This window comes from Ursus americanus, chromosome 26, assembly GCF_024610735.1.
Source record: "Ursus americanus isolate L20-20 chromosome 26, mUrsAme1.1.p, whole genome shotgun sequence".
Classification (NCBI taxonomy): domain Eukaryota; kingdom Metazoa; phylum Chordata; class Mammalia; order Carnivora; family Ursidae; genus Ursus; species Ursus americanus.
In genome coordinates this window covers 45,124,972-45,184,768 of record NC_142152.1, presented here as the reverse complement: position 1 = coordinate 45,184,768, position 59,797 = coordinate 45,124,972, and the positions used below count along the sequence as shown (strand labels likewise).

The 59,797-nt window shown below is 66.5% G+C and overlaps 4 protein-coding genes across 8 annotated transcripts; all 4 read right to left on the bottom strand.

The window, feature by feature from the left end:
- Window positions 1–279: 279 nt before the first annotated feature.
- On the bottom strand, window positions 280–8,952 carry TEDC1 (tubulin epsilon and delta complex 1). Of its 3 annotated transcripts, XM_045799324.2 has the most exons (8): window positions 8,079–8,949; window positions 7,884–7,980; window positions 7,269–7,471; window positions 6,817–6,972; window positions 5,083–5,181; window positions 2,696–2,782; window positions 2,123–2,290; window positions 280–1,192 (listed from the first exon to the last, which is right to left on the bottom strand). In XM_045799324.2, the coding sequence occupies exons 1-8, from the start codon at window positions 8,217–8,219 to the stop codon at window positions 869–871; spliced, it is 1,275 nt and encodes a 424-aa protein (XP_045655280.1). In that variant the 5' UTR covers window positions 8,220–8,949; the 3' UTR covers window positions 280–868. The 3 variants fall into 3 exon arrangements, with proteins under 3 accessions (XP_045655280.1, XP_045655279.2, XP_087712436.1); XM_045799323.2 differs by lacking the exon at window positions 280–1,192 and having other exon boundaries at window positions 1,309–2,290; window positions 8,079–8,951; XM_087856310.1 differs by lacking the exons at window positions 280–1,192; window positions 2,696–2,782 and having other exon boundaries at window positions 1,309–2,290; window positions 8,079–8,952.
- Window positions 8,953–10,585: 1,633 nt separating this feature from the next.
- LOC123793494 (cysteine-rich protein 1) lies at window positions 10,586–12,203 on the bottom strand. The gene is made up of 5 exons (XM_045799322.2): window positions 12,049–12,203; window positions 11,091–11,185; window positions 10,949–11,006; window positions 10,824–10,870; window positions 10,586–10,713 (listed from the first exon to the last, which is right to left on the bottom strand). The coding sequence occupies exons 1-4, from the start codon at window positions 12,086–12,088 to the stop codon at window positions 10,830–10,832; spliced, it is 234 nt and encodes a 77-aa protein (XP_045655278.1). The 5' UTR covers window positions 12,089–12,203; the 3' UTR covers window positions 10,586–10,713; window positions 10,824–10,829.
- A 7,345-nt stretch (window positions 12,204–19,548) lies between these two features.
- On the bottom strand, window positions 19,549–24,191 carry CRIP2 (cysteine rich protein 2). The gene is made up of 8 exons (XM_045799321.2): window positions 24,037–24,191; window positions 21,147–21,241; window positions 20,967–21,024; window positions 20,500–20,640; window positions 20,342–20,410; window positions 20,167–20,261; window positions 19,840–19,897; window positions 19,549–19,760 (listed from the first exon to the last, which is right to left on the bottom strand). Exons 1-8 carry the CDS (start codon window positions 24,077–24,079, stop codon window positions 19,693–19,695), a joined length of 627 nt encoding a protein of 208 aa, XP_045655277.1. The 5' UTR covers window positions 24,080–24,191; the 3' UTR covers window positions 19,549–19,692.
- Window positions 24,192–27,159: 2,968 nt separating this feature from the next.
- Window positions 27,160–59,530, bottom strand: MTA1 (metastasis associated 1). 3 transcript variants are annotated; one of them, XM_045799318.2, is made up of 22 exons: window positions 59,488–59,530; window positions 47,513–47,580; window positions 43,385–43,478; window positions 40,546–40,596; window positions 40,244–40,370; window positions 40,112–40,175; window positions 38,583–38,700; window positions 36,074–36,176; window positions 35,383–35,482; window positions 34,819–35,007; window positions 33,687–33,761; window positions 33,540–33,598; window positions 33,113–33,228; window positions 32,705–32,856; window positions 32,423–32,612; window positions 32,181–32,270; window positions 31,012–31,164; window positions 30,827–30,862; window positions 29,129–29,140; window positions 28,219–28,250; window positions 27,877–28,028; window positions 27,160–27,794 (listed from the first exon to the last, which is right to left on the bottom strand). In XM_045799318.2, the coding sequence occupies exons 1-22, from the start codon at window positions 59,513–59,515 to the stop codon at window positions 27,644–27,646; spliced, it is 2,160 nt and encodes a 719-aa protein (XP_045655274.1). In that variant the 5' UTR covers window positions 59,516–59,530; the 3' UTR covers window positions 27,160–27,643. The 3 variants fall into 3 exon arrangements, with proteins under 3 accessions (XP_045655274.1, XP_045655275.1, XP_087712435.1); XM_045799319.2 differs by lacking the exon at window positions 29,129–29,140; XM_087856309.1 differs by lacking the exons at window positions 29,129–29,140; window positions 59,488–59,530 and adding an exon at window positions 53,414–53,594.
- Window positions 59,531–59,797: the final 267 nt, after the last annotated feature.

Below are 59,797 nucleotides of genomic sequence, written 5' to 3'. Positions count from 1 at the left end.
GTCCGCGGGCCTGACCTGGCTGGCAGCAGGAGGCAGCCGACAGGCCCTGAGCCCGCCCAGCAGGGTTCAACTGGGAGCCAAGGGGAGCCAGGCGAGGGAGGCGGATGAGGCTGAGCCCCCTGGGACGGAGGCGAGTCTGTTCCGGCAAGCTGGGGGTACATCCCCCGGACACAGATGGCCCTTTGTCAGGACCGAGCCCAGCTCCCTGAACAGTCTCATGAACAAAGCCCCCTCTGTCCACAGTGGCCTCCCCCTCACCCCCAGCACCGCCCCCAGGAAAGGAACAGCATCCCACCCCCAGGCTCCCAGCCAGCGTCCCTGCCCAACACACACGCACACACACCAGGCAAAGGCACAAGGTGGGGCGTGCAGTGGGGGCCCAGGACACAGTGTGCATGGGGTGTCAGGGCTATTGCCTCCCCCAGGACACTGGTGCCCAGCCCATGCTGCAGGCTGTGCCTGACCCTCAGGCACCGGGGCAGCCCTGGAGCCGCCCAGCTTTGGCCACCACGACCCAGGGTCCCCTTCCCCTGGGGCTGAGCACAGACCAGACCCTCCCCAGACAGGAACCGGGGGGGGGAGGCAGGACAGAGCCTCACCCCTGCAGGGAGGCCTCTACGACTTATTTCTGCGTGCTCTCTTGATCCTGGATGCCCACGGACACCACACTGGGGCTGTCATGCCTGCACCCGGTACTGCTAGCCAAGGGCCTGAGCTGGGCCCAAAGCAGGGACAGCCTGGGGCTCAGGGTGAGCACATCACGGGGTTGTGCCTGCATCATCCCTAGGGCCACCCTGAAACCTGCGCCTCCGAGGCCCAGCCAGGGCGTCAGGGCAGGTCCCCTCAAGGAGAACACACCCACGGGCCCTCAACGAGCAGGCGGCGGGATCCAGATGAGGCCGGGTGTGGCTCTGGCCAGCCTGCCCAGCTCCTGCCGACACTGTGTCTGCAGCCGGCACAGCTCGGCCTCCAGGCAGCTTTCTCGGCTCCTCAGCGCCCCAATCACCTCGGCAGCCCGCAGGCCTGGGCCCCCCGAGGCTCCAGTGTCCCTCTTCACCAGCCGGCGGGGCCCATGGGGCTGGGCCAGGGCCCCACCTTGCTCCCAGGCCCACTGAAGGGCTGTCAGCTCCCGTCCCACGGCCTCCTGTGAGGCCCGCTGCACAGCACTCCACTCTGGCCCCCAGCCTCCACCCTGCACGGGAGAGAAGGCAGCTCTTGAGCCAGGGGTAGCCACATCCTGCCCAGGACACAGGCTTCGGGTCCTCTCAGCCCCAACACCAGCCCCCAGCAGCGCCCTGAGATCCCACTCCTCCCTGGGAAGGGGCCGACCCCAGTGCCAACCCTCACCAAGCACCTGAGCCAGCAGTGGGGCTCCGGGGACAGGGCCAGCAGCCTGACCCCCCCGAAGGCCCTGTAAGACTACCCAGCTGCAGGCCCAACCCACTCACCCAGGTCACCAAGTCCCCCCGTTCAGAGCTAAGTGCAGACCCTCGAGCCACCTAGCCCCAACCCCACCCACCGTGCCGGAGTCAGTGTCAGCGTCCCACACCCTCTGCTAAACTGGCCTCCTGCCTTCCCAGTCTCCCAGGACAGGGAGCGTGCAGCGGGGCGGACCCCAGAGGACACCACCTGTGGAGGCCACTTCTGACCCTCCAGGCAGGCCCATCCCAGAGGCTCTGTAGGCAGCTGGCCTGGCGGGGCAGGGGAGGGAGGAGAGGCTGTGCCCCCAGGTCGTGGCCCTGACCTGGCCCTCAGGGAGCTCGGCTCCAAGGCCCTGCGGTGTGGCAGACAGCCCGTGAGAAGTGCCTGCAAGCATCCAGCACCCTCCAGCGGTCAGCACAGCAGAGGGGAAGGGGCTGCAGGCTGCTGGGAACACCCCCCTCTTGATGGGGTCCTGAAGATTTCGGGGGGAAACTATGCCCCAAGTTCCTTCAAGACGCTTCAGAAGACGTGAAGCCACTGTGGCTGGCCCCTGCTTGCAGACAGCAGTGCAGCACGCAGGGGGCTGTGCGGGGGGACAGTGGGGACTCCTCTCGCCACGCTCCCTCCCAGTGGATTCAACGGCAGCAGTTCCACAAGGGGCTGCGTAAACACACCCTATGTCAGCGCCCCAAGCTCTCACCCTGGCCTCCCAGGCCGCCCGCCGAGATTCTGCAGCTCCCTGCAGCTCCTCGTGCACGGCCTGCAACTCCCGGGCCACCAGCTCCAACTCGCCACCCCCCGACGCGGGGGTCCTGGGCGGAAACGTGGGCGGCGAGGTCTCCAGGGGGCAGATGTCCAAGACCGTATCCTGCAGAGAGAGACCCAAGTAAGAGGCAGGCAGCGAGCCCGGGCCTCATCAGCACAGGCCCAGCTCCGCAGCCAATGGGGACAGACGGCACAGAGGCCTGGGGGCAGTGCCCACCCCCCTGTGCACAGCTACCCATCACGCCAGCAGGCCTGGAGGCCAGGGAGGCGCAAAGGCCAGATTTCTGGGAGACTGGACCCCTAAGAAGTCTGGGCTCCTCAGGAGCTGGGACAGACCTCTGGGAAGGGCCCCTGGCTCTGAGCCCGCAGGCCTGGGTCGTAACACCAGCTGCGTGGCCAAGTGTGTATGTGGCCTCCCCCAGCCTCCTCTCCTGTCTGGGAATTAGGGAGACCCCCGCCCCGGGTTGCTGTGGTCAAGGCTGGGAGAAGAGAGGGGAGCCGGCCACACCATCCAGCGCCAGAACAGCAGCTCCTGACGTCGCCAGGCCAGGGCGGCCTCCAGGCGCACATTCTCGCTCTCCAGCCTCCGAAGCAGCTGCAAAGCAAACCACAAACCGCGGCCAGGTCGGGACCCTCCTTGGGCACCGACAACCCGACCCCCATGCCCACCAGTGCCTTGGGCCTGCAAGCTAATCACTCACCAGTCACCGTCCAGCAGAGCCGTCTCCCTGCGGGGCAGGCCGCACCGCCAGGCACAACCAGACCAACCACACCCACGGTCCCCACGCCAGCCCCAAACGGGAGTCCCCACGGGGCCAGGCGGTGACATCCAGGACCCTCGACTCAGGGCCTCTGCCCCACGTCCCTCACTGGCTGGGGGCTGCGGCTGAGATGTGGGCTGAGGAGGAAGCCCCACAAAGGGCAGCCTGCCAGGCTCTTGGGAAGGGAACCCCTCCTGTGGAACCTAGGAGCCCCAAAGGCAGGGAGGAGGCTGGGCCTGCACACCCCCACCTGCAGACCCCACACACACACGGGGGCCCACAGTGGGCCACGTGCTGCAGTTCCGGCTGTGGGCAGCACCTGCCCCAGCCTTGGCCTCCAGAAGCTGGCAGGGGGAGGGCAGGAGTCCCAGCACCTGAGGGCCCACTGATCGCTGCAGAGGTGCGGTGCAGGCCTCCCCCAAGCCCCACCCAGAGCCCCCCTTCTCCCCTGCACCTGCCACCTCCACCAGGAAACCACAGGCACTGCTCCTTGCCGGTACACACGCCCTACACAACAATAGGCACGCATGACCTGCGGTTCCCGCTGGCCAGGAACGGGCCCCTGCTCAGCGCCTGCTCCACAGAGACGGCCAGCCAGGCAGCCAGGAGCCTACTTGCTGCAGCTGGAACGGGGGCTCAGGGGTCAGGATGGAGGCTCGCCTACAGAGAGAACTGCCCGTGGGCCTAGGGGAGTAGCGCCTGGGAGTGCTGAGACGGGGGGGGGGGGGGGGGGCTGTGTGTGTGCAGGCCACACGCATGCGTGCACACAGCTCAGGGGGTTTCCGACAACAGTCCCCAGGGGCTCCCCACATCCCCGGCTTCAGGCAAGGGGGGCAGGCACAACAGGAAGGGGCAACAAGTCCTCTCTGCACCCCCACTTTCGGGCCCAGTGCTGGAGCCTCCTGGGGCAGCCACTCCCCGCCCCACCCCACTGCCCTGCGGCCAGGCACGGGGACGTGAGAAGGCTGCAGGCCCAGCCAGGCAGCAAGCACGCTCACTGCCCCGCGGCTCACTGCCCGGCTAGTCCGCAGCACACCTGGCCACGCAGCAACCACAGATCACTCCAGAAGTTTCTGGGACCCATCCCAACAGTGCAGGCCGTTTGGGTACACTGGAAGGAAGCCAGTCGTGACCCCCCATCCACCTCCTGCCATCGCCAGTCCTGCAGCACCAGCACACCCCAGTCTCAGAGAGGTGGGGGAGCCACACAGGCCCCCACGCCACAGGGGCCGGTGCCTCAGGCAACACCTGGCTGGGACTAGTGCAGCCTCTGCTCTGCTCCAACCCGGGGCGACCAAGGGCAGGAAGCCTGGGCCTCGCTGAGTCACCCGTAGAAGGGGACCTAGCCAAGGGCACCTCGGGTCGCCGAGATTCTGCCTCCGCACCGCCAGGGACAAGTGCAGCCCTGCCTGAACAGGGCCAGCCAGGTATTGGCCAGGGACACAGGCCTAACAGGCACCCCCAGGTGGCTACCCCAACCCCACAAAAGGGAGCACACGACTCCAGAGCTGGGATCTGTGGGACCTGGAAAGAGGAGCCACACCAGCCCTAAGCCTCAGCCCTCCTGCCGGGCCAAGTGCCCCCCGGGCTGGACAGTGCCAGCCTCACACTCTGGGCAGCCAGAGCCCAGCCCTCAAGTGACAGCTAGCCCTGGGCCTGTCCTAGGACACCCTGGCCATGTCAGCCCAAGGGAAGGAAACAATCATGACAGATTGGGGTCTCCTGAAAGTCAGCACACGAGACCAGCCCTCCTCCCACCACCTCAATGGCCAGATGACCCCTGCACGGGCTCTAGGCGCCAACACCGTGAGCTTGAACCCTCAAGCAGTCTTCCTTAATTCCAGAGGCCCCCTCTCACCCAGCTGCCAGCCCAGCCACACACACACACGGCAGCTGGTCCAGATTCCTGCACCAGTGGATGGTCTAGGGAGCTGGGAAAGGCCCACAGGACATGCCTGTCCCCCACACCAGCAAGATGGTGAGTTGGTCAATCACACAGAGCTCAAAGCTGGTCGGCTGCACCCTCCTTCTCAGGCTCCTCCCCACCTCAACCCGCACCACCTCACGTCTCTGCAGTACTACACACCAACACACGCCAGCCTCAGACAGGAAGGGGTCCCACACCAGCCCTCACCTGCCGGCCGCCCTCCGGGTCCCTGAGCAGCTTGGTCTCAGCAACAGACAGGTGGCCAAGGCTGTGGTCACTGTGGCAGCCACGGGTATAGGAGTGGATCTGAAACAGGCAGTGCAAACCCCAGGCTGAGCAGGAGGGGCACCTCTCCCAACACCAAGTGAGGTTTTTGGAGCCTGCCTTGCCGGCAAGGAAACAGGCCATGCCTCGCCAAGGTGCTCCGCGGCAGGCCAGGGTCAGGCTCAGGAGAGGAGTCAGCACTGCTGGAGCACTGCCCCAGGGCCCAGAGCGCTCCAGGAGGCCCCTGCAGTGTGAGGGGCACTGGGCACTGGGCAGTGCCGCCTATAGCCTCCCCATCCCACGCAGTTCCCAGGGGTATAGTGGGGATGGAACGGGGCACCCCTGTTTCTCCCTAAGCTCATCGACTGCCAGGTCCAAGTGGTGGAAGAAACAGCCTCTTGATGGGCTGGGGGTCCAGTGGAGCCAATGGTGGGGACACAGAGTGACTTTTGGGTTTGGGGGGCAGGAAGGCTGCCTGGCAAGGTGAGACCAGAAGGCATCACGGAGGTTAATGGGTAGCCATGTCCCAAGCAGGAGGATCAAATGCAGCCCAGACCAAGCAAGACAGACACAGGTTCCAAGAAGGGCTGAGGGAGCAAAAGGCCTTCTGCAGGGGTCCAGAGGAGCAGCATGCAGAGGTGCACAGGTGCAGGGTTCACAGGTTCAGGGTGCAGAGGCGCAGGGTGCACAGGTGCAGGGTGCACAGGTGCAGGGGTGCAGAGACGCAGGGGTGCAGGATTCACAGGGGTGCATGGGTGTAGGGTGCCACAGGTGCAGAGGTGCAGGGGTACAGAGTACACAGGTGCAGGGGTGCACAGGTGGAGGGGTACACAGATGCAGGGGTGCAGAGGCGCAGGGTGCACAGGTGCAGGGGTGCAGAGATGCAGGGGCGCAGGATTCATGGGTGCATGGGTGTAGGGTGCCACAGGTGCAGAGGTGCAGGGGTGCAGAGTGCATAGGTGCAGGGGTGTACAGGTGGAGGGGTACACAGATGCAGGGATGCAGAGGCGCAGGGTGCACAGGTGCAGGGGTGCATGGGTGTAGGGTGCCACAGGTGCAGAGGTGCAGGGTGGGGGGCCCAGCATTGAGGAGCCCTATGCTGGTGGGAGTCTGAGACTCCCTGCCCAGCCACCTCTCAGCCTAGACTATGCACTAGACCTGTAAGACGGACCTGTGCCCCCACAGCTGAGGCTTACCAGCCCTCAGGAACCCTACAGAAGCTGCCCACTGCCCATGAGCCTACACCCAGAATGTGGTAGAAGGAGGGGGTACCTTCCTCCCCGAAACAGGCCCAGGCAGCAGCAGCTCCCCCAGAGCCCAGGGCCCATTTCTTCTCAGAGACAGAGCCTAAGGCCTCTGATGACTTCCAGGAACAGGAAAGCCAACCACACAGGCTCCCTGCTCCACTGGCTCCCTGCCCCAGGGATGCCCAACTCCACCTGCCCTAGGACCCCTGCTGGACCACCTAGAGCCCTGGGCTCAGGTTCTGGGCCACTGCAGGGCAGTGCCCAACCGGTCAGCTCCCAGCCAGAACTGGGAAGGGCCCCGTGCATCCCAAGACCAGGCTCCAGCCTGTGCCAGGCCTGGATGGACAGGCCTCGGGCAGAGAGAGGCAACCAACAGCCTGTAGCACGGAGAGTAAGTGCTCCTGGGTGGACAGTCCTCAGGTGACAATACCTTGCCCAGGAGGGCACACTGCTCCTGCTGACTGGTGCTCAGGTTTCGCCACTGGAACCGCAGCTTTCCCATCAGCCACTGCAAGTGGCGTATGTCCACAGGGCCATCTGCTTCCCGCCGGGGTGCGGGTGGGCCAAGACTGGCCAGGGCTTCACACTGGAGAGGGCACAAGGGTCACACCCTGCTCCCATATCCCCTGCGGAAACCCCAAGAGAGACAGAGAAAAGAGGCTCCTGGAGGGAGAGCCATGGGCCCCCAGAGGTACCAAGGGGAGATTTGGGGGCCACACCCTGTGAGCATACACCCCACTCTGACCGGAAGCAGGGGCAGGGGAGGACGCAGGAGCAGGGGGTGGCAATGCCGACCCCCACAGGGCTGCCCTGAGGGCTGGCCCAGGCCGCACCCAGGCTCCCTGCCAGGACCCAGCCCCACCCCCTTCACCGCATACGCACCTCGCACAGGGGTATCTCATCGCCCAGCCGCACATGCGTCTGGGCCAGCAGCTGCTCGAGCAAGGGCCCGCGGGCCAGGAGCCAGGCCAGGGCCAGCAGAAGCTCACGGCTGCCCTGGGAGCCGTCCTCAGGAAGCTGTGCCAGCGCCTGCCTGGGGTAGCCGTGGGAGCGCAGCGCCGACTTCACCAGGCGGACTTGGGCCTCTGGGGATGGGGGACGGCCTGCTCAGGGGGCCGCCCACTGGGAGAGACCCCGCATGACCCCCAAACAGCGGCCAGGCTTGGAGGGAACAATCGGGACTCACGGGATGAGGGGACCAGGGCTAACGGGGACTGGGCTTATGATGTGGGCGGGGCTTTGCCCGAGCAGGTGGAGTGGGCGGAGCCAGCGCCCGCAGGGGCTTCTTGCCAGGGAGGCGGGGCTAACCGGGCCGGGGCTTTACAGGAGGCGGACCCAGCCACAGGGTCTGAGTGGACCGAGCCAGCGCCCGCGGGGACGTGGCTTGCTGCGGGGGCGTGGCTAACAGGGACAGCTGGGCTAACCGGGGGCGGGGCTTGCGTGAGCAGGTGGACTGCGTGGTGAGTGGGCGGGCCTTACGGGAAAGATGGGGCTTACCCAGGGCGGGGGAGGCCGGGGACCCCGGGGAGGCCGAGGCGCCGTCTGCCGGCAGCGGCAAGAGCACGCGGAAGACCAGCTGCCAGAGCGCCGGGGCCTGGGGGGAATCAAAGAGCGGCATTCGGCGGGGCCGGCCGACGCCCTGCGTCCGCCCGGGCCCCCGCCGGGCCCCGCCGCCTGCCCCGCGGGCCTCACCGCCTCCGGACGGTCGAACTTGGCGCGGCGGAAGATCTCGGGGCTGGGCCCGGCAGGCAGCGTCTGACTCAGCGCAGCGATGGCCTCGGGCAGGGCCCCGACCGCGTTCCTCCGATCCCCCCGGCACCGCCGCCGCCCCATGCAGCCGGCTTCCCGCTCGGATCTCGCGCCGCGGCCTGCAGGGGCTCCCGGCGTCCAATTACCGCGCAGGTGCCGTCCCTACTGGGCCCTCGCCCAATCACCGAGCGGGCAGGGGCACGCCTCCAGCGCCGGCCCAATGAGCGGTGCTCCAGGCCTTTGAGTGCAGTCTGTTCCGTCCAGTGCGGAGGCATTTCCTGTGCAGCAGGGACCAATTGGCGTCGACAGCTCCGCGGGGTCCGCCCTTGCGGCCCAATCGCGTCGACCCGACACCCGCCTAGCTCAGACTCCACCAATCAGCGCCTCGCCCACCCTTGAGCAGAAAGGCAGCCCAGGCACCGCGGGACTCCCGCGGCCCCGCTCCGGGCGCCCCCTGCGGCCGGGATCGCTGACCCGCGCGGGAGCCCCTCGGCCCGGCCCGCACGCCAGGGGCTCGTGCGGGATGCGGCGGCGCCGTCCGCACCCCAAGCCCCCCCCGGGCCCCGGCGCGGCCCTCCGGGCCTGGCTGTCTCCACGCTGAGCCGCTCCTTCCGCAGGCGCAGCGGCGCGGCCCCTGGCAGAGCAGTGTGGCGGCTCCCCGACGCGGTGCCAGGGCGGAGAGCGCGAGTGTCCGCCGGAGGCACGGCGGCCGCGGTCCCACGGCCCGCAGGGCGCGCGAAGGAAGCCGGCAGCTCAGCGCGGTCGCGTGTCTCCAGTGCGCGCACGAAACGCCCCAAACAGCACAGGGTCGGCACGGACGGCGCACGGCACCAGGGGCAGCTGCAGAGCCCTGCGCGTTGGTTAAAGCCGGCGAACCGCACAGGTGCATTTTGAACGTGTGGCGTGGAAAGTACACCTCCGCGAGGCGGTGGAAGGGACCGATCCACCAGCCCTCCGAGCCCAGCCCTGCCCACGCACCCCTCCGCCAGCCGGCCGTGGCCGCGCCTACAGGAAGTGCATCGCGGGGGGCCTGGCGTCCCCGGGTCCTCTCCCTCTCCCGCAATGCCGGCGCCTACCTCACCCCTACCCGGGAGGACCCGCCCCCGCCCCCGCGGAGCCGCTCTCCTCCCCCTCCCGCAGAGGGCAATGCTGCCTGCTCCCCAGCCCCCACCTTCCGTCCCCTTCAGCTCTGCCGGGTCTGGTCTCCGCGCGCCACTCTGCGGGCGGACGCCAGCTATAGCTCCCTGTGGACTTCGAAATAAAGACCACGTTCTTGACGCACCCGCCCAGCCCGCCGGCCCTTCTCTCTGGGCCTTCTGTCGGAAGTGCTTTTCTCCACCTGCGTCCCAACCCTCTCCGGCCGCAGGCATCAGATCTCAGCACTCCTGCGGCATCTGCCCCACCTGGCTGCAAGCTGCACCCGGCTGGCCGAGCCCCAGAACGGGGAGGAGGCAGGAGCCTCTGCGCCCTTGTTCAGCGCTGCCCCTCCAGCACTTGGTGCAGATTTTCCTGTGTACCGCAACTCCTCACTCTGGCACAACACCCGGCTGAGTCTCAAAGCCCCCAGCCCCCACCCTACCACTGTCCACTGAAAAACCCTGCCTCACCTTAGCACCATCCGTTCCCTCCTACCCCATCCCTGCAGATGAACTCTGGCTCCCACCCTACAGGTGGCCCTGAGACGCCCCCAACAGACTGTCCAGCTGTGGCCTGCAGTGCCACCAGCAAAACCCTGGAGCAGGGCTGAGTGCTGGGAGGGGTGGCCCTCTGCCAGGGCTGGAGTCTGAGTGGCCAGGGGTGGGGAATGGGGAGGGCTCTGAGTGTGGCCCAGTGTGCAGTTGCTGCCAGAATTGACATGGGAATTTCCAGAAAGCCCCCACCTATGCACTGCTCAGCCAGTCCTCAAATTCCCCATTTAGGGGCTGGCCACTTGGTACTAGGGGTGGTGAGTGTGCGGGGAAGCAGGGTGTCCAAGTGCATGCTCCTGCAGGAAGGTAGCTGGCCTGGTCCATCAGGGCTGGTGGGTAATGGGGACAAGGGTGGGGCAGGAAGTGGAGAGAGCAGGCGAGGACTCCCTACCACAAGTCCCCCAGAGCTTCTCAAAAACGGAACCAGGGTGAGCACAGCTGATTCACCCTGTGGCCACCACCCACCAGCTCTTAGGCCACATGTTCCCGCTGACCTGTTGACCATCCCTTCAGGCCATTCCAGAACCTCTGGAGGGCTGGGACATTTGCAGGGCTGGGAGCTGGAGAGCTGAGCCACCATGGGGCCTTCCATGGTGGCCAGCGCTTCAGACTGAGGTGGCCCCCAGCACAGCATCCCGCCAGGGCAGTGGGCAGCAAGGCTGGCTGCAGCAGGAAGAGCCAGTGCCCTGGTAGGGCCTGAAGTCAGAGCAGCCAGCTGCTCCCCAGCACCATCCCCCCATCCTCCACGCACACAAGCAGGGCTTCTGAGTGTTCAACTTTATTGAGGGCATGGGAGTCGACAGGGGCCCCCGGGAGCCTGGGGATAAGGCCTGCCATCAGCCTGGAAGGGCAGTGGCCCGGCGGGCAGCCAGGGATAGCGTTTCCATGACCTGCGCAGAGAGAGACAGAGGTGAGTGCAGGCCCAGTGAGCAGTCAGCCCTCACTCCACAGTGGGGGGACCATCCCAAAGCCTGGAGGGTCTGGGCTGGGGGAGACCTACCTGGCTTTACTTGAAAGTGTGACTCTCGGCTCCGCCCCGCCCAAAGCCTGCAGAAGAAGGGTAGGCAGGTTAAGGTGTCCAGGGGCGGGGAGGGGGCGGCGGGGTCAGGGGCCTGGGAAGCCTACCTTTGGGCCCGAACATGGACGCGTAGCAGGGATGGTTGCAGTAAGGTTTGCCTTCATGCTGTAGAGAGAAGGGCCGTGATGGGCTGTCCGCCCCCACCTTGGCCCCCACCCTGGCCCCGGCTGCCCTCCAGGCCCCACCTACCTCAGCGTGGCCCCCTGACGTCAGCGTTTTCCCGCACTTCTCACACTTCAGGCAAGGCCGATGCCAGTCCTTCCCCAGAGAGGTCACCCGCTCAGCTGCGGAGGCAGAGAACAGCCCCGCCCCCAGTATGAAACCCTGCTCTGGGGTCAGAGGGCACACCCCCTACTCACACACCAGCCTTCTCCAGTTCCCTCTGCCCTTGGTCTCACGCACGCACGCCTGGTGGCCCACCCCGGTCTCAGCCCTGCGCCCCATCAGTAGGGAGGGGCACCTCCAGTCCCCTAGGCCAACCCGGCCAAACAAACGGGAGGGGGCGCTGGATGGTACTGCGTAAGGAGGCCTCGAGGGCCAGGGGAGGGGGCCGGGGTGACCGGCAGCGGCGTAGGGGGTGGGGCCTTCAGGGCGCCCTCCTCGGGGCGGAGTCGGGAGAGACACTTCCCACTTCCTCCCGCCTCTCCCCTGGGTGGGCCCCGGGGCGCGGGACAGGGAGGCGGCACCCGGGATCTGAGCGCGCCGGGGATCGCGCCCCGGGCGCTGGTTTCCGCGTCTGTTTCTACTTAGCGATGGGAGGGGCGGCTAGAACTCAGCGTTTCTCCCTCCGCCGCGCCGTCTGCGCCCAGGGCGCGCCGAGGGGGGCCGGGAGAGCTGCGGAGACCCAGCGACGGGGAGACCTGGCGAAGGGGGTACCCAGACAAGGGGAGACCCAGAGGGACCGAGAGGAAGAGACAACGGGGCGGAGACAGAGACAGCTGGCCGTCCGACGCCGGGGTCCTGACCCGCACACCCAGGCGGTCGCCCGCAGGGCTGAAGGGTCGGCTCTCGGCACACAGCCCCAAGGTCCCCCGGCGCGCCCAGCCCTCCGGAGAGGCCCGACCCGGTCGTCCCTGGGCCGCGCTTCCTCGTGGGGGCGGCGCGCTCCCGGGCCCGGGGTGAACTGGGGTAGGCGGGGGGCGCTCACCAAAGTACACCTCCTTGTCGCACTTGGGGCACTTAGGCATGGCGGCTGGGGGTCCGGCGAAGACGTCTGGGCAGGAGCAGACAGGAGAGCCGGACTGGGTGGGTCCGGCTGGGAGCGCGCCTTTCAGGGACCCCAAGACCCCGCCCCTCTGACACCCGCCCTTCGAGCCCCGCCCCCTGAGCCCGGGATCTGGACCCAAGGACCTGGGTTCCACACCAACCAGCTAAGAAAGGTCATCTGGTCCAACCCCGCCTCCGGGCAGCACCCAGGCCTAGCCGACAACCGAGCAGGGGGGCGAGGGGTTTGGGGGGGTAGCCAGGGAGCGCGCGGGATCCCTGGGGATGCACTGAAGGGGCGGGGCTCCTCCGGGGGCTGCAGCCCCGCCCCTAGCCTAAGGTCCAGGATCTATGGAAGGGACTCCCCAGGGTCAGGAAGGCGCTCCCTATCCCTAGCCCCAGCCCGCCGGCACGTGCCCGGGCCCCCAGATATTCGGGAGCCAGGGAGGGACGAGTCGCCGCTAAAATGCAAATAGATGCAAACCAGCGTGGGCCAACTTCTCCCCACACACTTTGACCCGACCAGGGACGTCTCAGCCTGGTAGCCCCCGCCCCCAAAACTCCCCTCCGGCCTTAAGCACACGCGGGGCCAGGAGGCCCGCCCCTCCCCAGTTCCACATCCCCAAGGGACATCCCGGCCTCTTTGAGCCCCCCATCCCCGCCGCTGCCTGGGAAGACCATTGGACAGCACCCCGGGGAATTTGGAAGAGGGGACTCCGAGACAGGGCGTCCCCTCCTTCCGTGGTAACAGCGATCCGTGCGGGGGCGGGGGACTTTGCCGGGGAAGGTGGACGCGGCCACGTCCAGGCCATCTCGTCTAGGGAGGGCTCCTTATCGTTGCGGGAAGCGCCCGAGTGGGTAGGGCGGGGAGTGGTTCCGTCCGCCGCCCAGGGCAAGTGGGGGCTGGCGCCAGGTGAAGACCGTCCGACTCCACCCACCCCGGGAGTAGAGAGGGCCCAGAGGCCCGGTGGGGTCTCCCATCCTCCTTCTAGCCCAGGCCTGGGTGGGGTCCTGGCCTCCATGCCCCCTTGGGAAACCCCTGCTTGTAGGGCGCTGTTTGCATAACTGTCCTCCCTCCAGGTTGGCAGCCCGCCTGCCTCCCTCTCTCTCTGCTGGGGAGGAGCCGTCCCCTCGCTCTGTGGACCCTTCACCTCCCGGCTCAGCGGCACCACACCCAGGTTCTTAGCTGCTCCATGCCTACTCGGGCACTCGCTCAATCCCGGCCCCAGTGTATTTGCTCCTCCTGCCCTTCCTCCCCTCTGTCCACCGTCCCTCCCTTCAGCTACCATCGTCCTCGTCTCCCCTTGACACACCCATCTCTCCAAACAACACTCAGAGTCTGTGCCAGCCCCATCTTCATGGAAGGTGCTGGAGACCACCTTCTAACAGGACCTAGGGGCTCCTGGCCTCCCCACAAAGGCACTCAGCCCTCCAACCTCACCCTCCCTAAAGCCCATCTACCACCATAGGCCCCTTGCCTGGCAATGGGAGAGGGGAGGGAAAACTTGGGTGCCCCCATCCCTCACCCCCCAGTTAGGCCTGGCTTGGGGTGAGGGTGGCAGCTCCCGGGGTAAGGGCCAAGCCTCTGTGGGGATGGCACACTAGACCCCACACCCTCATGTCCTGCTCCTTACGCTTCCCTCCAGTTGCCCCCTGCTCCCCGGGACCCCCCCCCCTTTCTGAGGCCACAGTTCTGCCCCCAACTGGACTCTGCAAGCCCCACATCCAAGAATCTGCCAGTGGCTGGCTGTCCATTGTCCTCAGGAGTGGGGGTGCACACGGCACACTGGAGCAGCCCCCAGTCTCCCGCCCACGGACACGGGCCCGCTGCAGCCTGGAAGCCGCGACACTGTCGCGTCCCGGCCCGAGGTCCTCTCTGCCCGGTGCTGGAGCACCTCAGCTCAGGTTCTGGAAGTAAGGCCGGCAGCCCAACCTCCCGCACTACCCCCACCCGTCCCTTGGCATGTCCCTGGCCTGTGCCCAGTGCTGCTGCAGGCCGGTGGGGGTAACTGGGGTGGGTTCTGACTTCCCTCATCTCCCGGCTCCAGATCCAGAGAGATGCCGAGCTGGGGAAGAGCAGGAGAGTGGAAGGGGGGGCAGACAGACACACAGAAGCAAAGACACAGCAGGGGACAGTGTAGACCGCCCAGTGAGGCGGGCAAGCAGGAGGACAAGGGCCCTAGGCCCAGACCACTGGTGACGCCACGGGGGGGTCACAGTGGCACACACATGTCGCACAGACCCCCTGGCAGCTTCCTGAGAAGGCTGCCCTGCAGGGGTGCCCTGGGCAGAGGCCTGGGCTCCAGGGCAGGGCTGCCTCCACCTCTAGCGGGATCATGGGCCACACACAGGGTGCGTGGCTGCGCCCACATGTGTCCTGGTGCCCTTGGACACAGCTGTGTATGGTGCATTTGTCTGGGGATCCCAGCTGCCTTCCCGTGTTCCCCGTCCAGCCCACACCCCCGGCCCACGTTCAGGCTCCAGGCAGCTGGGGCGGTGAGCCGGCCTTGTCCACTTCTCCACCCCACCCCTCCCACCCCAGGGATGCCCCCCCATGTGACGCCAACCCTGCGCACCACGGGGGAGCCCCCCCTTTGAAAACTGGGGTGATGAGTTTCTTGAAAGTTCCCTTGCTGTTATTTCCCGTTGCCATGGTCACAGGGCTGCAGAGGGAGGAGAGGATGCCAAAGGGGCCCCAGGGCCATGTGACCAGCCCTCCGGTCGGTACACAGCACAGTTTTTCCAGACACTCAGACACACTCACACGCACAGGCATGCGCGTGTGCACACACACACACAGACGCACACACTCCCCAGACCCCTCCCAAATCTCCAGCCATGGACTGGCACGCTCCTCCAATCCCCTGAGCTCTCCACCCATCTTGCCTGCTATAAGGACGGGAACCCCTCAGCCACGGCAGCCCCCATCACCCCCCAGACTCTGTGTCCAGGCACACCCCGTCTCAGGCTTGGCTGGGTACCGGGCAGGGCCCGGACAGCCTCCCTGGAGACCCGGGCCCCACCACGTGCGAGGCCACCTCCTCCCATCAGCTCCCCTGGCTCCAGATGGCCCTAGGGGGGAGGAGCACTGACCTGGCCCAGGGGGTCAACCTGACCAAGAACCAGCCAGCCAGTTCAAGACCCAAATCTGCCCTGCGCAGACTTCCAGCCCTCGCCCCACTCCTCTGTGGGTGCTGTGGCCTCTGAACAAACGGAGGACACAGTGAGCCTCCTAACACACCCTGAGGTGTAGCCTCCCCCCTACCTTACCCCCTCGTGCTACCGCAGATGCAGGGACTGTGTCTGGAGCCTGAGGGACAACGTGGCCAGGACAGAGACGCCAAGCAACTCAGCTGCTTGCCCCAGGCTGCCTCTGTGCCCAGAATGCCCCACCAGGCACCAGGACAGCACGAGGGCACCCCAGGACCCTGAGACCTGGGGGGAGGCAGCGGTGGGGTTCGGGGTGCACCAATCGAGGCCACCTCCATCGGCTCGCCCTTCCCTCTGCACACCCCCATGCCCTTGCCTGTCCGTGCACTGCCCGGGGAGCTGGGCCTGGCCCAGGGGACCCAGATGGGAACCAGGAGGAACCTGCCCTGCAGGACAATTGCAGAGAGGGCCCAGGTGCAGCTCCCCAGCAGTGCTTGGGCTCCAGGCACCTGAGAACCAGTGAAGGCAGGGCTGCACCCAGTGACCCCTGAGGAACCCACCTATGGGGCCGGCCACCCACCCCCACTGGTAAAGTTCTGCTGCTGGAGCTGGACAGTCCCCCTGCGCTCCCTCCCACTGTGGTCTGTGATACTTGCTCTGGCCTCCCCCACGTCCTCGAAGCCCCCCACCCAGTGTCCTGGCCTCCAGGCCCCTTCCTCAATGTGGACAAGAGGGATGTGGACAGGTGTAAGGTTGTTCCCTCCTAAGGCTGAATGGCCAAATGCCCGGGGCAACTGCTGGGCTCCCTCTCCAGTGTCCACCCCCTGCCCCTCCCCCAGGCTCAGCTGAGTCATGGACACTCAGACATTCCCAGGGCCTATTTTCAGCTGCTTGTCCCCCGGGACCCCCAGTCTGTTCTGAGGTTCTGCCCCAGAGTGGGTCTGCTGGGCCCTCCATGGCCCCTCCTTGGCCCTGAGGCAGGGAAGGGATCGGACACTGCACTTTCCCACAAGGACTCTGCTCCTGTCCACCTGGACCTCACCCAGAACAGGTGAGAGGGCAGGTCCTCTCCTCCTCACTTGGAAGCAGTGCCATGCAGAGAGCTTGGCAGCACGTACAACCTTGAGCTCCCTCCGTCAGCCCTGCCTGGGGTCCATACCGTAGTCTGGCCAGGTCAGGAGACCGCTCCTTCCCCTGAAGGCTGAGCCTTGTTCCAAGAATCTGTCCTACAGCCGAAGCCCACGCAGAAGGGCCCCAAATTCTAGCCCCACCAGTCCAGCAGCTAAGCGTTTTCATGCCCCCCAACCCCCCCTCCCCCCGGAAGCCAGCAAAGCCCTGGGAAGGTGTGCTGCCTACACCTGGCTGCCCTGGTCCCCTGCCAGTCTTCATTTGGCCCAGCCTCCAGCAGCCCACCGATTTCGTGACACTCAGGCCCTGGGACCACAGCTAGGGGCCAGTGAGCTGGTGCTTAAACCCAGGGACAGGAAGGAGTCCTGCCCCCATCCACCAGTGCTCAAGAGATTCAGGGAGGTGAGCCTGAACTGGGTGGGGTCCTCAGGGAGCCTGCAGCTGGGTAAGGGCTGCCCAGGGCTGATGCCCAGGGTCACTGACCCAGGGGAACCTGGACAGGGCTTGGAGGGAGACGGGCTGGGGGTCTAGGACACGAGAATCTGGGATCTGGACCTCAGGGAAGTGGGGGCAGAGGGAGGTGCAGGCAGAACAGGCCCCACAGCAGACTGGGGACCCCAGCCAGGGCCACCCTGGCCCAGGTCAGAGGTGGAAGGCACGGGACCTTGGAGGAGCCCGGCTTTTCCAAGTCCAGAAGCCTGGGCTGGTGGGAGGTGGGGTTCAGCTGGGGAGCAGGCCAGCGAAGCAGGCCTGGGGCTCTGGACCCGGAAGGAGGCTGTTAGATGGCATTTCAGGGCCGCCTCACTGGCTGGCGCAGAATGGAGGGGTGGAGGTGGAGGCCAGGCGAGGGGCAATGGCCAAGGCGGGGGACCAGAGCGCACGGGCCCGTTGCCGCCTCCCCTGCCTCTTGAGGGAGGGTCGGGGGCTGCGGGCGTCGGAGGAAGCACCTGACTTGTCGGGTTTCCTGGAGCCAGTGCCGCCGAGGAGGCCGGGGCAGTGCAGGGGCGCGGGCCGTCCCACCGACACGCCTAGCGACGCGCGCCTGACCACGGGGAGCGGCACCGCCCCAGTTTCCACGACAACCGCGGGGAAACAAACAAGGCGGCGCGTCATCCTCCGCCCGCAGGAAATGGGACGCGCCTTCCCCCGCCAGCCCCGGGGCTGGGGCGCACTGTGTCCCGGGCGGGGCCGGGCCCGTCTTCCCTGAGGCGATCCCTGCCCCTCACCCCCGCGCTGCCAAGCGGGCTTCCACCCACCGAGGGGCCGCGGCCGCTCCGGGTCCGAGGAGAGGGCGCGCTGCCTACCACGTCTCCTCCGCACATAGTTTCCACTGCCGGCTCCCGAGGGAGGGCCCGAGCTGTGCCCTTAGCAGCTCCCCACGCGGCAGGGGGCAGGAATTTCCCATCCAACGCCGCAGCGAGGGTGGGCAGGCCGCGCTCAGGAAGTCTGGAGTCTCCCCCAAATGTCCCCCCCAGGGAGTCAGGCCTGGCGGTAGTTGGGCCTTCGGCTGCGCTTGCACCGAGCGCCCCCCCCGCCTGAGGTGGACGCCGGCTGCCCCTGGGGTACCAGCCCCCCCCCTCCCCGCCGATGGCCGCTCCCCTGCAGTCTGGCTGCCTTTCCAGGCTGGCCAGGTGGGAGGAGACACTGCCGCTCACATTGGGTACCTGGATTGGACGCCAGGGAGGACGGCGGCCTGGCATCGCTGGACACAGGAGCCAGCCGATCCACCCCCAGGGACACGGACGGCTGCTCGCGGGACAATGGCCATCGCGTTCAGCTCAGCTATGTCTGAGCCAGTGGGCTGGAGGGTGGGTCAGGGAAGGGCCTGTGCCAGGGCCTGGGGCACAGGGAGCTGGAACTGGGGAGTAGGGTAGGTGGGCCTCGAAGGGCCAGGGCGGGTCAGCCTGGTTTCCTTCCCAGAGCCGGAGTCGAAGAGACGGTGCGCCCTCTGGTGGGCTGTCCGGGAGCAGCAGATAAAGGGAACAGACCGTGAGGAGGGGCTCCTGGCGGCGGCCAAGGGGTCCTGGTTCAAAGGGCAGAGCCGGACCGCCTGGGGAGGCTGCGGTGACTCCATTATCACCGCAGCCCCAGACACAGGGACACTGGTTGGGCAGGAGCACCTCAACGGGGGGACTCGAGCCTCAAGTCCTGGCCCTCAGACTGCCTGTGTTCTGCCCCCGGCCCCCACTAGTGCTGAAACAAGGGGACCAGGCTCCTCTGACCACACCCCTGCCCCAACCAAACCCACTGTACTTCCAGGCTGTCCTGGGCTGAAGGCCCACCTCGCCCCTGCCTCCCCTCCCCAGCTCCCTGCACTCCCACACGGGACCCCTCCTCTGGCCCCCTGCCCCGCCCCCCACGTGCCAGGCCCCGGGCTCTTTCCTGAGGCCGACCCCTCCCTTGCTTTGGGTCTCTGATGGATACAGGCATCTCCTGGCATTTCTGGAGACCAGAACCCCAAGCCCAGAGCGCTTGCCATGCTCCCCTCCCCACCACCTGGCCTGGTCCCCGTCTCGGGGGCCTGTCCCACCACACTGTTGGCGTCACCGCCCAACAGAGCTTCCCTGCCTCCCACCCACCCCAGCTAACCTGGGGAACAGGACCCCAGCCCCACCAGAAGCCAGCCCACAGGTGCTGGGCGCATCTGCGATGGCACGAGGGAGTGCTGTCCTGGATTCACCTCCTTCCCTTCCCACAAGAGGAGACACAGCACTCGGCCCCCACTCCTCAAACCTTTTATTGCCAGCCAGTCTCAGCAGGTACGTGGGAGCCATGTGAGGGTGTCAGACAAGCGCTTGCAAGGCGGTGTGCGGGGTGGGCGACGGGCTCCTGGCAGGGACGCCCTCGGTCTGCCCAAGGAACACCGTGAAGAGCGTGGCTGTGGCCGTCACCGGCAAGGGAAGCAGAAATAACACTGTGGGGCAGGCCTGGGGCAGCAGGAGGGGGGAGTGTGATGGCCACCTCAGAGAGACCCACCCAGGGCCACGGAGACACACACACAAGGGACACACAGGGACACATGGGTCCATGCGGACTCAGAGCCACGAGGACACAAAGGAGGATAAGGGGCGAGGGGGGTACAAAGTCAGACACACCCAGAGAAACGGGGATGGGCAGGCAGGTCTCGTCTGGAGACAGCCCAGCGGGGTCTCCTCCCCCGTGACACTCAGGCCCTGGACTTGTAAGGCAGGACGAGCCGGGGAGGACGGGCCAGCTGGTTGCTCTCCCCCATGGGGCCAAGCAGTGGGCTCCGGGGCAGGGGCCAGCAGGAGGCGGATGGGCCCATGCCCCCCTGGGAGGGGCTGCAGCCCTAGGGTTGAACTTTGCCCTCTGGGTCTCTGTCGTAGATGTAGCTGCCCACAGCTCCAGTGTTCACGCCTGCAGAGAAAGGTGGCAAGGTGGGGGGGAGCCGTGGGGAGCTGGGCACCCGGATCCCAACCCCCCTGGCCACACTCACCCTTGGGTCCAAAGAGTATTCCATAGCATGGCTTGTGGCAGTAGGGTTGGCCATCGTGCTGGGGGCAGAACGGGGAGTGAGCAGAGATTCCAGCCCTCCTGTCTCCCCACAGGACCCCTCCCCCGCCCCCACCGGCCCTGGACACCTCAAAGCCATCACCAGGTCCACTCAACCAGTGGAGAGGGCGGGGCCTCCGAGCATCAGTGCGCCCGCGTGCCTCCACTCTGGCCACCAGGGGGCAGCACCCAGCAGCGGGTGTCACACAGACATACAGACACACCCCTGCCCCCACCAGCCCGCTCCTGGGCCACCGCTCCCCGCCCTCACCTCCGCATGCCCGCCTGGGGTAAGCGTCTTCCCACAGCGCTCACAGCGCAGGCAGGGGCGGTGCCAGTCCTTGCCCAGAGAGGTCACCTTCTCGGCTGGAAGGGGGAGAGACGGTGAAGCTGGGGACCCTCCTGGGCTGACCCCCCAGAGGCTGCTGCCGGCCACAGTCACTCACCAAAGTAGACCCTCTTGTTACAGCGAGGACACATGTTGGGCTCCCCCGTGAACGTGGTGACGCTGGAGGCTGCGGGACACACCATGAGTGACACCACAAGTCGGGGCAGGGCAGGGCCACCAGGACACCCCTCCTCCCCCACACCGAGCCCAGCCCACCTTTGCTGGGCCCCTTGGGTGGACCGCTGGCCTTGCGCTCCTCAGCCCGGACCACAGGCACCTCGATGGGGCCAGTGACCTGAGGTCCTTCCGCGCAGGGCTTCTCATAGATGTAGGAGCCCGCTCCTCCGATGTTCACACCTGTGGGGAGCCAGTCGCTGCAGGGGGAGCGGCCAGCAGCCTCGCCCACGCCCACCCCTCACACCCCATCCAGCTTCGCAGAAAAGGGCCCTCCACAGCCCACTCTACAGGGTCAGGACTCCCCCACCCAGAGGGTGCCTGCCGTAGATTTCTGGGAAGGGCATGGAGAATGCTAGAATTTCAAGGGTGGAAGGGGTTGCTGGGGAGGGTCCAGAATGGGCAGTGGGGGAAGGGGCCAGGGAACTGTGCTGGGTCCAGGATGCACAGTGGCCACTCCTCCCGGTGCCAGAACGGTTCACAGGCAGAGGAGGGGGACCCGAGCTCACCTTTGGGTCCGAAGAGCGTGGCATAGCAGGGCTTGTGGCAGAACGGCTTCCCGTCATGCTGGGCAGAGGAGTGCAGAGTGAGGGCTGGCCCCCTGCCCACAGCCCCAGACCCGGCCCGAGGGTGCAGAGAGCCCAGGAGCCTCCAGCCCTGCTCCCCTCACCCCAGGGGAGGGGGCTCACCTCAGCGTGGCCCCCAGGGGTCAGCGTCTTGCTGCAGCGCTCACACTTGAGACAGAACTTGTGCCAGTCCTTGCCCAGAGAGCTCACCTTCTCGGCTGGGGGCAAGAGGGGAAGTCAGGGCCAGGGCCCGGAGCCTAGCCTCACCCCCCCATCCAGCCCCACGCGGGAACCCCCGAGCCCCCACCGTGCGCCTTCTGCCCCTCAGGGTCCCTGCTCTCCTGCTGGGTCTTGGTCACCCTCACAACCCAAGGATCACTGCTGGCTCAGCGTCCCAGCTCGAGCACCTGTCAGCGCTCTCAATGGCACACCTGCCCCTCCCTCAAACACCTGCTTCACACTCACACACCTGGCCCTCCCTTGAAGGTTCCTGAAGGCTCCTAATTGGGCCCTAAAGGCGTTGGTAGAACCGGCCGCTGAGGGGAAGGGGGGACTGACCCTACAGACCCCTGTGGGGAGGCCCGTGATGTTCCCCCTCCACCCCATGGGACAGAATGCGCCTACCTGTCTATATTTGGTTTCCTCAGGATAAGCCCTGAGGACCCCCTGCCCCTGCCTCCAGCTGCTACTCTGACACTCACGGTCAGAGACCAGCTGCTAACGGCCCAGTCACCACCCCCCAAGGCCCCATCCCTCCCCCTGTCCACTGGGCCACCTCCTAATGGACGGAAGTGTGGGGGGCCTCCCCAGGAGAGCACGGCAGGAAAAGGGCGGTGGAGGAGAGGGCAGGAAGAAAGGCTGGAGCCAAACCGGAATTCCAAAGGGAAGGGGTCTGAGCAGAAGCGTCAGGGAGGAGGAGGTCAGGCGGGCTGGGCCCCTGCCACCCTGGCAGAGCCCCAAGAGAAGGCCAAGAACCAGCGGATATCTTCTGGTCCTCTCACAGAGAGGTTGCAAGCCAGGCTTTCCTGAGGGCCCTGGCAGAGCGGGTAGTGAGGGTCTGGCCAGCTCACTCCTTGCCCCCAGAAGCCCATGGGTGCTGCTGCTGGTGGCCCAAGCTCAGGGCCCTGAGTGCTGGCTTCCCACGGCCCTGGCAGACCCTGCTGGGCCCAGCCAGGCCAGGGCCGGCCTCCAGGACCCACTCTCCCCACGCTCTTCCCAGAGGCAGCACAGGCTTCGATCCCTATGGCCACTCTACCCAAGGATGCTGGCACGGTCTGGTCGGCCTCCCCTCCTGCGTCCAAGGCAGGCTTGGGTCCCCTGCCAGCCCTGCACCCTCTCCCAGTGCTCCTGCTGGCCAGCAGCGGCCACAGCAGCTGTAGCAGGGCCTCCAGAGCCACGCCGCACTGGCCAACTCTAGCATATGGCCATGCAGGGGCAGGGGCATGACCCTGAGACCCACCGGGTGGATAGATGGCCACACGTTACCAGCCCAGCTGAGAGAATTGATTGGGTGTACCGGAGCTGGCTCCCCTCTGGGCTGCACCATTGTTAAGGACACAAAGGCAAGGCATTCTGAGGTCACTCTGGGGTGTCCTGGCCCAGGTTTCACTCCGGTCAGGGTGTTAGCTGCTTGGGGGGGGGGGGTGCCTGACTGGGGGATGGGCAGGATCCCAGCCCAAAGGCCCCCCTCCCTGCGCCAGTGCCTCCGGCCCAGGACAGAAGCCAGCGAGTCTGAGCTGCCTTTGTTTTCTGCTGGGAGCCAGCGGCCGCCCCAGCAGGCAGAAGAGCTTTGCCAGCCGTCCACAGGACTGTCGGCCCCAGCCCTGGAGAGCCCTGAGCGGGCCCGGTGGGGGCAGACTCGTGGGCAGTGGGGATGGCAGGAGGACCCTAGCGCTGTCCCCCACCCTGAGCCTTGCAGGGATGAGCCCCCTCTGGGATGGGGACCAAGGACTGGGCCAGCTCCTGGGGAGGCAGCCGGAAGCCCCTAGGCTCCCAGCCAGGCCAGAAGCACTCGGGGCCAAATCCGGTCCCTCCCCTCTGGGAACAGCAAACAACCGTCCACCTCCTTCTCCCTCCTGTCAGCAGGGAAGCCAAGTGGCTTCCTTCACCTTGGCCTGTCCCTGTTCCAGACCCTGACCACTGCTCCCACAATGACCAGGAAAGGGTCCCCTGTCTGTCCCCACCCTTCTGACACTATGTGTCCCTCTGTGAGGGTGTTGGCGGAAGGATAGGGGCAAAATCAGGAGAGGTCAGCCGAGAGAAGAGAGTGTTGCTCAGTAAGCCAGACTAGCGGGTGCGAGCGCCAGGGGGTGCAGCATACCCAGGGGGCATATCTGCAGAGACCTGCTGCCCCCTCCAGTCCCAGGCTGCTGTGACCTTGAGGAGGCAGGGGCGCTCGGCCACCTGGGCTCCAGTGCCCTCTCATGCTTGTGGGGCCCCGCTTGTCATCCCACCCCACCCACGGGAAAGTCCTGGGGAAAACTCGCGCCAAGCAAGGGAGCACGCTGGGACACGCAGGAGTTAAGAGGCCAAGGTCGCCCCCGCATGGACTGGGTCCAGACAGAGCCCATATCTGGCCGCCCCGGTGTGGGCAGAGGTCGAGGTGGAGGTTGGGGGGGGGAGGTCACTGCTCCGGGCCACGCTGTCCCGGCCACGTGTCCGCGGGGAAGGGCCGTGAAAAGCAGGAGCGCGCGGGAGGCTCCCACAGCGTGCGTGCGCCCCGCCCGACACCGCCCCGCTCCGCGCCTGTGAATCCCCAACGTGACCCCCAACCCGGCCTCATCCTGGGAGGACCGCGCACCCCCGCCCGGCCCCGCCGGCCGCTGCGGGGTTCGGGCGTGGCTGCCCCGGCCTCGTCCAGCTCCACCCTCCGGCGGCACCCGCGTGGGCAGCGAGGCTGACCGGGCTCGGGGCCGCGCATCCCGGGACCGCGCATCCCGGGGCGGGGCGCGCGGCTCTGCGGCCGGGGGCTGACCGCGAAGGGCGGCGGGCGCTGGTCCGGCCCAGCACTCACCGAAGTACACGGTCTTGTCGCACTTGGGACACTTGGAGGCCATGGTCGGTGCGCCCGTCGGCCCGCGCCCTCAGCCCGCGCCGGTCTCCGCGCCGCCGCCACCGCGCCACCGCCCCGCCCCGCCCGCCGGCTGCCCGCGCACCCATTGGCTCCGCGGCCGGGGCGGGGCCTCGGGAGCCAGCTCCCCGGGTCCAGCTGGGGGCGCCGCGGGGGCGGGGGCGCACCTGCCGGGGCAGCGAGGGTGGCCCGACCAGCCTGGCGCCCCGACGCCGGTGTCTCGCCCGTGTCCATGGCAACGTCGCGGCCGGGCCGGGGCGGGCGGGGGTCTGCAGCCCCTACGGTTCCGGGGCATTCCTGGCTCTAAGGGCCCTGGCCCGGAAGGCCGGCCCCTGGACACGCAGACGGACGCTGGTCTTTGGCGCCCGGTCCCCACCCCTGGATGACCCCACCCACCCCGCCGCGCGCCCCCCGTCCGGCGTCCCTTTGTTGCTCAGTTTCTATAGCAACGGCCGCGAGGCGGGATCGGAGCTGGATTCCGGGCGGGCGCGGCCACCTGGCCTGTCCGGGTCCTGCCCCGCCGCCCGCCCCCGCCTGACACCGTCGATGGTGCCGAACGCTCAGTGGGTGGAGGGCAGGGCGCCCAACACTTCCAAAAACAGCGGGACAGAAACTGCTGGAAGCGGGAGAGGGGGAGGGAGCTAGGCGGGGAGGGGACCTGGGCGTGCCGCAGGCGCGGGAGGAAGGCATTGTCCCCAAGCTCTCCACCCCGGGACGGTAGGCACGGGAGAAGAGAAGGGGGAAGCCCCTGGCCGTGCTCGCTGTGCAGGCGCTGTGCCCCGGTGCGCTCGCACTGCCATCTCCCTGCTCCCGCCTCCCCACGGCTTCCGCTGCGGGGCATCCCTCCTCTGGACCCTCTAGCTCAGGGCCCAGGGCCTCTGACCTCCGGCCTCCTGGCCCCAAAGCAGCAGTGCTAGGCATCTGCCAGAACTGAGGATACCCCCCTCCAGGGCTCCACAGTCCTCCTCCCAACAGGGGCGTGGCTGACCCCCCCCCACCCTCCGCCTCCATCCGGGAGCCTGAACAACCCGGTCTACCCACCCTGGGGTTGGGGATCCAGGAGGACGCCCTGGTCTTCTCCCTGAGGCTCTCCCTCCCAATAAGCCCTTCCCTGGGCCTCCAGCCCAGCTGAGCCTCAAGCCCGACAAGTGGACAGACCCCTCCCCCAAGCCCAAATGACCCTGCTCAGTCCAGGCAGCTCCCCCTGAGCTCCCCTACCCCCACCCCCCTTTCCTCTGCCCCGTGCACCGGCCAGGCCCCTGGGACCAGCTGTATTTCCGCACTGGAAGAGTGAGAGAGTCACGGTCCCACAGACCTCCAGAACCCAAACTTTCACCACAGCCCCTCCTTGGCCCAGCTCCCTGGCCACCCCCCTCCCTGCACTCACACCCTCACGCCACTGCTACTCCTGTGAGGACAACAGCACAGAAACATGTGGTCCCCCCTGCAGCCTGACTGACCAGCCTGACCGGCCCCCCTCCCGTCCGCACCCTGACTCTGGCCCCTTGCCAGGCAAGCCAGGAGATGGGGGTGGGGAGGCCTCAGCAGTCCTTTTTCCTGGCAGGGTGGCCAGTGCTGGGGCTCCCCACAGGTCACACCTTTGCAGCCCACTGCCTGCTGAGGCTGGGCATCAGGTATCTTCTGTAAGGAGGTTATGTGTGGGAGGGGCCCAGGGCCCAGTCCTGCCGGGACAGTGATGGGGCAGAGCAAAGGGAAGGCCTTGGCATGGGCCAGGCACCCCTGGGCAGAATGGGGGACAGGTCCCTAATGTGACGACTCTTCTGGATCAATGGACACTGAATGGCAGTGTCCACCTCTGAAACCACAGAGGGATACAGGCGGGGGCAGGGACAGGGCAGGGAGATGGCAGGGCCAGCTAGCCAGCCAGGTGTGGGGGCAGGGCCCTCCCCTGGGGCCTTGGTGGCATGGTGTCCTGGCTGGTAAAGAGCACACAGGGGGGTTCTTGGCTCTGCGGCAGGGACCCCTGCACAGCGCGGGGGGGGGGGGGGATGTTTGGAGGTTTGCCCCTTCTGGGGATGACTCTTGTACCTGAAATCCCCTGGGTCTGAGGAGGAGGGAAGAGATCCTTGCCCCCTTCTCAGACCCCCAGGCTGGGAAAAGGCTCCTCCGCGAAACTCCGTCTCAGGGCAGGGAGGGGGCACCAGGACTCCAGAGGACAGTCGGGTGGGAGGGGCCACTTCAACACCCTGGCCTGTCACCTTACAGGGCCCCATCACAGGATGGAGGTGGGAGGCCAGGACTCCCGTATCTGTCTCCTGCGAGGAAGCAGAAGTAGTTTCTATTTTAATCCCCCTGGCTGAGATGTGCACACACCACAGTGGGACTGGGGAGGGCAGGAAGAGGGAGCCCCACCCCAGGAGGGCCCGGCTCACCCTTCTCCAGGCCGGCTGGGGTGGCACAGACTGCACAGACTGCGAGGCTTCCCCCCCCACCCCTCTCTTCGGGGGCTAGACAGCTTGCACCTGTCTTGCTGGCCTGCAAGGGTGGGTGCGGAAGGATGGCTGGAGGTAGAATTTCTGAGAACAACGTAGTTGCTGAAATCTGAGCAAATTCTCACTTAGGAAACCCCACACCTGCTGGGGGCTGGCCCTGTGGCTCTGGGCAGGAACCCTCGGACAGCTGGGGCAGGGCTCTGCCAGGAGCAGGGTGGTGGGCCGGCCTGACCCCAGCTATGCTGGCTGCCCTGGTTGGAGGGGAGCCATGTGGCCACAGGGAGCTAGGCACCTGCCAGTCTGGGTCCCAGGCCACATCCAGGCCACCCCCGTCTCAGCCAGACACGGGGGGCCTTGGCTCTACCTCGGGAGGGGCCTGAGCTCTGGCCGGCCCTGTGCTCTGTGAGAGAGGGGATCCTTGGGCCAGGCTCCGCACAAGGCAGGTGTGTGGGGCAGAGGCAGGGGAATGACAGAAACCCCAGCCCAGCCTGGAGGCCAGGAGAGCCACAGGTCAGCTGGTGCTCACGGGGTTCCCCCTGCCTGGCACACGGGCCTGCAGGCCCCGGGTAAGGGGGGGGACAGGACGGGACACAGAAGACACGGGAAGGGCTCGTTGGTTTTTTCTTTTTATGAGTTTTTTTTTCTTTGTTTTTTTTAATATGAAAATTACTTGAAAAGACCAGGGGCCAACCCCACCAGGCAGCTCGGCCAGCCGCTGGCCGAGCCGATCCTAACGTTCCAGATGTAAGTTACAGAGCTTAAGTTCATCTACAAAAAAAGTAATAAAAATAAAATTTAAAATGGCACCTTCAACAGAACACAACAACACTTGCGGCCGGCCCGCGAGGCCCGCAGCGCACTGCAGGCACACAGGACGGCTCCTCAGCTCCGCTCCGGCCAAAAAGTAAACACAAAGCTAAAAACGACTCCTCGGCCTTCTGGGAATAAGTTAAAGTACTTCTTCCCCAGGTGTCCTGAAGGAGCAGCTTCTCTGCAGTGGGGGGAGGGGGGCACTACCAAAACCGGGCGGCGGGCGGGCAGGCGGCGGGCGGGGACGCGGGCTGTGGTCGGAGTGGCCTCGCGGGGCAGCGGGGCGCCTAGTCCTCGATGACGATGGGCTCGTCGTTGACGGGGGCCGGCGGGGGCGGCCGCAGCGGCAGGGCTTGGCTCTGGCGCAGGGCGATGGGCTTGTAGGGCCTGCGGGCAGCGCGCTTGGTCTCCGAGGACGATAGCAGCTTGCGGATTTTCCTGTGGACAGAGCGGGGCCCACGGGTGACGCGGCTGCGGCGGCCGCCCCCCTGCTCGCCCGCGGCCTCGGGGAGGCCCCCACCTGGTCTCGTCGGTGGCCATGTAGAACACGTCGTCGGGGGCGTCGATCCAGTTCATCCTCCGTCGCTTGACGGGGGGCAGGGAGCCCCCGCGGATCAGGCGCACTTTGGTGGGGTAGGACTTCCCATTGAGCAGAAGGTTCCGGCTTGGTCCCTGTGGCAAGGGGCGGCGTGAGGGGGGCACCCCGGGGACTGCGCGCTGCACCCTTCACCCCAGGCTGTACTCCAAAACACGGCAGGAGGCACACGGGCCCGGCCTCCACCCCAGCCGCCAAGGGAGCCGTGCGTGACCGCCCGTCCTGGGCACACGTGTGGGGAGAGGTCCCGCTAGCTCGCCCTCTTACCATGTGCCTGGTCTGTCCGTGGTTCGCCAGACCTGACAAGGGCAAGAACAGAACGTGAGGCCCGGCCGCCAAAGGGCAGGAAACCTGGAGCCACAGCCTGTGCCCTGGGGGGCCTGGAGGACAGGGGTGCCTCGGCCTCCCCCAGTCCCGGCCCAGCCCAAGCAGCCCCCAGGCGATCCCACAGCTGCCGGGGGCCCTGAGGACCACCTCTGGCCTGGCCAGTAGGAGAGGTACCGTCTTGGGCTCGAGGCAGAAGGCCAGGAGTCTCGGGTGTGACAGCCCGCTCCCTGACACGCAGGCTGCCTGCCCGACGGGGCTGAGACAGATGAAGCCCGGTTTACACAGTAGCCAAGCAACGCCGAGCCCGGCCATAAACACGGTGGTACCAGAAGGCCCTCTGCAAGGCGGCCCCTCTTCAGGCAGCGCTGCACAGGCCCCAGGAGGCCAGGCCGCGCCGGGCTGCTTCCCAAGGGGCTCCAAGCATCCCTCACTGACCCTGGGGCCAGCTGCCCTGCACGAGCGGATGGAGCTCCCACCCTGCGGGCTGGGGTCTGGAGCTGCAGTGCCTCGGACCGAGAAGACACCGTCCTGGGTCATGGTCCCCACGCCCCCAGACCCCAGCCAGGTGACCCCAGGGCCGCCGCTGCCTCCCCTGCTCCACCTGTGCCAGTGAGCGTGCACGCATGGGTGTGCACACGTGTGATCACATGTGAGCATGTGTGCTTGTCCTGCCAGAGGCCTCCCACAATTAGCTCTTCCCAGATATACTTCTTGACCGAGGACTGTCTCTCGAGGAGCAGCTGTCCAGCCCTCCCCCCAGCAAACCACCTCCTAGCCGGGGGAACCCCTGGGCAGGGCGGAGGGAGGGGCCCTGCACCTGGCCGGCAGCCCCAGGCCCGGTGCTACTTACCCAGGTAAGTGCCTATCAGAGTGATGGGTGCAGAAGGAAGAAAACAGACGGTCAGTGTTAGACAGTGAGCACGTGCACGGCCACAGGCCGAGGAAGGTGGGTGAGGAGCAGACGTGCCTGGGGGGCTAGGTTAGTGAGTTAAGGCCAAGGGTGCCGGGATCCAGGCCCTGGCCCAGAGCTCGACTCATGCCTGCCCAGCAGTCTGGCAATGCCCCCAGGCCCAGGCTGCCCCGTGCTGTCTCAGGGGGCCAGCTGTAGCCTCCTTGCAGAGCTTGTGTGTGTGGCCCCCAGTGCTCCTGGGGGGTCGCCCACCAGTGATGCCCTTGGGACCCACCTCTGAGACTTAAGGAGACACAGCAGCTACCGATTTGGATAAACTGAAGAATACAAGTAAATTAACCTTATCCACGGCACTGGCTAATGGCTTTTTACAAAACAAGCCCCAAGCCCACAGAGAGCTGCTGACCAGCACCGGGCTCCACTTCTGTGGGATGCGATCAGGTGGTGCCTGAGGAGTCTGTAGCACAGGGCGGGCGAGCATGCCAGCCCCCGCTGCTGACACAGGGCACGGAGGCAGCCCCAGGGCAGCACCCAGCGGCAAGGCCAGGCTGGATGGCCGGTGCCGTCTCGCAGGTCCCTGGTGCCTGGCCCACCACCTTGGGGGCAGGGGACTCTGGGCACATTCATGCTTGCTGGCCCATGGTGTCAGAGTGCCCACACATGACCCTGAGCCTCCCGTCACCAGGGGCTCTGCGTGCATCTCCCCCGTCGTCCTTCCTTCCGGCCTGCTTCCCCTCTCTCTCCCTCCCGCATGGATCCTGCCGCGGGCTGACCCTGGGGGAGCCAGCGCCTCCGGGACCCACAGGCCCCTCACTGCCACCACGGCCACCCCTCCCCTAGCACCTCACTCTGGAGCAGCCTCAGAGCCCAGGGATGCCCCTCGCCCAGCCAAGAGGGCAAAGCAAGGCCTTGAGCCACTGGGGGGCAACTGTGGACAGGCCTGGACGACGAAGAGCCCCACTCCCAACATGCTGACAACCTGGGCACTTGATGGCAGCAGGGTCAAAGCACCCGCTTCCCGTGTCCCCTCGGCCAGCCTCAGTCCCCTTCCCCTGGAACCCCAACCCTTCGTGCGCCTCCCTGCGAGGCCCTGGCCTGGACATTCACTTGGGCCTTGAATGCCTCCCCCAGAGGTGCCAACCACGCCCTCAGCTTGGTCCTATCTGCCCCCACCGGGGAGGCCAGGGTCCCCAAGCCCCCCCCCCCCCCACCGGGCAGGGCGCACGAGAGGGCTGTCGGCACAGCACGGGCAGCCACGTGAGCGGAGGCTGACGGCATGCGGGCAGTCACAGCGCGATGGCGGACAGTACAGGCAGGCGGCGGGGGCGCCAGGGCTGCACGAGCGAGGACAGTCCACTGACCGGGCACTGGGCCGGGAAGGAGGGGACAACCCGTGAGCCAGAGGCCCCAAGGAAGGACTCGGCATTTGGGGGCCTGCGAGGCAGCCCTTGGTCCTCTGCCCAGTGACACGGGAAAGGGGGGGAGCGCGGGGAAGCGGGGTGTGGCCCGGCCCGCGTGGACTGCCCCATGGGCGAGCCCTGAGCCGCCCGCCGTGCGTCATGCACGCAGGAGCACAGCACACACAGGCACCGCACGGCGCTCGCACGGCGCCCACGCCGCGGCCGCCCCAGGCCTTACCCCTACTGGGCATCAAGAGGCGCTTCTTCATGTTGCCTGCCAGCGCCCGGCGACGGGGGAGAGAGGGAGAGAGAACACGGTCAGCAGGCGTGGGCCAGGCAGGGACGGGGCCGGGCACGCCAGGACCAGCAGGCCCCGCCGGCTGAGCGTGGAGGCCCCACCTGGCCGCCCCACCAGAGACTCACCGTCCACCCCGTTGTGCTGTTCATAGCTCCTCTTGCCCAGGATGGTGGGGGAGCCATTGTTGATGACAGGGGCCGACTTGGCAGGGGTCAGGCCGCCGAGCACGCCGGACACGCTCTTCACGGGGTCGGGCTTGGGGGGGCGGGGATGGGTCTCTGTTGGGAGAACACAGCAGGCGCACGCTGTGTGGGAAGGCAAGAGCAGCAGCAGCCCCCCAGGCCCACCGTGGCTGAGGGCCCACGGGGGGCAGAGCCTACCAGGCCCGCCCGTCAGGGCGTCCCGGGAGCAGGGAAGAGCCAGGTGGGGCCGGCCCCACAGATCACTGGGCGCCCGCCAGCACCTCGCGGGCTCCAGACACAGGCCCGTGCACAAGCAGACCCATCAGGGTGTCTAGGTCCAGGCCACCGGGGCTGATGGCAGGGGGCTGGCCCCTGGCCAGACGATGAATTAACAGCCAGGCACGCCCAGCCAAGGATACGCCCCACGAAGGGCTGGGCCACGGCAGGCTCAGGCTCCTACCCGCCAAGGCTCCCCAGCCCTTGGTGGCTCTCAGGATGGGGCGAGGCCCAGCCCCACGACCCAGGCCCTAGACATCCGATGACGCCAAATCCACTTGCGTCCACACGGAACACACTTAGCTCATGGCTCTGGAATGTCCTTCGCAGAAGGTCAGTCACCTCCATGCTGGGAGGGCCTGACTCACGATCCCGCCCTGAGCCCAGCAAAGGGGCCAGCCCTGCTCCCTGCTGCCCTAGCTGCCGGTGGCTGGCTGAGCGGTGGGCAAAGCTGAGCCAAGGGGTGGCAGGTGTGCGTGCCGCTCACGGGGCAACTGGCCTTCCCGTGGGGCTGGGGTGAAGAAGCATCCCGCAGGTGCCTGCCAGGACACCCGTCCTGGTTACCTCCAACCCAAACCCTGAAGCCCCTGAGCGCCCCCAGGCCCGCCCCCAGGCTACAGCAATACAGAAGCAGCAGGATGGGGGTGGGGAGACAGGGACCACGGCAGCTCAGGCCCAGCACGGGGCAAGGTACCACAGAGGGGCAGGCCAGGGGCCGGAGCAGCAGGCACGGCTGTGGGCACGCTCGCGCGTGGTGGCAGCATGGAGGGTGGCGCCCCCTCTTGCGGGCGCCCACGAGCACACCGTCACATGGTGCTGGGGTGGGACAGGCTCACCGAGATACCGCAGCACGGCTTCCAGGGGCTTCCGCACGGCCTGCTTCAGCACCAGCGGGCTCTGGGAGGCTTCGGGCAGCCGGGCCGTGCCTGTAGGAGGAGCCCGCACGCGTAAGGGGAGCCGGGGCCAGCACCCCCACAGGTGCAGCACCCCCACCCCCGAGGGCCCTCCCCCCACCGCACAGGTGAGCCCCTCCTGCAGCGACACAGCCTGGGGCTGGGGGCGGGGGGCCGACACTCACACTCAGCCTTGATGGCCGCGCTGTTGATGGGCATGTAGGGGTGGCGGGCCGCGTGCCATGGGCGCAGGATCTCTCGGCACAGGCGCCGGGCGATGCGCGTGAGCTTGGTGGTGTGCAGGTAGAAGGCCTGTCTCGTCTTCATGGCAAACTTGGGACTCCCGCTGCTCCGGGCTGGGATGCCGTGGGGGCTCTGCGGAAGGGGGCGCGCCGCCCCGACACAGCGCCATGACCGCGGGCCGGGTGCCCAGCCACGCGTGGGGGCGGGGAGGGGTGCCCACTTACCATGTTACTGCGGTTTGGTCCTGGCCTCTCTCCATCTAACCGGGTTGGCATTTTCAAGCCACCATATTTCTTCCAATATGTCCAGCAAGATGCGCAGAGGCGACACTGCATGTTAGGGGGACCCCAAGAATACCACTGGTAAGACTGGGCGGCTACGGACAACAAAGTTGGAAATAGACGGGTCCTTAAGCAGAACCAGTGACGGCAGAGAGATTACACAGTGTCGCCCCCCGCCCACTGAGCCGCCCCGCCGGGCCCAGGCACCCGCAGACCCGCGAGGAGGGATTTCCCGGGGAGGGAGCGCCCCCCCGCCCCCCCGCCTCCCCCCACCCTGGTGCCAGGACCCATCGACGGTGCAGGGCGCCCAGCGCTGCGGGTGGGCCCCGATGCTGGGCGGCGGGCACTTACTGTAACAGCTCTCGCAGGCTCGGCCGGCCCCAGGGCTCTGGCCTGGCGCCCCCGCGCCATTCACCACGCCTGCCTTGACGTTATTGACGCTGATCTGGTTCGGATTTGGCTTGTTACTTAGGGTGAGGGAGAGAGGGAGGACGTCACGGGAGCGCCAGGCCGCTGGTGTGCAGCTCCCAGGAAGGCCAGGCGCTCGGGCACCGGCAGCCCCGTCCACGCGGGGCGGGCGCGCCGGCTCTCTCCCCTGCAGTCCCGGACGCTACTGCGGCACGCTTCGGGCCCCAGTCTACACCCCAGCTCTGGCTGGCAGAGCAGTGCTTGGCTCAGGTGGGCTTGAGTCCTGACGCCTGTACCAACGGAGGGCCGCTGCCCGCCCACCCCGCCCACGGTCCCCAGGGGCAGCGAGGGCACGCGGGGATGCACTTACTAGTTCGGAATATACACTTGCTTCAACTTGCTCTCCGCTTCCGCTGCTTTCAAGCGTTTCTGGAAACAGGAGACAGAGGTCAAGGGCCCGGGGCGGGGGAAGGGCTGCCGCGGGGGCGGTGTCCGCGCACAGGGGCGGGGCGCTCACCTGCTGCACGTATCTGTCGGTGGTCTTCCACATGTAGTAGTACTCGATGATGCTGGTGAGGGACTTCCAGGGCAGCTGCGCGAGGGGGGCCGCCTGTCAGGCAGCGGGGGGCCCTCCCCGAGCAAGGACCCTTCCCCCGCCGCGGCGATGCCCCGATGCCCCCTCCGAGCCCTGCCTGGCGGTACCCCTCCCGCGGACAGCAAGTGCCCGATCGCGCTCTCCCCTTGAGTTCTGTTCACGCCATTGTTTCAGGCGCCGGCTCACCCTGCGGGTGGAGGGGTTCCCGCCAGCCCTTCCTGCTCTGCCTACGGAACCAGCGTCCTCTCAACACGGAGGAAGCGTGTGCGTGGTGTGGACATAACTCAGAAAACTGCCTCCTTGCGCCAGGGATTCAGACAGCATCTATACTCTGTCCACTGGACCAGCTGCTGAGGCGGCCGCGTGCTCCCGTGGGGTCCCAGCCCCACGGCCTCCGCGTGTGTCTGGCCACGTGTTACCTGTGGCCCCAACTCCTAGCTGCTGCTCTTCTCTGGGAAGGTCTCACTCGCTGTGTCTGGGACGTCAGCAAGTGACCCCTACGTCAGACTCAGGGCAAGTGAGGTCAGGGGCTCCCTGCTCTGCCCCCTGCAGGCCGGTCTCTCTACCTTTGGCGGGTCCCTTCTGCCCTCTGGGGGCTTGTCAGGTGCCCGCCCATGACCTGTGGCGCTCCTAATCAGACACCGGCTGTCCCGCCGAGTCCCGTCTCCGCCCTGCCCCCTCTGACAGACGCGCTCCCCGCAAGGTTCACTGTGGAGGCGGCTCTCCGCTCAGCTGAGCGCAGGTGTGGTTCAGCGGGGCGCAGGGAGGGGTGCGCGAGGGCACGGGCCCTGCCCCGGCTGTAAATCCCACATGCCCCCAGGCAGGGGCGGGGAAGGGGGTGGACACCCTCAAGGGACGCAGAACAGGACACATAAGGAGAGGCTCAGTGGGGTAAATAGAACCAATGAACTCCAACAAGCCGGGAGGACGCTGGTGGCGCCCGGCAGTGACCCCTGACCTGGGCCCGGGCCGCTGGGAGCTGCAAACAGACGCAGGTGCGCTGACACACGGCGGCCCTGGGGAGGGGGTCCCGCGCCCACCCTGTGGCACTCACGAAGTCTTGCTGAATGTCTGTGAAGTCTTTCCCGTACTTCTCCAGGGCCTCCTCGAAAAGGCTGGCCTCAGAGGCCGACCACTCCTCCATCTCGTCCCTGCACAGCACGGGCCCGCCCTGTGGCACCAGCGCCGAGATGGCCTTGGCGACGTCGTATACGCTTTTGTGCAGCGTGTCCATGGCGTGGAACTGTGGCGGGACACACGGGGTCACCCAGGCCCACCCACCCGAGAGGAGAGGAGGACAGTCCCGGGAGATGGAGGTGGGCTTGCTCCCGGGACGAGCCTGCTGGGCTCTCCTGGAAGGCAGGGGGCGGACTCATCCCAGCTGCGTGGAGCCAGGAAACGTGGGCGGTCGACCTGCTTCGTCACTGCCATCCCGTCCCTGCTTCTCCCGGCTAGTGTGGTGACCCGAGGGAGCAAGGGGCCCTGCACGGGGCAGGGATGGGGCAGCCCAGACACAGCAGGCCCCGCCAGGGCCTGAGAGCATAAGGGCCACCATGGGCCCCACCGGCACCAGACGGGGTCCCCACCTGTGCCGATGCCCGGCATATGGCCCACTCACCAAGGTGATGTCCCGGGAGGCGGCTGCGGCACTCATGTGCAGGCTGGGCTGCCGGACGGAGCTGCTACAGTCCAGGGCTCGCGCAAAGGTGCCCACGGAGCTGGGGGCAGCGGGGAGACACTGACCACCGGAGCCCGATGCACAGAGGTGCCCCAGCCCACCCCAGAGCACAGCAAGACAGGAGGACACGGTGGGCTGGGAGGCCCCAGGGACAGAGCATGCCACTGGCAGCCACCGCCCACGGCTCAGCTTCCTGAGCTCGTGGCAGGGCTCCCCCTCCACCCCTCCACAGCGAAGGCTCAGGGTCCAACTGAGTGCACGGGGGCCCCTTGCACCCTCACAGGGACTCCCCTCCGACTGGCCCAGCCCCAGGGCTCCATGGGGGTAGGGGGTGGGCGGTGGTGTCCTCCTCAGAGCACTGCCTCCCTCGTGGCCCTCAGGCCCTGGGGCCTTAGGAGCCACGTCCTCCCTTCTCAGCTACCCCCCAGCTGTCTGCAGGGGAACAGCCCACAGCCTGTCCACTGTCCAGAGATGAGCGTGCACTTCTGCCCAGTCCTCGGGTCCTGGGGAGCAGCCCCGTCTGTGCCTGGCTGCTCGGCCCCTGCCGCTGGCTGGCCCTGAGCGATGTGGGTAGGCACACAGGCCCGGGGTCCAGGCAGCACCCCTGCCGCCCCTGGTGCCCAGAACTCACCGGGCCACCACCAGGAACTGGTCGATCTGCTTGTCTATGAGAGGGTTGTGTGCCTCCCACACCTTGGTCTCCAGTCTGGACTGGTCTCGGCCATCCTCCTCACCTACAAGAAACGGAACGGTGATGCCAGCAAGACCCTAAGGCCCCGAGGCTTGCAGCAAGGCCTGTGAGAGCCAAGGGTCTGCCTGCCTCCAGGGGCCCTGGGGGACCGGCCCGAGGCCACACGCGCAGTTCCAGGCATGCCCGGCACGCGACGATATTCTGCGCTCCACACGCGGCCCGCCGAGGCCCCGCCCACTGGGGGCTAGAGCAGCCAGGTGCGACAACAGGGGCGGAGGTCCTACAGCCTCGGCAGCAGTGCGCCCAACGACCAGGACACGGGACGCCAACGTGGCCGCGTCCAGCGCGGACGTCTGCCACCCAAGTGCCCCTCACGGTGCCAGACAGGCCACGTTTCAGTGTATCCTCTTTCCAGGAAGGCCCCCCGCCCCACAATCCGGCGGGCCCGACGGCTTCTGAAGAAGGAAGCTCACTGGCAGAGACCAGCACGGACGGTGCAGAAGACACCTGGGGAGAGTTGGCGCCCCAGCGCGGCCAGCCCGCGTGAGCGAGAAAGGCCACGGCCACAACCAGCTCAGGCTCACAGGCCGCACATGTGCCAACAATCCACTCGGCGCCCCTTGCTTGCGGGGGCAGCGAACTCCAGACCAAGGACAGGGACCTTCACGGGTGTGTCCCACCTGCGTCAGGGCCCCGCGAGCCCACCGTGGAGCCTGTGTGAGCAGATGGCTCGAGCCGGGCTCAAAGTCGCCAGGGAAACACGCACTCCCTTGCCTCAGGGAGGGTCAGGCCTCGTGGGCCCATCTGGGGTCGTGGCAGGAAGGCCCCCCACTGCAGGGGTGCGTGACGGATCCAGGGCAAGGATCTGAACACCCCTCCCGGGTGCAGGCCGGGGTTTTGGGGGCCACCGCGAGCTGCAGGCTGAGTATGGGTGGGATGTGCCTGGTGTCGTAGGTGGTGTCCTTCCCGGGGGAGCTGTGTGCCGAGACCCCTCACCGGGGTCCCACGGCTCCTGGCATCGAGGGTCGAGGGCCACCCCGAGCTAAGCCTCTGCCGGCCGTCACTCTGCACCCTTGAGCGTTTCCAAGGCATTAAAGGTGACGGTGCAATTTCATTCCCTGGGAGGGTCCTGGCTCCAGGGCCCGTGGAGACCCCCTCTCGGCAGCACCCAGGAGCTCGGTGGACCCAGGCCCAGGCCCCACATCCCCGAGGCAGCCCTTAGAGCCTGGCACCCAGGTCCCTGCCGGGGAAACTGAGGCCCTCTGACATTCAAGCCACTCCACGTCCTCCTTTGGTCGTCACCAGACCCGCCCGCAGACCTGCTGTCATCAGGAGGCCAGCAGAGGCCCTGAAGTCCACGTGGACCCAAACACCAGCTGTGCGCACAGCAAGGGGAGGGGACCGTCGCGAGGCAAGTGACGGGCCAGGATGGGCAGGTAGGAGGTGGGGCGCAGTGCTCAGGGAAACCCCCAGACGCGGCCAAGGGCCAGAAGGTGGGACGCAGGGCAGAGGGAACCTGTGTGCCTCCTGGCATGGCTTCCCCCCACACCCCTCCTCACCTCCAACCGGCAGGACCCCCCCAACAAAAAACCAATCAAGGAGAAGAGGAGACCAGTGTGCGACTCGCACGTGTAGACGTGGTGTCACGTAGGTACGTATGTGGGGGGCACACACGTGCAAGCCAACGCCAGACATTTAAAAAAAAAACAAGATCAGTCTCAGAGAAACAGGTCATCATATCCGTGGAGGAGAGCCGGAGGCCATGGGAGAGGAACATGGACACTAAGAGAGTGTCCTCAGAGAATAGCAGGTGATGGCAGAGATCGGGTAGGAGGAAAGGAGCCCCAGGACCTCCATCTGGCCGGCCCGACAGAGCGCGGGCACATGCTGGCCACACGCACTCCGTCGCCAAGGGACTGGCCGAGGGGCCGAAAGACTGCCAGGCCCAGAGACCCCGGCGGGGCCTGGAGCAGAGATGCGACACCGGGGTGCCGAGAGAAGCAGAGGACGCGGGATGGAGGCTGGGCCGTCTCCATAGAAGGAGCAGCTCAAGTGATGGAAACCCACAAAAGATCATCACAGCCGCCTGGCGAGCGGCGGGCCCTACGCCACAGCTGGCGACTTTCAGCAGAAAGAGAAGCAGGGGCGGGACGGGCGACGGGAGCACACAGGGGGGCGGGGGGGGAGGGGGGCAGGGCAGCTGCCCCAGCGCAGGCTCCCCTTCTCAGTGACTGAGCCGCTGACAGCCCCGTCCCGCCCGCCACCTCCACCTGCTGCGAGACACCGCGAGCCATGACGGGTCGCAGACGGCACTGCCCACTGGCACAAGCAGCCCACACAGGCACACTCATTCAAAGAAGATTTTTCGGAGAACAAGCTTAAAAGAGCCCCCTGAAGGAACCTCGCCCTCCTCGCCCGCGGCCGCCCTGCCCACCGCCCTGTGCCCTACCTTCCTTCAGCAGGTCAGTGATGTCCGCCTGGTACCGATTTCCCACACGGATCTCTCCCTTATCAGCCAGCAGGGTCTTCTGCTGGGGGTCGTAGACTAGAGAATAGAAGAAGAAATCCTGAAAGACAGCACACGAGACGGCATCAGCAGGGCGCCCCGAGCCTGGCCTGGAGCCCGCCCCGGGCACGGGGAGTCCTCCGAGCGGCCCCACACAGGAGCGGCTGTGGCAGGGACCCCGGGCACTGCGCTGCTGCCCCAGCAGACGAACACGTGGGGCCACAGAACGTTCTGGACTCGACGCCCAGGCCGCCTTCCTCGGAGCTGGCACAACCAGCCCTTCTGACCCCAGCTCCTTGCGTCCTGACTCGCGGCCAAGTTTCTCAGGACCCGCGTCGAGCTGCCTGGGTTGTCTCCCAACAGCAAGCGTGCTGACCTAGGCCGTGCGTGGAGGCCTGGCCGGCCAGCATGTGGGGTTAGGGCGCCTGGGGGCCAGCTCACCCCTTGATGCTCCCTGGACCCCGCTCCACTCCCCGACCCCCCGGAGGCTGGGCGCAGACACAATTCATGGCGTCTTCACCACTGCTCAGCCGCCTGCTTCTTCCCTTCCAACAATGTGCTTCCTCAGCAGGTGAGCGGACACCGGCAAGAAGAGCCAGGCCCTCGCCCTCGGGACACACGCGTGCCGCCCTTACGCCGTCACGTATCACGGCGGGCCGTCGCGCTCAGTCCCTACAGCGTGTCCTGCGGGGCTCCACGAGCACGGGCCCCCTCGGAAAGACAGGCGGCACCCCCGCCACGCTCCCTCCCACCCTCCGCCGTCCAGCGCCTTCTCCAAACATCTCCCTGCCTGCTCTGCAGGACTGTGGGCTCATCCCCGTCCGGGCGGCTTCCCGGACTCCCGACTCTGAGTCAGGCCTGCGCACGGCTGCACCACGGGCTGTCCTCGTGGCCATTCTGCTCACGTCCGCAGTCCGGGCCCCTGCAATGCACCAGGCTCTGCACGCTGGGAGGGGCTGTGGCTGAGAACAAGCATGCCACCTCGGGCCACTCGCCCCTCCCCTGCCCCTCTCGTCGCCAGCGTGCCCCCGCCCCTCCAGACCCCATCTGGCCCCCCACGGGCCGTTTCTCCATGACCTCAGTGCACGTTCTGCCCAGGTCATGCCATTCCCCAGGGACACATGCGCTGTCTGGAGACATTTTCGGTTGTCACAACTGGGGGATGGCCTCGGTGGGTAGCATCCTACAAATGCACAAGGTCCCCACTCTTGCTCCATGGCCCCAAGCCCCTCACGACCCTGATGTTTTTGGTTTTACAGAAACAGAAACCCTTCCCGTTGTGCGGCCAACACGGCTGAGGCTCAGCACAGCGCGGCTTCGAGGTGGCGACCAGCGCGGGCCGTCAGGATGCCTCCAGGCCGTGCCCCTGCTGGTCCTCCAGGGATGCAGACGCCACCCGGGAAGCCAAGCAAAGCGCCCAGCGCCCAGCCGCGGGGTGGGGACGGCCCCGGGGACCATGCAGCTGGCCTCACCTCACGCTCCAGGTAGGACTTGAGGGACTCCGTCTCGTTGAGCAGGGTGACGCTGCACTTCCCTCTGCAAGAGGGGGGCGCACCGTCAGCGGAGCAGGGAGGCCCCCGCGCACCCTCCAGGCCGCTGGCTACCTGATGTGCGTGGCGGGCAGCGACTCCAGCTGCCGCGAGAGGAACAGCTCCCGGTGCCGGAGCTGGTGCTTCAGCTTCTCGGGCAGGTCCACCATCTCGGGGTTCTCCATCTCCTCCTCCACCTCTCCTGGGGGGGAGGGGGCCGTGAGCCTGCGGCGGGGCTGGCCTGCCCGCGCGTCCACTCACCCCAGCACCGCACGGGCGGGCAGGGCCTCCTCCGAGCAGCAGCCCCGGGGACCCGGGTCAGGGGCTGCCGCCCACCCAGCGGCATGCGAGGGTCCTCTGCAGCGAGCGTCTCTTACCTTCCTCGCCGTTGTCGGCCCCTGGTCCGGTCTTGTAGCAGACGGACAGCGCTACACAACAGACAGACAGCGCCCCAGCCGCAGGTGAGCGACGGAGCAGTGCCTGCCCGCCCACCTGGCCGCCCGTGGGCCGTGAGGACAGGACGCAGGGAGGGCGGGTGGACACGGGCTCCGAGGGCCTCAGAGGGGGCAAAGGGCAAGGGACAGGCCCAGGTCAGGTGAGCAGTGCCGCCCGGGGCCTCAGCCACACCTCCGGGGTGGGGACGCCGGAGCACCCGGGAGGTCTGGGGTGGTGCGGGGGGCGGGGGGGGCCATGCCAGGGGCATGCAGGGGTCGGCCACCTCACGGGCCTGCAGCACCTGGGCCACCCTGGGTCTCCATCCCGGCCGTCAGCCCGCACGCGGCCCTCTGCTGCCCCCCTGTGGTGACCGAGGGGAGTCCCCAGCAGCCTGCGGCTCAGACAACAGGCCAGGGCTGCCAGGGGGAGGCGGTCCTGTGTTCGCTCCAGGTGTCTCGCACCCCCCTGCCCACTCCCGCAGACCCCACAAGCCGCTGCACCCCCAGTCTGGGGACGTCACCCATGTCCAGACACCCACCCGCCAGCCCACCTGACACTCACACCCGCCCTGGGACAGCACCGTGGGCCGGGGCAGCATGGCTAGGAACGGGGCCAGAGACAGCCATCCTGGGCCCTTCCCCAGCGGACACAAGCCCACCGGGGCTCCGAGACCCCACCCATCAGAGCCGCCAACAGCAGGGCTGAAGAGGGGCCCCAGGCGCGGTCAAGGCGTGGGTCACGTCAGCACCCCCAGAAGACTGGGAGCGAGACGTCCCACAGCCTTGTGCCCCCGCACCACCCAGCTTGGACACACCCCAAGAGCCGCCCAAGGTTTGCTCTGGGGGCAGAGTGCTGCTTTTGGGACCACTCTGTGTTGGCGTGTGCACGAGGGCACATGGGCGCGTGGACGTGCGTGGCTTGTGCCAGGGGGCTGTGGCCACGTCTGCTGTGGCTTGAGGAGGCTGTTCTGGGTCCCCACAAGGGGTCAGGGCTGAGCAGAGAGAGGCCAGGGGATCCCAGGAAGGCCTCACTGCTGCGGGTCACCCATGTGGCCCGGGGGCATCTAGCCGTTGCTGGGGCTGCAGGCCTGGCAGTGGAGGGCGGGGGCTTCTGTCTCCCAGGGCCCCAGACCCAGAAGAACCCCTGTCAGCCGATGGACCGTACGGGCCAGAGGCCTCCCTGACTGAGCAGCGGGCTCCCGGGGTCTCCCCCTCCTGCCAGAAGAAGAGGCCCCTGATGCTGGGCTGGGGCCTGGGCAAAACGGCCAACCAATCTCACCCTCACTGCCCCAGCCGAGATGGCCCCGCGGAACGTGGTTTCTGGTAAAACCGCTACAACACAGAACAGCCAGTCCCGGAAAGCACAGGCAGGGTCCTGCCCTGAGACGGACCCCGTCACATACCCCACTGCAGGGCTCTGCGCAGCCTCGGCGGCCACCGCCCATCCCACAGCTCCAACGTGGTCCTTCTGGCAACACTGCCCCCCCCCCCAGCTCCCATCACATAATGCCAGCCCAGGGCCCTCCTTGAGCTGACCTCCAGGGTGCCCCATAGCAGGACAGCCCAGCCGTGGACCACCATGTGCTCAGGGGTGAGGACCGCGGCACTCTGGGCCAGGCAGGGGACATGGGTGAGGAGATCTGTAAGCGCCAACACCCCAAGCCAACAGTGACCCTGTGTCCCACCTCTCATGCTTCCCCTGGGGGGGGGGCAGCTTCCCCATCTACAACTGGACACACAGCCACCTGTAACACGAGTGCACAGTGGCCAGTGAAACCAGAGCCCAGGCCCACAGCCGCCCCCACGAGCACAGACAGCCCCTCAGCGGGTAGGACCCGCGATGAGTCCTCCTGGGAAGCCAGATGAGGCCAGCAGGTACCAGCTCTGCTGTCAACCCTGGCACGGGGCAGGGCCTGCCCCAGGGGCCCTTCAACGCACCTCACTACTTCTCTCCCTCGTCCCCAAGGCCCTGGGAGACCTAGTCCTGGACCGACTGCCCTCGAACCCCTCCAGGACCCAGGGAGGAGGCCAGTGTGGCCTGGGCATCCAGCCTCTCACAGCACCATGCTGGGGGGCACAGGCAGAGGGGCTCCCCTGGCCTGAGTCCTGCCTTGACCTGGGGCCTGGCCAGGAGGTCCTGGCTCCCCCGTGTCTGGACCCCCACCCAGAGGAACAGATAGGGCCCTGTCCCCAGGGTGGACAGCCCTGTAGGCAAGCACCTGGGGGACCAGGGCAGTCACAGTCCACGCCCGCTGGGAGCCGTTGCCTCACAGAGGCCAGAACCCCGGCCCAGGCTCAGGCAGGTCCTACCCTGAGGATGGGGACTCTGGGACCACCCCCCTCACTGCTGGCCGGAGGGGCCATGTGGGACCCCAGGGCACGGAGGCAGGTGCAGGCCAGTCCCCAGACTGTGGCCGCCTGAGAGCGGGAACACCGGCCCCAAGCAGGAGGGAGACCCTGGCGCTCGCGCTACGCTGCTGGGAGTCCCCACACGCCAGGGCTTCTGAGAATCGGGTTCAAATGACAGACGGACGGACTCCGTTTCTGAGAGCAGTGCTCCGAGCAGCAGTGAAAACCTTTCGGTCAGGTCAACAGGAGCAGCAGAGGCCTTGCCCCCCCACCCCAACATCCAGGGAACGCTCCCCAAAACTAATCTCGTGAGGAAGAAACCCCAGGGAAACGACCCTGGGCCGGGGGTCTGCAGCCCACGGCAGCACACCGCAGGGTAGCGGAGGGCCCAGGGCAGGTGGGAGCCACCCCCGGGGGAACGGCCAAGACTCACTGGCGTGCTTGTCGGCCAGGGCGATGAGGGTGCTGGAGATGTCCCGCCTGCGGTAGAAGCACACCACCTTGGCCTCCACGTTCCCGTTGGCCGTCTGCAACAGCGAGGCAGGGTCTGAGGAACACATGCCCGGACTCCCAGCTCCCAGCAGGGGCAGCCCCCAGAGGGGACCTGGGGTGTGACCAGGGCTTCCCAGGAGGAAGGGGCAGGGAGGGGACGCACGGCGGACCTAAGCCCCGTCAGGGCCCCTTCCCTCCAGGTCTATCTTCCCTCCACCCCCGGTGCCATCTTGTGGACCCCAGCCCGCTGGCCCGGGTTCCCTCCCATTGGCCTCGGTGTCCCTCCCCCAGGTCTTGCTTGCTCAGGGCCAGAACCTGGCAGACATCTGGCCAGCAGAAAGGACAACCATGCCCAGAGGTCGGCCGCAGCCTGCTGTGCCTTCAGCACCCCTCTGGGCCTCGTCAAGGCGGGCACAGCCCTGAGCAGACCCCGGTGCCAGGAGCCTGGATCCGCATCAGAAGAGAAGCAGCCAGGGGCACTTGGGGGCCCAGTCCAGCCAGTGTCCGCCTCTTGAGTTCAGCTCAGGTCCTGACCCCAGGGTCGTGGGGTCGAGCCCCGCCTCAGGCTCCCTGCTCAGCGGGGTCTGCTCAAGATTCCGTCTCTCCCCCTTTGTCTCTGCTTGCGCACCCACCCCCCCCCAAATCAATCAGTCAATCGATCTTGAAAACAAGAAAGAAAGAGAAGCAGCCTGGAGGGGCTTGCAGCAAGCGCAGGGAGGGGGCTGCCACGCCCGCGCTCGAGACACTTTTAAGGACTTCTGAAGAGCCGCGCAAACAGGATGAGAATAAGACGCGGAGTCCGCTGGGGGTAAGCTCGCAGGAAGCGCGGGCTCTTCTCCACTCCAGGAGCTTATGAAGCGTCTAATACCAACACAAGTCTTCCACCGCGACTCTGTCCGACTCCGCGCACTGGCATTCCTATCATTAGACAACATCGTCCTCACGACTCCACGTTTGAGTTATTTAATCCCACGAGGCCGACAATCTTTCAAGAAATCTGGGGACTTTTCACACCTGGGCACGACACAGAGGCAGGACCAGCTCTGGACCCCATGCGCTCGCACGCGCAGGGACACACACGTGCAGGGCCGCGCCCGACAGCGACAGCCCTCCATCGGGAGAACGAAGACTTTCGTGCCAAGTATGAAAACAAGGGGCAGCGAGACTGCTGGCAGGCGCCCTGTGTCGCGCACGGACACTAAACCGTTAGACACACCATTTGTCACAATGTCGGCTACAGACTCGTGGACACTTTGCATTCAAAGGCTTCATGAGGCTGCGCAAGCCACGGATCCCAGCTCACAAGGATCTCCTTCCTAGGAACGGTTCCAGAAGCCGCCTGCTGGGCTCCAGACGACAAGCACATCCGCAGGACCGCCGTCAGGGCCATGCGGGAGTCCAGGGTGAGGTCTGACACAATGGCCCCTGGGACGGGATGGGATGGGAGCCCTGTGTCCGCAGGGCACAGCCTGCGGCTCCCACTCCCAGGGCCCTGGTGGGGTCCCTGTGCCCCGGCCAGGGGAACAGGCGCTGCTTTGCACGGCCTAGCCCACGTGAGGCCTGGCTCAGGCTGGGCCCTGGAAACCCGGGACGTCCAGGACTCCCTTTCCCATGAGCTCCCCTCCTGGTGCTCCCGGGGGCCCCACCCCAGCTGCGCTCTGCAAATGTGAGAGGCTGGCAACTGTCTCCTGTCGTGAGGGCAGCATGTGGGGCTACAGCCCCAAATGGTCTACCGTCTGTGCTTTGCTGTCCTCTTCTGAGACTCCCACATCCTGTGTTCCAAACCGAGGACCAATCCTCTAATTCCAGGATTCCCTGCAGGGCCTCTGCTGCCTTCTGGGCACCTGTGGCCTGGCCATCACCCCAGGCCCCTCCCCGCGCCTCCTCAGTTCCCTTGCCCCAGGTCCTGATCCTTTTCTTCCAAAACAGCCATTTCCCCCAGCGCTGTACAGACCCAGCACAATTGTGAGGAGAAACCATGACAATTACTTTGAAGGTCTGGATGGCCCAGGGTCACTTCACTAACAAGCCAGGCTTTGCAGGAGGCCTCAGGAGACCCCAAATGCAATAGGACCGCTGCTACGGGTCTGTAAGGAAGACTCCTTTTCAAACTGTTTTCCATTTACGGAAAAGGGGTGAAACATGGTGCCCCTGCCCTCCCCCCCCCACCAACATGCCCCACCCCCCCCAGGTGTCAGTTCTGCCCGGCCCCACCGGCCACCCGGCCCAGCTCTCAGGCCAGGGCTGGTCTCCTGAACTTCCTACTGACCGCACGATGGACTCTGGGTTTCCGGGCACACCCTCAGGTCCTCAGCTAACCCCGGGCTCTGGCTTTATTCCTGCCAACAGCTCCGGTCCTCCCTCACACCCTGGACCTGCTGCCCCACAGCGTCCCAGGCCCCTTTCTCTGCGGCACCAGCACTCCGGCTGGGCCCTTCGTTTCTCCTGCGGCCAGTTCCACCAGGTCCTTCTCTCCGTGAGCGCGGACACGGCTTCCCACGCTCAAGGCCTTCCCTGAACACCTGGCACGTCTGGGCCGTTTCTGCGGTGCCTGAGGGCCCTGTGGTCCTGTGGGCAGGGTGGCCCCACCAGGAGGGCCTGCAAACTGATCTCCTAGAAGCCCCTGCTGGAGCTGCACCTGCCAGGTGGACCTGGAGTCCACTTCTCCAGCCAGGACTGAGCCCCATGCCCCATGGGACAGCATGGGAGGTCGGTGGGGCCCGGGGGCCGAGCACATGCCCAACCCATGCCTGAAGGCCAGCACTGGCCCTCCTGCCTGGCTCAGCTGGCCCCCACTCTCTTCGCCCTCTCTGGTGCAGGGAGGGTCCGGAGGCCAACAGGACAGGTGTTTGATGGACCTCCTGCCTGGAACTCCCACTGCTGGTGGCATCTCACACCCTGTCGGGGCCCCCCAGCCACGGACACAAGTGTCGGCTGTGGCCTCTGCTGGGTTGGGCCCCTGCTCTGTCTGTGCCTCACTGTCACCCACTGGCCACCACAGGCAGTGCGGCCTGCCCTCTCGGTATCACAGCCAGAGTGAAGGGCAGGGGCTGTGCTGGCCTGGTCAATGAGGCCACCTCCAGCCACCTGCCCGGGTCCTGAGACCCACCATCTGCGGCAACTCCAGGGGTGGCCCCTGGCTGCCCCGCCACCCTCCCCACAGCCATGGAAGGAGTCCCCAAGTCAGCACGTGCCAGCAGGTGGATGGGTGACCACGGGCTCCTGTCCAGCTGCGGATGCCGCCCACCCCTTCTCCTGCTGGCCCCAGCAGGCAGTCAGCACAAGCTCACCAGGGGCCCCACGACGTCCTGGCCACTTCCCCTTGGCCCTGCCACCTCCAGACCTGGCACCAGGCCTTCCAGGGGCGGCCGCTGCTCCAACCAGCCCAACATACCGTACCTGGGGCTGAGGCCTCACGAGCACAGGCTCCCCACCCCCACGTGGCACGTGCGGAGGCAGCTCTCGCTGAGCAGGGACAGCGGGTCAGGGCTCGGCCGCAACCGAGTCTGACCTTTGGGAGACCAGCACCCTGGCCTTCCCGCCCCATCGTGCCCAATCCCAAGAATCCCCAGCCACACTGCCACACAGCCTGAGGCCCCAAACAGCAGGTCCTCGAGGGCTGGCCTCACCGAGCAGTGAGGTCCTCCCCCGCCGGTTAAGGACAACAGCTGCTTTCCCTAAGGAGGGGCCACAGCAGCCCCTGGGACTCCGTGGACCCAGGGCCTCGGTGGCCTATGCAGGACACGCCTGCCTCTCCCCCAGCACTGCCCGGAAGGCCTCCGATCAGGAGACCAGCAGGAGAGGTGGGGAGGGTGGCCAGCGGCTCACACCTCTGGGTGGGAGAGGCTCTGCAGGCCTGGAGCGAGGGGGAGGAGGGCGCCTCGGTGAGCGGGAAAGAGGCAGCAGGTGGGCAGGGAACCCCCCACCAGGAGGACCCCACAGGGCGTCCAACCCAGACACTTTCTGGACGCTCATGTCCAGCTGAGGGCCCTGCAGAGCACACCCGTTTACAAGGCCACAGGGACCCCACTGACCAGCTCTCCAAGGAGGGCACACGTGCACACCCTACCTTGTTGAGCTCCTCGATTCTACGGATCAGGTACGGGTTGCTGGAGGAGTTCTCGAAATAGACGTAGTCTGCAAACAGAGTAGAGAGTGTCAGCCCACAGCACTGAGCCCTGGGGACCGCGGAGTCCCGACCCCCCACATGCCCACGCCCTCAGTTCTAGGGGCCGGGAAACAGGAGGGAATGAAGGAGACGGTGCCCCCCCCATACCGCTGGGGAGACGAGGTAACCAGGACGTGCTGGCGGGTGCTGGGCATGGGGCCAAGATGCAGAAACCTGTAGCAACCCCCCCAACCCAGGTCCCACACCAGCTGCCCCCAGGAGCTCCGTCCCTCCTGGGAGACACTGTGGGAGCCAGATTGCAGCTTCCCCATGGGGACAGCTTCCTAGGGGCTGCTGCTGGCCGGAAAGGCAGGCCCCCAGTCATGCAGGCTGGTGGGCAGACAACCGAGCACAGCCACCAGCAGTCCCAGAGACCACGTCAGCGTGCGGGGTGGGGCTGGGGGTGGGGGGCCTGCCGGACCCCTGCACCTCCTCGCCCTGGCCCCAGGAAGCCCTGGCAGCGGCAGAGCCCACTGGAATGGGGACGGCATCACGTGCCAGAGGGACGAGGTCCAGAGGCCCTACCGCCACCCGCCAGGTCCCCCGGACGCCATGTCAGCACGAGCATCCCTCCGGCTCCGCAGCGGGCAGCCTGGGCTCTATCTCAGGGAGGCTGGCAGGCACCTGCGATTTCCCAAGAGGCCCACGGTGGGAGGCTGGCAAGCTCCCACAGTAAGCTCAGGCCAGCCATGAGGCCACCCAGTTGCCAGCCTTCATGTCGCAGGTCCTTCTGCGCAGCTGGGGGAGATTCAGCGCCAGGAAAGGCCAGACTGCAGCCCCCACCAGCCTGTCCCAGGAACGCCTTCCCCCGGTGCCCACACGGAAGGCCTGCGTCCCTCCCCAGGGCAGCTCTGCAGGAGATGGCCAGCAGGAGGCTTGTCTAGCTGGAACCCGGTTAGGGCCTGCAGGCAGCCAAATGCCCACACTGAGCACAGTTTCTGCCGAAGGACCTCGCCCAGCTCCATCCCCACAAGAGTTCTTAGGGGTGCTTGAGAAGTCTAAATAAGCACCTGCCTCCTGCCGGGGTCTCCCCTGCCCTGCACCCAAGGGGGCTCCCCGGCCCTGCACACGAGGGTTGTCCCCGGCCCTGCACCCGAGGGTTCTCCCCTGCCCTGCACCTGAGGGGGCTCCCCGGCCCTGCACACGAGGGCTGTCCCCGGCCCTGCACCCGAGGGGGCCCCCCGGCCCTGCACCTTAGGGCACAGCTGGGTCAGACGTGGCCGCGTCCTCACAGAGACCAACAACCCAGAGGGACCGTGGCTACGGTGCTCAAAGGGACGTGCTCACGGGTTAGCTGAAGAAAGAGAGGTCTACCGAAGGGCACCCATGACAGGCACGAGGCGGCCTGAGGGCAGTGGGAACGCTCTGAACACACACTGTGGTGATCCCATGCAGCCCACGAAATAGAAAATTCAGCGAACACTACACTCAGAAAGCGTGAATTTTATCACACAAATTGTTGCTCAAAAAGCCATTTTTATGCACTTATATCACTCTTCAAAACTTTCCTCATAAGAAACTAAGGAACCAGTTAAACCAAAGCTGTTATTCACGTCTAAACCAGTCACGGCCCAGGAGAAGCCCCACCGCCCCGGCCGCCCGCCCGCCCGCACCCACTCTCCACCCCTCCCGGCCGGCAGTCGCAGCCCTGCGTGCAAACACGCGAACACACGCTCAAGCAAGCTGCTCGTGAAAACGACCGGTGAGTCGATGAACCTCAGGTCGGGCTGACACAGGAAAGAGCGAGAAGCTACGACCGGCGTGGGGAACGCAGGCGAGCGGGAGCTGGCGGGAAGGGACCGCGGCACGGCTCTGTGCCAGCAAGTGTGGGGGCTCCGATGAAATGGGGCGCACGCTGGACAAACGCAACCCCCCAAGCTCGCGCTCGAGAAACAGGTAACCCTGTGCCTGTTAAAGAAACCGGGCTGAGGGCGCCTGGGGGCTCAGGCGGCTGAGCGTCTGCCTCGGGCTCAGGTCCCGATGCCGTGAGTCGGCGTCTCCCTCTGCCTCTGCCCCTCCCCCCGCTGTGTGCTCTTCCTAAAATAAGTAAATAAATATGAAAAAAAAAACATCGACCCATAGATTAAAAAACCTTCCACTTGCAACCAAGAAAATAAAATTAAAGGACAAAAAGGCGGCCCTCCAGGCCCGGCGGCGTCACTGGTGAACCCAGCCACCACCGAAGGGGGACGGACGCCAGGCCCACAGACACAAGGGAGTGGACGAGAAGCTGCAGCCACAGGGATCCAGCTGCGAACACAAGGTTGGTTCAACGCTGGAAATCGCAGGGGCAGAATGAGGAGGGCAGCCGCGCGGCGGTCTGAGCAGATGCGGGGGAAACTCCAGCAAACGGGAAGGTAGAGGGAGCTTCGTCACAGACGCACGGGGAACCCACGGCTAACGTCACACTGGAAGCTTCCTCCCCACCAGGACACGCCAAGTCCTAGGACGAAGGAAAATAACACCCAGGCACAGCCCTGTGCGCACAGAAATCCCGAGTCCGCACGGACGCCACGGACGCTCACGAGGGTCTGGGAGCTCAGGGGACACATGCAGCACCACGCACAGCAGCAGAGCAACGTCCCTTTAACCGAAGACCCACGGTGCCGCGCGGAGAGTTGCACACACAGGACCGCCACAGGGTCGCAGGCGGGGGGTCGCGGCGGGGGCGGGGGGGCTTGCTCCGGGGCAGGAGGCTCCGCCCAGGACACCCTGTAGGCACTCACCCAACATTGCCACTCGCCTTCCATCAATGACATTAAAGACGAGAGTAAGTGCATACAGGGCTTTAGACCTGCATCTACGCAGAAGCACTGAGAGGTTTTGGGGGGAGGACCTTTTGTGTCTCTGGGGTCCAAGGTCAGTGCTGTGCACCGTCCAGACCGACCATGACGTCCGTTAGTGCAGACGTGTGCTGTAGCCGACGCGCGTCCGATGAGAAAACCACACGGAGCGTGTGAACAACGTCATGACTGTGGCTGGCGGCCTCGGGCGAGCGCACAGGCGTCTGGTCATGCGAGGCTGACTGAGAATCACGCGCTGTCGGTGGGTCCCTGGGACAGGCCGGCCTGAAGCCTGGGCCCTGACTGTGGCCTGGACGCGGCGGGAAACAACCGTGTGGTCGAGGCAGCACCAGACGGTCACATGCGTCCGGAAGCACAGAGCCCCCCCCGTGCACGGGGTCCGCGGTGAGGCCTACATCCCTGCACGCAGGGCTTGGGCCCAGCTCTGCCTCCCGCTGTAACCGGGACTGTGTGGACACCGCAGGGCAGTGACGGTCTGAGCTTCGCGCCGTGTCAGCCGGGGCCACCACGGCCTCACCAGGTGTGAGTGTCGCTCGAGGGCAAGTTCACACGGCTCGCAGAGGACGGGTACCAAGCACACGGCAAGGACCAGCTTCCACAACCACGCAGTGACAGCGCTGGGCTCCCCAGAATGTCAACTTCTGCCCCGGATTTAAGAAATCGCAGTAAAATTACAGCCCTGCTGAGCCACTGAGCTGCAGTGGGAGTCGGGTGAAAACACTCAGCCTCGACCTGGGGTCGGAACCCACAGGCTGAGGCCAGTGAAGTCCGCGAGGTCGGAGGGAGGTCGCGCTGACCCATGGGTTCGGCGGCAGGAGAGACTCAAACGTTCCCCCAGAAGCCACCGGCCTGCAGCGCAAGGGCTCTGAGCACTCGCCTCATGCGTTTTCCGTCCCCGTCGCGCGTGCCACTCCTGTGCTGGCTGGGGGCCCCCAGAGAAACGCCTGCGCAGGACGGTCTCTGGTGGCGGCCCACGGCAGCTCCCCTCCAGAAACCACGTCTGCGCAGGCCCACCGCCACGGGCCGGCAGACCCCACTTCAGTCTGCGCGGAGCGGCCTCCCCCCAACCTGCCCAGAAACACGCTCGGCTGCGGCCAGTCCACGCACGCCGCTCGGAGCCTGCTCCCACGTGACTTCACGCCACCCCGCATGCCGCGTGGTCTCGGGCCACCAGCTGTCCCACGCCGGCCGTGGACACACCGCTCCGGTGGCCGCACGCAAACACCATGTGGTCACGTCAGCGCCGTATGCGGCCTCCCTGCCGAGTGATGAATGAGGGGTCAGGAGCGTGGGCAGCAGCACGTTTCGGTCACCATCGTGGAGAAGCTCAGCGGCGACGAGACGCTCCGTCAGATCCTCCACGTTTCCGACCGTCATCTGCTGCGAGCTACACACACGCTGCTCTTACTGCGGCGGCCGTGCCCCGTGACACACGGTGCTTTACCAGCCGAGCCACCGACACGGTGATGCCCGCCGCGAGGGTCAAAGTGCACACCCCCCCATGTCTTCCCGCGATGGGATGTCACAGCACGGAGACCTGCGTGGTGCTCCGAGCGCGGCCGAGGCGGGACCGTGTCCGCGTGAGTCAGGGGCAGCGTGGTGACTTAAGTGGCTCGTGAATATACCAGTCAGACTGCGTCCAGAGAGAATTTACTACGGGCACGGAGACGGGAGCCGCGCGGAATCTTCGTGTGCAGGACACGCCGCCACGCGGCAGGTGTCCGCTCTCCCCACACTGACCTACACGGGAGATCCGAGACCTCACGGTGGGCTAGGCAAGTGGGGCAAAAGCCAGAGAACCTGCGGGCCCGACTCGAGGCTTCCCGGGGGGGCCGGCGGCAGGAACCGCAGACACCGTGGGAAACCGTGTGACAAAGGGCCAGCACGTCCGGCAGAGAGGACAGCCAAAGTTCCAACAAATGGTAACAGACCACAGGACATTCGTGAACACGCAGACCCAGAAGTGAGAGCCTCCAACTTCACCTCGCACAAAATGTAACCCGACACGGGTCAGACCCGGGGGGGGGCTCCGGGGGCTCAGTCGGGGAAGCGTCTGCCTTCGGCTCAGGTCATGACCATAGGGTCCCGGGATCGAGCCCCGCGTCAGGCGCCCCGCTCAGCAGAGCCTGCGTGTCCGCCTCCCTCTGCTCCTGCCCTGCTCACGTGCACACTCGTTCTCTTACTCTAATAAATAAAATCCTAAAAAAAACCCAAACAGTAAAACACAAAACTACAAAAATTCTGAGAAAACAGGATAAAAATCATTGTGAGCTTGGATCAGGCAAACTTCCTAAATACACAAAATGCACAAATTATAAAACAGGAAAATCTGCAGAGCACACACGTGAAACCCAGAACCACGAACACGCACTCACAACTCAACACTAAGAAAAGCAAATAACCCGATTTTTAACACAGGGCAAAGGCCTGTGCACACACGTGAGAAGAGGCTCAGGGCTCGTCACCAGGAAGGGCCAGCAAGGGCCCGAGGCACCGCACGCCCCGAGGCCACCGGCTGGCGCCCAGAGCAGCCCATGGTCCGCTGCTGGCCGAGTGAGACACACGCTCGCGGGCCTCCGGAGCAACCCCAGTCCTGGGTATTTTCACCCTCGGGAAACAAGAAGGGGCCCACAGCACTCGGCACAGGGGTCCACGCTGGCTTTACTCTCGCTGGCGCGCCAAGATCTCCCCGTCTTCGTGCCTCCAAAATTCCTGCTGAAACCCAACGCCCCCTCCCCCCTGCCCGTCTCAGGCACCAGCCTCTGGGAGGGGCCCGGGTCATAGGCGGAGCCCCCACGCCTGGGATTCCGGCCCTTATGAGAGGCCCCAGGATCGGCTCACCCAGGATGGCGGCCTCAGCAGACAGCCCATCTGTTGGAGCCTTGGCCTCCCAGCCTCCGGGGCGGGGAAAGTCTGTGTGCTCTCTCCAAGCCAGCCAGCCTGAGCCCAGCCCACACGTCCGCCACCACTGCCACGCGCGAGCGCGTCGGACACTCACACTCCGTGAGTGGAGCCTGACTCGGAAGGCTGCGTCCGGGGGACTCCATTTCCAGGACATTCTGCACGGCGGAGGCTGGCGGGGCCCGGGGGACGAGGAAGCCCGTGGGGCTGTGGAGACGTTCTCCAGCGCTGCGCCGTCCCCGCCAGAATCAGGGGCTGCAGCCACGAGGCACGTGCGGCACAAACCTGACCATACACAAGATCCCACACACCTGCGACCCTGGGGGCCGCAGGGTCAGGGTCGGCCAGCCTGGTCAACACATGCCCTGGTTCCGTGCGGGTTTCTGGTTAGAGACGCCTTAGCGTCCGCGGTGGGCTCGCTCGCTCGCTCCAAGCTGCAAGCAAGTGTCCCGACCCAGGTGTGTTCCCGGGAGGCGCGTCCCAGCCTCCCCGCACAGACACGCCAGACTGGACAGCACTTTAAACAAGTTTAAACGAAAGGACAAAAATGTGGAAAGCGCGTGAGGCCGAAAAGGACCCTTGCTCACGGTGCGGAATGAAACCAGGAGGCAGGCGTGGCTGCCTTCGGCCTCAGCTGGGACCTGCTGGTCGGGGACGTGGGTCTCAGAGCCTGGCACAGGTGCCCCGAGTCCTGACTTGGGTCACAGATCGAGGTGGGTAGTAGGCGGGGGCAGTGGTATGGTATCTCGCCCGTGTGAGAACAGAGCCAGCGCGGCCGAGAGCAGCCACAGCAATGAGACTGGCCCACGGGGTCAGGGGTCACGGGCAGCCAGGCAGGGACAACAGGAGGTCTCACAAGAACACGGATAGCTCCCCTGTGCCCAGCACACCACGGGAGGGCCCTGCCGACCGTCCACCTGACCATCCACCCCCATTTGTCCGAATCCCTCCAGGAGCCACTCCCACCAGCTCTGCTGGGGACCAGAACCCCCTAGCCCCAGGCTCCCCCTTTGCTCCTCCACAGTGGGGACACCTGCAAGTCTAGCATTTTTTTCTTCTTTCAAATTTGGGGATGGAATCAAGAGAAACACACTCAGTGGCTAGTATCCCCAGCCTGGCACGGGCAGAGCTGGACACACAGCCCTGGAGCACAGGACACCAAGTGAAACCTGACTCATGTCTCTGCAGGGCCGTCTCCCAGACAGTGCACAGGGGTCCCAACACCTCTACCATCTAGACCTGGACATCCCTGCAAGCCGAGGGCCTGGCCACCCTCCTGCAGGGACCCTCCCCCGTCCTTGCCTTTGGGCCTCCCACCCACACACCCTACTGGGCTGGGGCACAAGGGGACCCCTGAGGACCCCCCCAGAATACAGTGACGGCCCTGCAAGGACAGCCAGCAGCGTGGAGCCATGTCACTGTCCCCACAGAAGTCTGGGGACCGGAGCCTGCCTGGAGGGGGAGATCCGCAGGACAGAGGGCAGAGGCCGAGGTCAACTTCGGGCAGGTGGTCGGACGGCGGAGGGCTCACAGACACTGGGCCTGAGTGGGGCAGGGGCCCCGTGTCCCTGAAGACATGCATGCTGCGGGAAGGGACGCCGCTGCCCCCATCCAGACCTCCCCCACCACCGCCTCCCTGTTCTCTGAAGACGCTGCTGGTTCTGCTGCCTAGAGTGAAGGGTCAGTGGGAGCTGCGCACACGGTGGCCGACTGCGGGCTCTGAGGCTTCTCCTGCCCACATCGCAGGCGCCCCCTGGGAAGCCCTGCCCTGCAGAGGGTGGGGGGTCCAGCCGGGCTGGCCCTGTGCTGGGGGGCCTGCAAAGGGTTGCTGCGCAGGGGCGGGGCGGGGCGGGTTAGGAGCTGTCTGAGCCTTCGGACTGGACCTCCGCTCCGTGGAAGCCGTTTAGCAGTTTTAAGCAGCGAGACAGAGCTTAGAAGGATCATCTCCTAAGGCAGGTCACAGACCACAGAGCCGGGGCCCAGCCTGGGGCCGCCAGGCAGCTGAGGGTCAGGGAGGGACCGCAAAGGCCCAGCTCCCACCCCCATCCCACTGATGAGGAGGAAGGAGGCCTGCTGGCCCCGAGAACCTGGACCCCGCACATGCGGAGAGCGGGCAGCGTCCACGGCGCCTGGATCGGCAGTGTGGACTTGAGCACCTGGGAGCAGCCTCCAAGCCCAGCCTCCTCCACCCAGCCCCCATGAAGACGGCCCCCTGGCTCCATCCGTGCACACAGCCCTGGGGAGCCTTGGGAAAGCTGCACCCCAAGCTTGTTGCCAGATGGGCAGGGGTACAGGGAGGGACACGAGGGCCCCGGGGAAGCCGGCGCCTGCAGAAGACAGCCTTCAGAACGTGAGGTCCTGGAGAGCCGGCCCGCTGGGGTACCAAGGGCGCTCCTCCCCGGCAGCAGACGGCAGACACTCGAGGCCGCCCCTCCCTCCAGGCCTCAGGGTGCCCACCCCGCCCCGGGCGGCCAGCCCCACATCCACACCCGCAGGCACCCGGGGCCCCGCTCTGAGCTGGCGCCCCGTCCCGTAGGCTCCAGGCGTGAGGGATTCGCTTCTCTGGACCATTTACTCTAACATCCTTCATCAACAGCTGCTTCTTTATTAGTCCAAGACTTTAACGGCCAAATTCTTCTCTCCAAAGAGACACACGGGAGGCCAAGGCAGGGCAGGCTGGTCGCGGAGGGCCCACCCGAGGGACAAGACAAAGGGCTGCAGACGCAGCAGGGGCTCCTGAGCGCACCCCCAACAAGTTTGGGATTTTCCGTGTGTGGACTTCTCACCTGGTCAAAGTTTAAATTACACGAAAAGCAACAGAGGAGTGTCTGACAAGAGGCCAGGGCCGCGAGAGGCACAGAACCCAAGCACGGCCGGAGCGAAACTTGCCCAGCGGCCGGGAGCCTTGGGGTGCTCCTGTCACCTTTTTTAGGTATGTTTTTAAATAGCAAATTGCTGTCCAAAAGGGTGGGTGTTAACTTGTAGCAATGAAAGAAAAAAGGGGGAACCCCAACGGAAATGTTATAGTCTGTCCAACAGTGACCGTGCTGGCAGGTGGCTCGCGGGTGCCGAAGCCTTCCTCAGCACCTCTGCGTGAAACATGCACTGGGGAGAGTCACCCCACGGCGCCCGCGGCCCACCGCCGGTCCCAGAGGCCTGCCGAGGCCTCGGGAAGACAGACCCCAGAGGAGCAGAGGTCACGGACCCTGACCCTGCCACCCACAGCCGGGCCCCGCCTTTCCACACTCGGCGCCGCCAACAGAAGGCCTCTGTCGGCAGCCAGGTCACTCCCCTGGGAAGAAGCAGGCCCTGTCCCCTCCCAGGCTGACCCGCTCCACCCAGCTGGTCAGCTGGCACAAGGCCGCCACCCGGCCTCCGCCCCGCCCAGACATCCTGGCAGGGCCTCGGAGCAGCCTGCCAGGTAAAAGGCAGGACACCCAGATGATGGGATTTCTGGTACAGGTTTTCTAGCCTAAGTACGTCCTCTGCAATATTTGGGACATACTTAGACCCAAAACTCGCTTATGTGACCGACAGTCACACCTAGCTGGCGTTCTTACTTTCCTCGCCAAATCTGGCACCTTTGGAAAAGGCTCTACTCTTAGGGTCCTGAGTGGAGATAAGAAGGTGGGGCGGGGGGCAAACTCCGGGCTGCAGTCAGCTCCAGGAGAGAGGGGCATGTGTTCTAGATGCCCCCTCCCTGAGCAAGCAGCACCGAGGGGCAGGATGCCAACCGGCCCACACCTCAGCCACCATGAGCACCAGCCCCACCAGGCCCCAGGGGTGGCGCCCCAGACACCAACCACGAGTCAACGCAGCTTTCGCTAAGGGACCCGTAGGGAGTTCCGAGTGGGAGCCTGTGGTCACACCTGGAGCTCAGAGGGGGGACCAACAGACGTGGGGCAGGCCAGGCCTCTCCTGGAGGACATGCTGTACAACAGAGATCCTTGTCCAGTGTGGGAAACTGAGGCAAGGAAGGTCTGGGGAGTGGTCAGGCCCCTGCCAAGTTCTCAGCCAGACAGGCCTAAAAGCCAAGCACCACAGCCCACACAGCAAGGGGGCCTATGGTCTGGGCGGGGGCTCTGCTCAAGCCCACTACCCCAAAAGGCGTGAGCCAGTGGAGGGTCGCCAGCCCCGCGCAGGGAAGGCGATGCCCCGGGGCCCACAGCCCGCCACCCTGCCTGGCCCCTCTCGCGTCTCCCTCCAGGGTGGGTGCCTCTGTTCTGGTGATGATGCCTTCATTTAGTCAATGAACCTCGTCGCCCAGACAGCATGTGGGGACCCGGTGTGGGCTGGGGGCCTGCAGGGCCTTGTCGCCAGTCAGTGGGAGCCGTGGGGGCCTCCCGCCAGGAGAGAGGGGTTCTGCACTGCAGAAAGGTGGATCCAAGAGAGCACGTAGAGGGGAAAAGAACGGAAGGACTGCGTACAAGACAGGGAGGAGCCCGGAGCCACAGCAGGGGGAGGGGTGCTGAGGAAGGGACTGGGGGCCACTGTGATGGAGGCAGGTGAGTCGCCCCTGGGGTCCGAGCATCTGTCAAGGTGCCTCCCTGGCAGTGTGTTGGGGAAGGGACCTCTGGGGTGACACTCCCACCTCGCCCCCAAGGTGGGAGATGAACAGCCCCTCCCTTGCAGGGCCCCTACACCCCTTCCTGCTGCCCACATCTGTCCACCAGGGGCCTGGTGCTAAATGGGGTGGAGGTCCCCATTCCCATGACTGCCCCTGAGACAGAGAGGGTGGGGGAGGGCCTGATGGCCCGGCAGGTGCCGTGCTAACCCACTGCACAGATGAGGGCAAGCCCAAGGTCACAAGGCTGGCCCGGCTGGATAGAGATATGAGTCCCAGGATCTCGGGGGGCCAGCCAGCCAGTGAGGAGGGTAGACTAGGACAGAGATGACTTAGAGAGTTCTCACCCCCGACACACTCCGCCAGAGGGGGGCCAGTGAGTGTCTGAAGTCTCAGAGGCAGCAGATGCCAATGGATAGGGGACAGTAAGGGTACCCCACCGTCCTGTGGGGATACCAAGTGAGGACTGGCCCAGGACCCCATGGAACAAAGTGCAGCAAGGCCCAGAGCTGGGGGCTTCCTAGGACCCAAAGGAAAGGAGGAAGTGGGGGAAGCCCCCCAAGGCCCCAGCCAACTCACCACCACCCCTTCCCCGCCCAGGGCTCCTTACCTCTCCCCAACCCTTGCAAAGCACCTCCTTGCTGGGCTGGGGCAACAGGAGGTCGTGAAAAGTTTGGGGGTGCAGGAGAAGTGTGGTCAGGGCAGCCGGCGGCGGCTAAGCGCTCCCTGTGGGAAGCCTGCCGGGGAAGCCCCCACGACACGCCAGGGGCTCCCGGGCTCCCAGGGAGGAACGCGGCCCCCAGCGTGGGGCTCCCCAGCCCCGCACACCCCCGCCGCCGGGAAACGTGGTCCCAGGAGGGCAGCCAGCACGTCCCAAGGCCGTGTGCCCCAGCTCAGGGGGGGTGGGGGCTCAGGCGGCCCCGGCCCCCCGCGCTCAGGTCCCGCAGGACCGAAGGATGCTCCGTACCGCCCAGCGTCTCCCACACTCGTGTGCCAGGGCCCAGCAGGCCCGGCGCCGGCCCCCAACAGGTGGGTAGCGTCTCCCCCGCCTCCCTGGAGCCGGCCCGGCCTCCACCACCCGCTGGCCCCCGGTGGGGCCCGGCCCGGGGGCCGTTCCGGGCTGCGGGCCGGGGCGAGCAGGGCCGGGGCCGAGGCGGCGGCGCAGCAGGCTGCTCAGAAAAGATGGAGTGGGAAGGGGAAGGCGGCGCGGGCGGGGGTGCCGCGGGGGGGCGCCGCGGGGGGAGGAAGGATGGTCGGCGCTGGGGCGGGCCTGCGGTGGGGGAGGGGTGCAGAGGTGGAGGGAGGGGACCAGAAGTGGGCCGCGGGGGGGCCGTGCGGCCGGCGCGGCGGGCGGAGCGGGTGGGGGAGGGGATGGAGGAAAATGGGGGAAGGGGAGGGACGAGACGGGGGCCCGGGCAGGGGGGCCGGGGGCCGGGTGTTGGGGGGGCGGGGGAGGGATGGCGCGGGCCCGGGGCGGCGGTTTGGGGACGGAGGCCCGGCGGGGGCGGCGGGCGGCCTGGGGGGCCGGGGGCGGCCGTGGGCCGGGGCCGGGCCCGCGGCGCATAAAGGCGGGCGGCGGGCGGCGGCGGCGGCGGCGGCGGCCTTACCTCCGACCCTGTACATGTTGGCGGCCATGTCCGGGCCGGCGGCGGCGGAGGGCCGGGCGCGCGGGGGCGCGGGGCGCGGGGCCTGGAGGCGGAGGCGCGGGGCGCGGGGCGCGGGGCGCGGGCGGGGGGCGGGCGGTTTAAAGGGGCCGCCGCCGCCGCCGCCGCCGAGGCCGCCGAGGCCGCGCAGGGACCGAGGGCCGCGGCGCGGGCGGGAGAGGAAGAGGAGGAGCGGCCGCGGGCAGGGGAGGGGCCTCGGGCGCCACCGCCCACCGCGCGGCCGTTACCCGGCCGGCCCTCCCCGCGCCTCCGC

Excerpts from the sequence above, each read along its gene's own strand:
- CRIP2 (XM_045799321.2), bottom strand. The coding sequence starts at position 24,079 with ATGGCCTCCAAGTGTCCCAAGTGCGACAAGACCGTGTACTTCG. Across the intron at positions 21,025-21,146 it reads CCCCTGGGGGCCACGCTGAG|CATGACGGGAAGCCGTTCTG; the intron begins GTGAGCCCCCTC and ends TCCTCTGCCCAG. Across the intron at positions 19,761-19,839 it reads AATACTCTTTGGACCCAAGG|GCGTGAACACTGGAGCTGTG; the intron begins GTGAGTGTGGCC and ends CTTTCTCTGCAG.
- TEDC1 (XM_045799323.2), bottom strand. The coding sequence starts at position 8,219 with ATGGGGCGGCGGCGGTGCCGGGGGGATCGGAGGAACGCGGTCGGGGCC. Across the intron at positions 7,472-7,883 it reads CCCGGCCTCCCCCGCCCTGG|AGGCCCAAGTCCGCCTGGTG; the intron begins GTAAGCCCCATC and ends CCCCATCCCCAG. Across the intron at positions 5,182-6,816 it reads AGTGTGCCCTCCTGGGCAAG|ATCCACTCCTATACCCGTGG; the intron begins GTATTGTCACCT and ends TGCCTGTTTCAG.
- LOC123793494 (XM_045799322.2), bottom strand. The coding sequence starts at position 12,088 with ATGCCTAAGTGCCCCAAGTGCGACAAGGAGGTGTACTTTG. Across the intron at positions 11,186-12,048 it reads CGACAAGGAGGTGTACTTTG|CTGAGCGGGTGACCTCTCTG; the intron begins GTGAGCGCCCCC and ends CTGCCTCCGCAG. Across the intron at positions 11,007-11,090 it reads CGTCAGGGGGCCACGCTGAG|CATGAAGGCAAACCTTACTG; the intron begins GTAGGTGGGGCC and ends TTCTCTCTACAG.
- MTA1 (XM_087856309.1), bottom strand. The coding sequence starts at position 53,462 with ATGGAGTCCCCCGGACGCAGCCTTCCGAGTCAGGCTCCACTCACGGAG. Across the intron at positions 32,857-33,112 it reads AGCCTGCGAGAGCTGTTACA|CCGCCCAGTCTTACCAGTGG; the intron begins GTAAGTGCCCGC and ends TGTTGTCCGTAG. Across the intron at positions 30,863-31,011 it reads ACAGCACAACGGGGTGGACG|GCAACATGAAGAAGCGCCTC; the intron begins GTGAGTCTCTGG and ends GGGCGCTGGCAG.